At 45.3% G+C, this 72,089-nt stretch overlaps 2 protein-coding genes across 3 annotated transcripts; one reads left to right on the top strand and one right to left on the bottom strand.

Moving 5' to 3' along the window:
- Positions 1-42,029: 42,029 nt before the first annotated feature.
- On the bottom strand, positions 42,030-46,058 carry LOC125943723 (uncharacterized). Of its 2 annotated transcripts, none has more exons than XM_049663194.1 (3): positions 45,619-46,058; positions 44,000-44,944; positions 42,030-43,718 (listed from the first exon to the last, which is right to left on the bottom strand). In XM_049663194.1, the coding sequence occupies exons 1-3, from the start codon at positions 45,920-45,922 to the stop codon at positions 42,451-42,453; spliced, it is 2,517 nt and encodes an 838-aa protein (XP_049519151.1). In that variant the 5' UTR covers positions 45,923-46,058; the 3' UTR covers positions 42,030-42,450. The 2 variants fall into 2 exon arrangements, with proteins under 2 accessions (XP_049519151.1, XP_049519152.1); XM_049663195.1 differs by having other exon boundaries at positions 42,030-43,687.
- Positions 46,059-46,234: 176 nt separating this feature from the next.
- LOC125943724 (BEN domain-containing protein 5-like) lies at positions 46,235-53,031 on the top strand. The gene is made up of 8 exons (XM_049663196.1): positions 46,235-46,560; positions 48,298-48,389; positions 48,450-48,654; positions 48,795-48,896; positions 49,056-49,115; positions 49,243-49,361; positions 49,469-49,679; positions 50,730-53,031. The coding sequence occupies exons 1-8, from the start codon at positions 46,314-46,316 to the stop codon at positions 50,849-50,851; spliced, it is 1,158 nt and encodes a 385-aa protein (XP_049519153.1). The 5' UTR covers positions 46,235-46,313; the 3' UTR covers positions 50,852-53,031.
- The last annotated feature ends 19,058 nt before the right edge of the window (positions 53,032-72,089 follow it).

Raw genomic sequence — 72,089 nt, 5'->3', positions numbered from 1 at the left:
TATGCTACGCCTTTCGGGCGAAACTGTGACTTTTTTACTTGTGGACAGCGTTTTTAAGTCTTGTCATGGCATGCATTGTTGATTTAGTGAACGCATCGAATGCAGCATCGATAATCAAATATTCATTCTTGCACTCGTGTTCATTAGCTGTGCATGCATGCAAAGATATAAAGAACCGCGGTAGATGTCTTGCAAGTTTTATTCAGTCTCTTTTCGTCAGAAATTGTATCATTCCGCCTATGTAACCACCCCTAGCTTAGGAACTTTGCAAGTTCGTATAGTAGCAGTAGCATGCGCAGAATAAGAATAACCACGTAAGAAGGCCTTTCGCTTCGCTAGTGGAAGACAATGAGCAAAATGTTGCTGCTGGGTTCTGTGAAATTGCATTCGCAAGCCGAGCGTGGCACCGAGCTCGGGCCGCGATCTCTTTTGCGCGCAAGAAAACAAGGCTGAGCCGCAGAGTTGTATGCCGCCCACGTCGCGCACTGCTTGCGCACAAAATCGACCGCGAAGCGCAATTTTAGCTGCGGCAACCCGCAGGATAAACGCTTGCTTTTTTTCTGCCGTTTTAGTTTAGTGGGAAACAGCGACGACCTCGCAGTGTCCTGCAAAAATATAACAAAACGACGCTTCACGATTGTCGCACTCGGGAAGCAACGGAACGCCATGTGAAAAGCACCCGGTCGAAAATAGTGAGCTGGTGCTTTAATGCGTTCCAATAAAACAGCTGTCAGGATGTTCGCGCTTCATTTTTGAAATACTGAAATGTTTCTTTTTCTTACGGGCCAGGCTACCGTCATTAATAATATCAATCCATAGTCACTGCTGACTGTCCATCATTACGCACTCAACAACCATCCTTCGTGTGAATAGGTGCGTTGAAATGATGTGCCATGCGCACGCGCACGCGGCTCAAGGGAATAAGATTAAGAGACGCGGTGTCTTGTTTTACAGTAACGAGCACTTTTCCTTGAATAAGGCTGCGTTTTTTATCGTTGTAGCAATGTTCCGTGGCACTACAGTTTACTGGTTCTTAAAGAAAATGATGGATGTTCCTGTTTTATTGTTCTAAAACTGTTCTAACGCTTCTCTAATAATGAAAATTATGAAAAGTTGCCGAAAGCAATCTGGTTTTACTAAGCTTTTATGTGCAAAAGTGTTTATTTTGGTTCCAATTTTGGATTTATTACTATAGGCGTAATGTCAGAGCACGGCCGCTACATAAATAAATAAAAAAGGTGCGGCCTACTGCGTCGCGTCGCCGTCAATGGGCGAGCTCGTCTCGTCTGAGTTGACAGTTGCGACCGGCTGTTTTTTGTGAGCACGCCACTGCTCCGGTACACAAGGCAGACGCCGGTTCGTGCTGTAATGTGGTTGCCTCAGGATTTATGCGTGTTGGTGTGCTTTTTCGTGCGCATTCTCGTGTGCTTTTTTGTGTGATCGTGTGTGCGAGCAAGTTGCCTCATGCTTCCTGTGCTTGAGTATGGTTCTATGGTGTGTGCGTGTGTGGCAGACGGTTTTTTTCTAGCGGTGTGGTGCCGCGAAGCTGTTATGTGCCGCTGTGCAAATTGAATGCGAGTAGAGACGCTACTGTGAAGTGCCACGAATTCGCCTGCTATCTAACAGCGTCGGGAAGCGTGGCTGAAGATTATTTCTTGCCAAGTGCCGTCAGGGAAAGGAAGCAAGTGGGAGCCAAGCGACAGGTCGCTGATATGTTCATTATATTTTAGTGAGAATTACTGTAAAAAGAACACGAAGATTAGGATTTTGCTTCCGACAGCGGTCCCGACTGTATTTCCCGGTTATCCGCAGTACATGCAAAAAACGAACGAGCAGCCCTGGAAACGCCGGCTAATGAATCCAGCTGATGACGCAATAGTTGGGGCAGGTGATTGTGAAAGCTCAGGAGAAAGCCCCAACGTCAAAGGTTCCTCGCACCGTGTGAAAGACGAGATCGAAGCGCTTGTTCCACAGTCGGCCTCAGAATCGTGCACAGAACGTAGTTCTCCTGTAGATCAAGCCTGCCAAACCACATTAGATTTTGCACATGTCTTGTAAGAGTCAAAGAAAGCAGTGAACAGATTGAAAACAAAGTTGCTCGTCAGGGAGAACTGTTGAAAAAATGAAAAAATTGCAGGCCGACCTAGATGAAATGAAGGAACGCTTTTTAGCTTATGAAATCAACAAAGACGTTCAGGCCTTCGTTCACGCATTACAAAAAGCGCTAGAAGGAGACAAAGCTGCCCTTTTTATCAGCAACCAAGTGGCCAGTTTAGGCAAGAAATAGTCCGTCTACGATGACGTAATCCTGCGGGAATGCGTTATATACAAAGCCTGTTCATACAAAGCGTACGAGCATGTTAGAAGCAGAGGCCTTTTGAAGCTCGTTAGCAGATTACCACGTTATAGAGAAGCTTCATACGACCCTGCAACGTCCCAGACGGAATGGAACACAGCCTTAGACTGGTCTTCCAGCGAGCACCATTTGATTCCTCAATGTGTATAGCCAAAGTTAGCATTACTTCACGGACCGTCTTCGCCACTATTCAAGAAACAGAAAGAGACACAGTATCAGATTTGCAATAAGGCATAACTCCATTCTGGGTGGATTTCCATGAAATTTTCAAAGTTAAATCTGTCCGTTACGTAAGGCAATGAATGGCTCATAGCCCCGTAAACGCGGCCTCCCCATTGCGACAACAGAAGACGGGAAATTCTACGATGGAAAGATTGGTGGCAACGCAGCCAGCTGCGGAAGCAGACGATGACGAACGCGGAAACAGTGGCACGAGCGCGTGCCGAGCACAAGCCACCTGTGCAGCTCTGATAGCAGCTGTTTCTTTAGCGTTACATCGCCGGCGAAGGCTACAGCGTATAGAAGTTTCGCTTGAAAATGTGGGAGGCTGTACGTGCAAGCGTGTCGGCAATTTCATTTAAAACCAGACCACGGTTACCTGGTACCCATATCAAGTGCACCAGACGTAAGGCCGAAGGGATTAATGTTTCTCGTTAATTGAAAACTGCACTGTCTGAGGAAGAGGTGAGTGCTGTGCACACTGACGCCGCATCGATTACTATTACAGCTGTCGAAGAATATACAGTATGTTTTCAAAGAGTTGAAATAATTGCTAATAATTCTGCTTAAAATATAGGTGTGAAATCAGGAAGTCGCATTGAATACGACCAGGATAGTGCCTCAGAAAAAAATGCCTACACCTGCTTTATCTTCACACACTGATGCATCCGTCGCTAATACATTATTGATTCTCACTTGCGCTAAGTGATGTTTTAATAAACTGCTTAGATATGCAGTTGGCAGGAGTTTAGCATTGAAAAGAAATCTGTCGTTATATTCAATTCTAATAGCATGTACGGGTTGCGATGAGGGGAATGATCTCGCATATCTGAACATTTAATGGTTCTAGTTGTGCTTGCACAAAAAAAAAAACGCGGATTGTATAGACGGGACCATGTTTCTTCAAAGAACGCAGATTATTCCTTAATAAATACATTCTGCGATCGTCTCAATGAAGATGCGTAAATGTTTAAGTAGGTTTTTATTGTAAGGATGCGGAATCTGCAAACGCGTGTGGTGGGTAATAGGGCTTCTTGATGTAATACTGTATTAGCAAAAAAGTTTGCAAATCCAAGACAAATCCGGAGAGCCTCTCGCTCTAGAAGAACGGGGGTTAACCTTATATACTGGCCTAGCAGAGAATAAAGCACCCCTAAATTCCAACATGGGTCAAATATACATACGATAAAGCATATATAGTGAGAGTGTCCATGAGTAGTCCAGAGCGAGGGTGACCGAGCTGCGATTCATGCTCGTCTTGCCTTAGACGTAAAATGCTTGATGTAGCTGCGCCAACCAAGTTTTGGATCGTATATAACGCATAAATAACTAATAAAGTCACGCTGAGGGTTCATATCTTTACGATATTAGAGGGAGACATTAATGGGTACATTGAAAGGGGTTGATACATCAAATTGGTGGCTTGCGCGTTCTTTGTTTCAAACGTTTCTTATTGCTCCAGGAAGCATGATACACGCTCGAAGAATCATGTATTCGCTGTAAATAATTTAATATTGCATTATTTCAGTGAACGATTTTCGGTTTCGGTTTCTGGGCGCCGAGTTGGACAGTGACGTCACTGTCCAGGAAGCTTGGTCACATGGGCCCACAAAGCTGTGCCGCACGCACAGCTGCATCATCTGCTCTCGCACACACGTTCTGTACCAGCGCAGGCAAACAAAACCACGCCGACAGTTGTCATGGCTAGCTGCGGTAGCTCCGCTTCCGACTCTACGTCTGCGTCCGATGCGGCTCACTGCACTCTAGGCTTGCCCGGTGCTGTGGGTCATCGCTCATTGTACGTCACTCTAATGTGGTATGACGTCACTAAAGCTTTCTTTACCCTTCCAACAGAGTGACGTCGATGTCAATCGTTCTAGCGAAGGGTCTCGATCGCGAGAATGAGCATTTAGGCGCTCTTTGGAAGCGAAATTAAGATATATTTTTGCTTAAATTAAATTGTTAGAATTAAGTTTGCTGCGTCCAACACTTCGTGTTCAATTACTTTGCTTAGAGAGGAAGCGTGCAGCAGGCTTTTTACAGCCTCACAATTTGGTGTCTCAACCCCTTTAAAGGAAATACAAGCAAGGTAGTCTTGCTAACATTTATTGCCATACGAAGATCCTGAAGCCAACCTTCACGTATTGTAAATATTATTGTAATATTGCCTGCAGTGAGTGAATATCACTCACTGGCCCAAAGAATGCAATGTCGTCTGCGTAAACATACACTTGTACATTATCAGACAGTGGAACTGACCTCAGTGGCATTGTAAACCTTTTGACAATGACGATGGAGTGCTTCCTCTTCTCGCCATCGCTCAGCACGAGGAGCAGGCCCTATGCTCACGACCATAATATTGGACGCTGAGGGGACGCGGCACCATGGTGGCTCTCCTCCGGCGATTTAATGTAGACCATTGGACTTTGTCCTGAATACAAGTGATTTATTAATGACTCGCCTCGTTGATTCCCCGACTAACGCCACAATAATTGTTAGCTTCGGAGGATGAACACGGACCAGAACAACGAGCCCGATATGCCCGCCGATCAAACAGCACGTGAGGCTTCTTCGGTTCGCCTACATCTGCCGAAGCTCTTGTCCTCAGAGGAATTCCTCTGGGCGGTCCAGGTGAACAGCCGGTTTGTTTTTGCAATTATTTCGTCGCCGACAAAAAGCCCTCAAGGTGCAACACCTAACTTTTCAACCTTCGCTTGCTGATCATGGCCGGCTTTCATGTACAGTCTACCACCACCTACATTGGTGGCTGGTTTTCCTGCAATATTATGCCAATCTAACTTCCTCTGTTCTCTTAAAACACTTACCAACATTGACACTACTGGGCCTCTGACGTAAGGGCGCCCGTGTCGCCTAGTTGCTGACCGACTCAAGTTTGCCCGCCACGAGTCCGTGTACATTGTGTAACATGGCACAGTGCGACCATGTTCCACCCCATATGCGTCTTCATTCAACATGAGGCCGAAGAAAACACCAAGTGACAGGTACCCGGGCGAGGACTACCGTGTGCATAACCCTTTATTGAAAGAGTTAACGTGCGCGAACATACCAGAAAAAAATATTTTTTTCTTGCTGAGTTTCGGCATTAGGTACAAACATTTGGCTAAATATCAACGATCAACACTGAATTATAAGCAGCAAGACATTTGTTGGTTTATAAGAGGAACACAGGATGACAAAGAAGAATTTTGTCATGCGATTCGCTTTCTTTTGAATGCACGTTCAGTGGAGACCGAGCGATGCAGGATTCCTGGCTGCACTTGTGGCAAACATAAAGCAAATGAAGTGTACACTTGTAGGGCACATTTGATGAGGGCTATCTTGATAAAGTTTCCATGAAACCATTGGCATTGGTGGCTTGGGGTGAAGCCCACTTTCAGCTTTCTGCCTGCTTTGCCCCCTAGTGTTGCAAAATGTTCTCGCAAAATATATTTTCTTTTCGTTGGTAATGCTTATTCTCCTTGTGGTTCGCACCTTTAGATGGAAAATAAACATTTTCTTTTATTTATATGTGCAGTTACTAAATGGTTTTCAACAACACCAACGTCAGCGGCCACTACCTACTGCCACACATTGGGCATTGCTTTATACTGCACTATTATATTGTCCAAGATTGATGTCGTCAAAGGGTGTCATTAGATACCCGTCGAGTTTTGCAATATTCTTCAATATTCATGATTGTACCATTTGGGCTCTTCGAGCATGTGCGCACGCCTTTTGGAGAACACAACTACGTGAAGCGTTTCAACGATTCGTCGACGCAGTAACCGATTGCCCGTTTTGCTTCCTGTACATAGATGTCCTTGTTTTGTCCACATGTCCTTGTCCATGTGCAGACGAGCACATGCTCGTCTGCATCGACGATGCCGACGAGAATGTGCTCCATCTACGGCAAATGTTTCAGCGTATCATAAACTACGGGCTCATAAACAAGGCCAAGCGAGAGTTATTCGATGTGCCGAAATTGGATTCTCGGGGTCATCGTGTCGACTGCCAAGACATCCGATCTTTGCAAAACAAGATCGAAGCGATTCAAGATTTCTCGCAGCTCTCGTCTATTCACGAACTGCGTAAGAGTCTTGAAGCCATGAATTTTTAGCTCAATTTTGCTTCTCGATGTCCCACTATGATTCGACCGCTCACTGCGTTTCATCAAAAGCACGACATAAAAACGGCACAATAGACTATTCGATTCGAATAGAGTATAGAATAGGGGAAAACTCAAATAATTATTCAAAAGTGTTGTATATTTGCGCATTCCTAAAATATGGCATACATGGTGATGTGGAGCAGAGGGAGGGTACCGGGCTTCTAATCTGAAGGTCGTAAGTTCGATTGCTCGCTCAGTCCACTACACTGTTCAGGCGTGGAGGGGCACCTGACACCGGCAAAGGATGCAGAGAGGCAGTGGGGCTATACTTATCCAGGTGCAACCAAATTAGGAAGGTCTACTAAGCTTCAACAAACTCACTCCCTCGCCAGAACAGGAACTGACCTCCTTGGTGTAGTGTTCAGCCACTACTTCCCTCATGCCTCTTGCAATTATACCGTCGCCCTCAGTCCCCAGCAGCTGCGGAGCCCCTGACCAAGGCGGCCGTCAGACCTGCTACACGGCAGAGGGTGCGAAGAATCTATGGGTCCGGACAGGCCGCCACTGGAAACTGAACCTGGCAATGTTCAACACGCGCACCCTCTTGAGTGAGGCTAGCTTAGCAGGGTTGCTTAAGGAATGATCAGGCATTGCCTGGGTTATTATTGGCCTTAGTGAGGCCAGAAGAACTGGTAAGGCTTTTACAGTGCCGCCTAACGGCCATGACTTCCGCTACGCAGGTCTTGATAAGGACATAGCAGCAAACGTTTATGAAATCTGCAGCATTAACAAGAGGGTTGTCATCGTAATAAACTAACTTTAATAGTAATAATAATGATATGAGATATAGATTAGAAGCAGTAAAAGCCTACGCTCCAACCTCCACCAATGATGATGAAGAAATAGACCCGGGCCCATAGTAAGGGGGAGGAGCCCCCCCCCCCTCCCGGAATTCTGATGGGTGAGGGGGGGGGGGGGTTCTCCAACAGAGCTCCCGCCACCCCGCTGCGCAAAGAAACTTGTCAACAGCTGTTCACCATGTGCAAGACTGAGCAGATCTTTCCGTGCCCATTTCCTACGGCGCTGCTACATTGGCCAAACGTCTTTGTATTTTTGGCTCTGGGTAATGCTGTTTTTACTTTAATTAATGAAATTTGTTTAGACGAATCGCCCGTATAAAAAAGTCGCAGTTTCACCTGAAAGGTGAAGCATCAATTGCGACAGCAAATTTGTAGAGAGCTATACGGAGTAATGATATTAGCTTTATCAGCTGTATAAACTTGGACATGCAGCAGCACCGGCAACACGCAGAACTATTGTCGACGCCGTCGGCGTTTTGCCCGCGTTCGCTCAAAATGCGTGCGGCGTTGGTGACTGTTGCCGGAGCCTCTAAAATGTCACAGTTTCGCCCTAAGGGCGAAGCAATGAATGCGATAGCAACACAGCAATCTCATACGAAGTAAGGTGAGCGGCTTTGGTAGCAACAACACGCAGAACTGTTGTCGACGCCATCGGCGTTTTGCCCGCGTTAGCTCTAAATGCGTGCGGCGTTGGTGACTGTTGCTGGAGCCTCTCATATAAATAGGCACTTGGTGCCGCAGCTAAACGTCGCGTCCCTTCCTTCCCCCTCCCCCACGGCCTCTCGCGCGTCTGAAGAAGGCGCGTTTGCTCTACATATATGGTGATTGTAAAGGAGAAACGAGACGCCTAATTCTGCAGCCCTTAAGCGAGCACGGCGCAGAACGCGCGTTTGTTCTCCGCCGTGCGTTCACTCCCCGTGAAAGACGCGCCCCTCGCGCCCTTTCACTCGCACATACAGCGTTCGGCGCGCGGCGACGATTTCATCTCCAAATGACGTCATACGGAACCTCACGGCGACGGCGACGGCGACGCCGACGGCGACGGCGACGCCGACGGCGACGGCGACGCCGACGGCAGAAATCTGCTTTTGAGTGTCCATATAATTGCTATCGCAATAAAATATTGTCCCCTTCAGTCACGTATTATGATCGACTGTCGAAAAATGTATTCAATTTACATAATTTCATGCCAAGATTCTGCAGACTCTATCAAGAGTAAGTCAAGGTGGTTAGAATGACTCTATCGACATTTTATAATGAGTCACCATGATTACAGAGTGATTAAGTGTCTAAATACTTATTTACTCGGTAATGATACTTTTCTTAATAAAAAGCATTGAATCATTAGCGGGAATTACTTGCACAATTTAATTAATGGTTGCAAGCATTACAAGAAATAAAAAATTAGTTCGCCAATTGCTACAGAAACGTCTCACGTCACATCTCCCGTCAAACACTGTAGTGCCTTCTCCAAAGCAATCTTCGGTCGCGATAGATTTCCCTCAGAAGTTGAATGAAGGTACTTGAGGTAAGCAGAACGATCAATTTACCCTAAGCTTCACTTTTAATAAGTCGCCTCCACAAATGTGTACACCGTGACAGAATGGGTTGTACTATTAGACAGATTTATCTCAAAACTAAAGATATAAAGCTTATAACGAAATAGCATTTAAAAAGTCACATAATTTACATACTGCAATTTTTACCGAAAATAATAACTGAAAAATAGGCGCTTTCCTCACATAGTCAAGGCCTTCAACATGTGGCCCACCCCCCCCCCCCTTCCCGAAAAAAATTCCTAGCTACCGGCCTGAATAGAACAGTTTTATGAAGATGAGGAAATTGCACTGGGCAAGGTGCAAACTCTCTATTCTCTAGTCATGTGCGGCTTCAATACAAAAGTGGAGAAGCAGGCTGGCAATCAATCAATTGGCAACTATGGCATGAATTTTAGGAGTAGTGTAGGAGAGATCTGCGTAGAAGGCGCTGAAACAAATACTCTCCGAATAATAAATACCTTATTCAGGAAGTGCAGGAACAGAAAGTGGCCTTAGAAAGAAGTGTTTGGCAGCGTAACCGGCAGTGATCATATATATATATATATATATATATATATATATATATATATATATGTAGTTCTGAAAAAATCACACTGGCTCCGTTGATATAGAACAAAAAGATAAACACAACGTACGTGGAAACACGTTCTTTTCTAATTGTCAAAAGGTTCGGCTGGTGAACCAGCCTTCGTCAGTGACATGAAACATATCTTGCTACATGTCACTGCCGAAGGCTGGTCATGTTTTTGTAATGCGATTCTGAGAGTGATAAAATAATGATACATTCTGGTGGTTGGTGCTATAGCGATCACCTGGATCATTGTGAAGTCTCCATGTAAAATTACTGTTTTCTTGCCTGAGGCAGCAATATACTGGTAGAGCACCCAGATTAGAACGCGCTCCCTCTTCCCCACCCTCCCTATCCTCCCCCCGAAGCGTTGCGGCACCGGCGGATCTGCGTCGGGGACACAGTCCGCCGTGCGTTGTGTTTTCGCAGCCGCCCGGAGTAAAACGCGCCTGCCCCTGCCCTACCCACCCCCCGAAGCGTTGCGCATGAGCGAAGACGGCGCGCTTCTTCCCCGCTTCCCTCTCTTGCGTGCGCGAGATTGAGCCACCATCTTCGGCTCACCCTCACACGCTTTCACTCGCACGCGCAGCCTACGGCGCACAGCGACGATGTTATCCCCCTTGGAGTTTATATGGAACATCAGGACGATGGCGACGGCACGAATGCGCCTGGAGTGTCCATAATTCCTATCGCAATAAAAAATTGTTGGTTTGGGGAACGACTAACATTGATTCTGGGATACTTAGTCGACACGGGTGGCGTCAGGCCCGAGCCTCCGAGGGTAGAAGTAGTGAGCGCCTTCACACCATCGCAGTGAGCACGACGATTTCGTTCTTTCATTGACATGTGCTCATCATATTTTTGTCGTTCTGAGCGCTGATTTACTGACATAGTTTACCCTTTGACATCTATGGCGTGAAAAGATACGGACTTCTAATAGGCGCCGCAGTGTGGCGAATCATTTTGTCAATTGAAATTTATGCTGACATTGGAACCCCTCTTGCGTCACGCCGATCCATCTTGCCCTAGTAAAGTACACAGTGATGCTAGTGGAATCGGAATAGGAGCGGTGCTTGTACAACTACACAATAATGCTGAACATGTCGCATATTCCACTCATTGCCTGAGCATATCTGGGCGCTAATTGCTGTTACGGAGCAGGATTGCCAGGCAGAAACGGTTTCGCTGTGCAAAAATTTCACTTTTATCTGTACGGAAGACCATTTACTGTAGTAACCGACTATCGTTCTTGATGCTGGCGGGTTAGTTAATTTGTGTGATCCGTCTGGGCACCTAGTACGCTCGGCAATGTGGCTTGAGGAAAAGAACTCTGCGGGGTCATACAAGAGTGGCCGTCGTCACGCTGCCGCAGACTGCCTTTCCCGTATTCTACTTGCGACTATATGCAGCTGAGAACTTCGATGACTGTCTCGCTACTGTTAGTCTGTTACTTATACGTTACCTGATTCACCAGTCTTTCAGTAAGAACAACGCAACAATGCCACCTGCCCGCACTTCTCAAGGCAGCGGTCGCTACTTTATTCGTGATGAGCTGCTCAACGAGACCAATTGCTCCGGAAACGGAGCACGTTTCCTCTTTGTTCTCTCCAAGATCCTCCGTTCAGACGCCCTGCCCGCCATGCATGACGATGCGAGGCGGTCACTTCGGCATCGTAAGATCGTCGCACCACATATAGGAGCGCCTTTACTGGCCCAGCATGCACCAAACAACCAAGCGGTACGTTGGTAGTTGCGAAACGTGTCAACGCCACAAGTGACCGGCAACAGCTTCACCAGATCCTCTTGAGCCCTTAACACTACTCAGTATGCCTTTTGAGCAAGTAGGTATTGATCTTTTGGGTCCATTTCCACTTTAAAACACCAAGAACTGTTGGGTAATCGTCTCCGTAGACCATCTCACCGGTACGCAGAAAAGAACAGCCATACCTTTTTATACGACTGCTTGCATAGCCACCTTCCTGTTGCACTCTGTAATTCTTCGCCATGGTCCACCCCGTGTTATCATCAATGAGTTCAATGCTGACGCCGTTGAAGAGCTACTTCGCCTGTGCACTTCACAGTTCCGTCACTCGACGTCGTATCATCCACCCACCAATGGCCTTGTTGAACGGACGAAGAGAACACCGACTAACATGCTTGCCATGTACGAGTCCTCCAACCACAATAACTGAGAGGGCGTGTTGCACTTCATAACTTACGCATACAACACAGCTAAACATGAAACAACGGATTATAGCACATTCTATCGTCGCTATGCACGATCACCGCAAATCACTCTGGGTACATTTTTAGCATTTCCTCTTCAAGATGACGGTCATGTATCAAAGAACCCAAAGTCTCGCTGAAGAAGCCCGTCGGATAGCTCATTTTCGCACACTGGTCTGGCAAGGTCGTTCGAAAGAGCAAGACGACGACCATCACGAAATCACCTCGTTCGCCTTGGTGCTTCTTGGGACCCTGCAACACAAGCACCCGTTCTGCCAAAGGTTCCCGTCGCAGCATCCAGGCCCATTACTTGTTCTCGACCGTTCAAGGCAGCTCACTCATGTAATTGCTCGCCTCCTCTGCAATGGTCGGTGATACCGCAGAATTCAGGCAGGTGACTCACGTTGGAACGCCTTACACGTTTCTACCCTCCCAATTCATAATAAGTCGCCCAGCGGGCTTCGTCTGCTACCGTGGGAATGTGTACTAGAGGTGGATTGCGCACGAAGGGAAGAATGAGGAGTCCTGGCTGCCGCACTGTGCGATCACTGAATCGTCCATCTTGTCTGTAATATAAAGCCTTTCGTTCTAACAGTATATATATATATATATATATATATATATATATATATATATATACTTGTTAGAGATACATACAACTTCGCCCCTGAAGGGGGAGTTAGTGTGAGCTCTATTTGGGCATATCGCCATCCTCCTTTGTACATATGACTCATCGTCATCTTTTGACTCGTGTGGTGCTTCGGCCCTGTCTCGGACGGCTGTTCGGAAATAAAGGCATCGCATCTGTCGACGTCTTGTGAGACGTTGACCGAATATATAGTAGACTATATAATAATATATATAGAATATATATAATAGTAGAATATATATATAATAGACGTCGACTGTCTTAGTTTCATTTACGGTTTTTGTACGTGATATGTATGCAGTGTTGTTTATTTTTTCAATGTAGTTATCAGTGTTCTAATGGTTATTTATGAAATGTTCTGTACTCGCCATCGATGTGTTTGGCTGATGCGACGTATTCGATGGTAGCTGATGTATGTATTCTGGCTGGATATCTTGATTAATATTACCCGCGGTTGCGTTTTCTTGTTTGCATTCTTGTTTTCGATTTATATTCTGTGTAATAAGGTTGATGTACTCACTTGAACCCCCATGTAATGAATAAAAAAAAAAAACTCTCTCTATCCCGAATTGTGTGTCGAGCCTACCTTGCGAATTAATTTTTTTATGTCGTCTTTCAACATAACCTTCAGGCGCCACACAGTACATATAATGTTTCATGTACATATCTCTTTCATGATTGATTGTATTTGACATTATAAGTAAATGTATTTTGTGCATCGTTTGATTTCTTGTGTGTACTACGCAAGATTGACACAGACAAGTTACGTCACATTTTTCTCTACAGCACTAACTAAACCTTATTTTCACATCGCAGTTATTTTTACACCAGCTTAATCCTGTCAGCACACAGTTTTGTGGGCAAAAAAAGCAAAAAATTTCGCGTAGATATCGTCAAATAATTGCAACGAACGCGAAGAGCACGCGCAACGCAAGGGAAACTAACCGCCGTGCGCGAGTGGCTGGCTACGGTAAAGGAGGCGTGACGTGTAAACCAAAATACAACAGCGAAAAAGAAAAACTTCCACACACAGGGGGTCGCAAACCTTATATACCAAGCATCGAAGCGCAAAAAAAAAAAATAGTGCGTATTTTAAACATACACACGGCATATTAAATGTGATTGAATTAGGCAACTTGGGGCATGTTCCCGGCGCCATACATTTACGTCTTCGACCTTCGACGAGTTAACGGCTATTGGTTATAAAGATATGCAGATGGGACACCGATAAAAAATCCTCATCAAGGCAAAGCACTTGGAAGCACGCCGCGGGTAACACTTTATGAACGCAAGCGTAGCTGAGTCTCAGCTCGTGTGACACAATATGGCGGCGCCAACGGGGTTGTCTCCACCCTGGACGGCGGCGCTGGGCATCGAGGCACCCTATCACCGACAACACGCGCGTTCGGCGTGAACCTGGGGAAACGGGGAAACGCGGACGGCGGCGGCAGCGGCTATGTGCGCTGCCGCGTTGGTGCTGCTACAATTGATTTCTCTCTCTCTACCTCTCGCTCTCATTTTCTCTTTCTCTCCCGAGCATAGCGCGCGCCGCGCGCATGCTCTGCTTCCCTCTCCTTAACGTCTCATGTCAAGGCAACATGCGCACGGCACGGAGAGGAGGCGAAGCACACGCTGCTCCGCGAGGTGGTTGCTAGGCAACGCACGGTGACATCATAGTTTAGCGAGGTTTTTGTTAACGCGTTACGGACTGAAGGCCAGCTTAAACAGCTCCGCTGCTAATAATAATATTTTTATTGACACTAATAAAATAAGTACACTTATTCAGGCCTGCCAAATCCACTGAATGCTACAGTGGCAGAGCCTGGCAGGCAGCGAAAGCATACACGGTAGAATTACAGAAGCAGCGAACTCGAGTATAGCATACGAGAAAGAATTCAGAAACGACCCTAATCCGTAACTTAGGCCTCTGCTAGTGACACTCGCCCCTTGGCGTTGGTGTACCCTAGTGTAGGGCGGGAAACCGAACTCGGAGGAGCGAGCGAACAGAAGTGGCGGGAAACCGCCACGCACAGAGGAGCGGGAGAGGGAGCGAGGGAGGGCGAGGAGGGCGCGACGCGTAGCACCATGGCGCATGGCGCACGAAGCGCACCTTACGCGCCCCTCCGCCGCTGACGTGAGAGGATGTAACGAGCGCCGGCGCGCAGCTGGCACTTGCGAGCGAGCAACGGAGCAGGCCGGTGCCCGCCGGGAGAGGAGGGAGTGATGTCATCCCTCCGCTGTGTTAGGCCGGCGTTCACTCTGTGTCAGGTGATGTGTAGCTCTAATTAGCTTGTTTTTATTTTGATTACTAATGAACGGGTACCCCTGGTTTAAGTGTGACGTCACTGATGACGTCATTTCTGGTGTTGGAGTTTCACGGGAACCTGCACTGATTCGGTGGGCATCTAAAGTGTACTATTGTGTGCTTTGATGTACGGCAATTAAACTTTCCTTAATTGATTCCTAATTATTCCTGACTCTTAATTAGCTCTTTACTGTACTAAACCTGTGCTCTGATGTCATACCTATCATCAGCCATAACCATCGATATCTACCTGTCTTTATTTTTATTATTTATCTTTAATTTCGTCCTACCTCTGTGAGAAACCGGAAGTCGGTCCCTAACCGGAAGTTGCTGCGCAAGAAACAAGAGTGTCACTCGGTTCTCGTGCCACTAAATAAAGATTAAAATTTATAAAGTGTTTATGAAAATAATTTTTATTAGGCATAATGAAACACAGAAACACAGCAATGCGTGGGAACCGAATGACCATATGATACTAGATAAGCATCAACCAATCAGGCTTTCATGGTTGAAAGGGATTGCACATGCACATGCATAAACACAAGCAATAACGGTAAACATAGGAACAAATACGGCTTTACAGACAGATATGCCTTAGCAGTCTTCTTACACCTTTACAAACAGAGTGGACTTGGTGGCACCATCGCAGGCGTCATGAACAACCACTTCTTCTTTGTTGTACAGACCCTGCTCGGACTGGGCGGAATAGCCGATTGCTCTCCGCTGTCGCCAACTAATCAACCTAATCAACCACCTGCCTGGGTAACGTCGGCTGTACCACAGGCCAGCAGGCAAGACATACCCATGTTATCACTTATACATGTACCACGGAAATCAACGCAAATGAAGATGAAATATCAACAAGACAGTGACTGCTACGACGCACGAGCGAATTGGTCGACCATCGATGGTAGCGACATCAGAGGAAATCTATAAAAGGACCCAACCACCGGAAGCTCCCTTTAGTGGACGTGGTGGCACCATCGCAGGCGTCATGAATAATGACTTCTTCTTTGTTGTCCAGGTTAGTGAGAAATGGTTGCTCGTTAATTGTATCAGGAGTGACTACGCTTGTTTATTGGTGCTACCAAGTCCTCAGTTCATTTTGTCTTGTGTTCTTGATGCTGCCCACATTTTGTTATTGCTCTGCGGGGGCATTGAGGAAAATCCTGGCCCTACCACGCTTGATGATATATTTGCAAATGTTATGGAAATTAAAAATTCAGAAAGAACCCTAGAAGCAGGATTACAGGGAGTACAAACCCGACTTGCAGAAATTGAGGTTTGCCTGGCATCATTCAAACAGTGCAGTGAAAAACTAGAACAGTGCGAGCAGAATGTGAGCACTTGAGCACTGTTTGTAAACAGGTCGAAACATTGACTGGCAAACTACATGAGTTAGAAAAAATAAGCCGCCGTAACAATATTGTTATTTATGGGCTCCAGGAAGCAGATAATGAAAGTGTGGCGAACCTGAGAGAGGCCGTTGTTAAAGATATTGTCGCAGCGCTGCGCGTCTGAACCAGAGAAAAAAGTAGGGTGGGGACATGTGAGCTCGGCTGCACTCCGCAACGGCTGGCCCTTCCCTGTGGCATCCTCGCGCACCTCGTTTCAATTTGTAAATAAACATCTTTGGTGGAGGTGCTAAGTACACCCGGGACGATTCTGGACGATCCAACTCTACCGATTCGGCGACGGAGTAGACGATTGGCCGGGTTACCACCACAGGCAGCGGACATGGCCGATTCCGGAGAAGGCATTGATGACCCCGCCGGCATCAAACCAGACAGCAGTCACACAGGGCAGTCTGGCTACTGGACACCGCTGCGAGAGCCGCCCACCTTTTCGGGTAAGGTGACCGAAGACGTCGATGACTGGCTGAAGCACTACAAAAGAGTGAGTCGCCAGAACAACTGGAGCACTGCGAAGCAGCTCGATAACGTGGTTTTCTTTCTCGCCGGAACCGCGCTCCTCTGGTTTGAAAACCACGAGCACGTGCTAACAAGCTGTGATGATTTTGTTGAAAAGTTTACAAAGTGCTTTGAGGACCCGATCTCCAAGAAAAAGAAGGCTGAGCAGACGCTTCGCCGTCGATCACACTGACCGGGCGAAACATGTACAACCTACATATAGGCTGTCTTGAAACTATGCGGAATCGTCAGCGCCACCATGTCTGACGAAGACAAAGTAGGGCACCTCCTTAAGGGAATCGCTGAAGATGTTTATAATTTTCTTATAACGAAAGAAGACCTTAATACTCCAGCTGGTTTGAGGAAACATTGCCGGGCGTTTGAAGCACTGAAAATGAGAGGGATTGTAACAAAGGTCGGACGTTTAGACAATGTCACCACTATTGCAAGTGTGTCAATCCCAGCCCAAGACGACATCTATGTGATACGGAAAGTGGTTAAAGAGCTCGCACACATTAAAGTTGTTGACCACGCTCATGTCTGCCATCAGTGTGCATTTCACGAGCGCGCTCATGTGCGAACGTCCACCTGGACACGTCAGGGTTACCGGGAGCCTCGCAGGGCCTATGCTGATCGTGCGGACAGCAGAAACTGGCGGTCACAACCGACAACTCTGGAACACCTGCACGATGCACCACAACGATTTCTTCCGCGGGCGCCTCCCTCCTACAACCAGTCTGCGAGTTCCTAATTACTCGTGACACCCATGTCGCCCATGACAAGCCGCGACTCCCACATTTGCTGCAGCTGTGGTGTGCCAGGACACATTGCTAGGTATTGCCACCGCCGCCAGCAGCGTGCTCCACGGTTTAATGCCTATACCCCCCGAGTGCCCGCTGACGAGCCCTGGTAGTTTCCCAGATCCTTCCAACGGCTGCAGCTGGGATGCGCCCCCACTAAATTTGCTTTCTCTGGCTCATACGCTCAGCGCTGCGAGAGACGTGCTGCAAACCAATGGCCTCACGGAGCGGACGAATCGGACGCTTACCAACATGCTGTCAATGTATGTCACAGCTGACCACAAAAATTGGGACGCTATCTTACGTTTTGTAACGTACGCGTACAATACCGCCAAACATGAAGTTACTGGTTCTTTCTGCTGTACGCAGGCCCTCCCCAGAGCTTTCGGGACACAATTCTACCTTTATCGTGTCAAGAAGATCCTTCAATTGCCCACGCTCTGTGTCGTGCTGAAGAAGCTCGTCGACTGGCGCATCTTAGGACGTTTTCCTCACAAGGCCACAGAAAGACTCGCTACGATGCCCGGCATATCCCCGTCAACTTTACCCCCGGTGACTACGTCTGTTCGCAAAAAGGTATTGTACCGCAAGTTTCTCGCCAGTTACTGGGGACCATTCGTTATACTCACTCACTTGAGTGATGTGAACTATGTTATTGCCAAAGTGACGGCAAGTAATCGGCGTTCACGCACGACGCAAGTTGTTCACGTGGCCAGACTTAAGCAGTACCACGACAGGTCTTCATAGCTCTCTCAGTGATCTTCCTCTGCAGCCCGGGGAAAATGTCGCAGCGCTGCGTGTCTGAGCCAGAGGAAGAAGAAGTAGAGTGGGGGCGCGTGAGCTCGGCTCTATTCCGCACCGGCTGGCCCTTCCTTGTGGCTTCCTGCCGAGCCTCGTTTCAATTTGTAAATAAACATCTTTCGTGACAATATAATCAAAGACATGCTCGGAGTTGAAGTTTAATTGGTGTAGCGTGTCCACCGTACCGGCAAGAAAACTGAAAGTCATGTTCGTCCGGTTATTCTGCGATTCTTCAACTTCTGTGAAAAGGTGGCCGTTCTGCGAAACTGTTTTAAGCTGAAAGGCAATCAGTTATCTATTTCCGGGGACTTCTCGGCACCTGTTCGCGCCTTACGTAGTAAGCTCTGGCGTTCATCGAAAGCTGAACGGGAAAGGGGCGATAAGGTCACCCTTGTATTTGATGAACTAAAAATAAATGATCAGCTATATGTTTGGAATGAAGCTGAAAGTTCAAGGGTACTGCTTGATAGACATGGTTATAAAGGAGCCGGGGGGCCCAACAATAGGAGTACTTGACAAATTGCGAGTGCGTCTTCATAGTCGTTGATTTGTTTTAACGCACGAAGTATAGTAAATAAGATTGACAAACTTGAACAATTGCTTATCCTGTACTCTCCTGACGTTGTCGTAATCACGGAAACCTGGCTGCACTCTGGCATACATGACTCCGAAATTATCCCATCTTGTTACTCATTTGTTCGTTTTGATCGTGACGGTCGCAGGGGGGGTGTGGCTATCGCTGTAAAACGTGGGCTTACAAATCACGCTGAATAAGGCATTCATAATCACGAAAGCGTTTGGTGCACTATAAAAGGCTACGATACCTTCATACTAATAGGTGCAATTTATCGAAAGGCGAATGCTCCTGACGAATATCTGACGCGGATTCATGATTACCTTACCGAACGTGTTAAAAGTAGAAGTAGTCCTTATCGGCGATTTTCATCTTCCTTCTATTGACTGGAACACATTATCGATAACAGGCAAGGAAGCATCCAGCAGTGAGCTTCTGCTGAATATTGGCTATAGCTTCTCTTTAGATCAGCTTTTCATGCAGCCCACGCGTATCAAAGAGCGAACGAGTTCGGTACTGGATCTTGCATTTGTGTGACATACTTTGTCATCCGAACTAACAGTAGAGGATGGGATATCCGATAATATGCTTTTGATACTGACACTGAACGTTGGTTGTGAAAAATCGGTTTCTCAATCACGTGTTCCCGTCAAAGTTTATAACACAGCTGATGATGTTGGTGTCATTGATTGCCTGGAAGCATTATCGGGCAACTTTTGGCTTGAAAAATATGGTACAGTGGAAAATTTGTGGCAAACTTTTAAAGAAGCGACCGCTTACTGTGAACAAAAATTTGTACCTACAAAAATAAAACGTTCAAGCGCAGAACACCATGGATGTCACGCAAGATTATTCACAAGAAAAGAAAAATAAAGCGCATGCGCAAGACCAAAGGTAACTCTGAGGAAGTTCGTAGATTAACCCTTGAACTAAAACAGGAAATTAGCTCTGCACGTAACAACGTTTTTGCTACCACACTTACAATTTTCATGACACATGAACGGAGCAAATTTTGGTGGTATCTGTCGAAGACTGAAAACGGTGTTGCGCAGTTAGAAAACAGCAGTGCAATTGAGGACGATGCTTCCATTCTCGCAAAAGCGTTTAATGAATATTTACAGTCTGTTTTCACTCGTACTTCAAGACCTCCGGAACACGACGAAACGCTAGTTCACGATTCCACAATGGCGCCAGTAGAATTTTCAGAGCAGGGTATTTTAAACCTCCTCTTGCAAATCGACGTAAAAAAGTCACCGCGACCCGACAATATTTCAAGTATGTTTCTAAGACGCTATTCAGAGCAAGTGACACCGTTTATTCATGAAATTTTTACTGCATCTTTTAAAACTGCCAGCGTTGCAGCGGAATGACTTCGTGCAAAGGTCATCCTCATCCACAAAGGCGAGAGCAAACTACAGGTAAACAATTACAGACCCGTATTCCTAACCAGCTGTTGTTGCACGCATATGGAGCACATTATTAACAAAGCAATTATGACACATCTGGAAGAAAACAACTTTCTATACACTAAACAACATGACTTCCGTAAAGGTCTTTCGACAGCAATACAGCTTCTGGAAATCGTTCACGACTCTGCTGCGGTAATTAATTCTAAACTACAAGTAGACGCTATATTCAAAGACTTTTCAAAACGTTTGACAGGGTAATCCCCTGGAAATAATAAGTAAACTGAGGAACATTGGAATAGATGACAAAGTAGTATCCTGGATAAGCGTGCACCTTTATAACCGAACACCATTCGTTAAAGTAAACAGTACGGAATCAGAATGTTTGGAAGTTTTCTCGGAAGTACCCCAAGGGTCTGTGTTGGGTCCTATCCTATTCTTAATATACGTGAATGACACGCACCTTGAAGTTGAACCAGACGTTACACTAAGATTATTTGCAGATGACTGTGTCATATATAAAACAATACGAACACAGGCGGATAAGGTTAAATATAAATTCATCCTTGCTCAGTATTACCAAGCGATGCGACAAATGGGGATGCAAATAAACGTAACTAAGCATGCATGTCAATAACGCGGAAGAAAAAGCCACTTCTTTTCACTTACAACCTCATGGGATCGAGCGTTGCGCAGGCAGAATCGTACAAATATTTAGGGGTGACACTAACGAGTACACTGAAATGGGACACGCACATAAGTAATACGTGTCAAAAAGTGTTCAGACAACTCAGGTTTCTGCGCAAAAAGCTTGCAACAGCACCCGCAAATGTTTAGTTGTCATGCTATAAATCTCTGGTAAGCCCCATTCTCGAATACGGCAGCATTGTATGGGAGCCCTACCAAGGGTATCTTATCAACAAGTTAGAGGCAATTCATAACAAGACGCTCCGTTTCATTTATTTTAGATACTCTAGAAAGGCCGTGTGATGCTACTGCGGAATGGCGCTGCAACACAGACACTTCCAACCCGCCGGCGCGTTGCCTCTTTGAAAATGATGTATTGTTATATCACGATAAGCTTGCTGAACGAGAAAAAAGGGAACCGAGGGGCCCGATTTTTATTAATTATATCAAAAGAAGCCAACAAACAATGACACGAAGGACAACATAGGGGAAATCACTTGTACTTACTAATTCAATCAAAGGAAATGATAAATTAACAGAAATTAAAGTGGATGAAAAAACAACTGTCCGCAGGTGGGAACGAACCCACGTCTTCGCATTACGCGTGCGATGCTCTCACCATTGAGCTGCCGCCGAGCCATTTTTCCCATACACTTTCTGGGGTATTTGTTTTGTTTTTGTTTTTTTTTTACAACTACCACTCACCCTGGGAGTGTTAGCCAGCGCCACCAGAAAGGATGTTCCTCATCCGCCCCTAGATTTGTGAGTGGTGGCGCTGGCTAACACTCCCAGGGTTAGTTGTAGTTGTAAAAAAACATCGAGAACAAGCCCGTACAAAGAGCGATGGAACGAAAAATGTTAGGCCTAACGCTAAGAGGCAGGAAGAGAGTGGTGTGGATCAGAGGAAAAACGGGGATAGCCGATATTCTAGTGGACATTAAGCGGAAAAAGTGGAGCTGGGCAGGCCATGTAATGCATAGGGGGGATAACCGGTGGACCTTTAGGGTTACAGAGTAGATACCAAGAGAAGGGAAGCGCAATTAATCGAGGACGGCAGAAAACTAGGTGGAGTGATGAAGTTAGGCAATTCGCAGGTGCAAGTTGGAATCAGCTAGTGCAACAGAGGGGTAATTGGAGATCGCAGGCAGAGGCCTTCGTCCTGCAGTGGAATTAAATGTAGGCTGATGATGATGATTATGCTGATGATGACTTTACAACAGATGAATACTGCGATGGTCCACAAGAACAAGATGAACAATCTTAACAATGCAAAACAAGAGGAAAGCCAAGGGTTACCTTCCTCAAAGTATTATGGAAGCAAAATTATTGTGTCTTAGATATATTCATATTAATTATGTTATTTAAAAACCAGTCCATCGCTTCTGTGGCAGCGGACTGTAAAGAATCAATTGCTTCATAGTAGCCGTTGGCAAAAGTTACGATGACCATGTCATTGGAGTTTTGGTAAAGAGAAACAGGTATTGTGCTAGGGAGGTCATTTACAAAAATATTAATTAATAATGGGATGAGTATAGATCTCTGCGGACCGAGATCCCGAGAATGCGCTATGAACTTGCCCAACTAAGACGAGCTGACGCCTATGCCGAAGGAATTTTGCGAACCACGACCAGAAAGCTCCCCGAAATCCTAACAATAAAATCTTATTTAAAGCAGACCGCCATAAACACAGGCGAAAGCCTTGCTACAGTGAAGAAGGAGCGCACAAGCAACTTTATTATTATCGAAAGCTACATTCAAGTGATCAGAGAAGAATTGGTGTGGTTGAGCTTTGGTTAACCCTGGTTGATAGCGAAAGCTTCACTGCCTTGGCTAGGCCCATTGTCGAGCTGTGGCCGAGGTGTGGTTTCGCAATGATGTACAGATATGTTTTCAAGGAATACAGTGTTTATTCATCATGTTTATGCCTATGAAGACACTGCGGTGATCCGTAACGTAGCGAGACTTGGTTGGAACTCGCAGCTGGGCCCAACTTTACTCGGGCAACAGCGGGAATGTCTCCTTTCAGGGCTCCGTAAAGGCCTAAATATAGTCCAACGAAGCGTGAACGCGCGCACACGTTATGTCACGTTGGCGAGAACAACACCGGCTATAGTTCGACCGATGGTTCGACGTAGTGGCGCCGCCAACATAACCGGACGCGCGGCCAATGCGCTCCGACGCGGCCGGCGTCTGATGACGCTCGCGCGCGTGCCGAAAACGTCGGACTATAAACGCGCCTTAAGGCCAACCGCCATGCAGCGAACTTTCGCGACGAATTTCACATGACGAGAAATCCAGCGCGAAGCGCCGTCGCGAATTCGTCGCACCACACTCCACGCAACCAAGAGCCGGCAAACGCCGCCGACCATGCGGTCGACGCAGCCCGCGAGGAGTCATTGTTGCCAGACGAGATAGGCTACGAAAGCGACGTTGGCGAATGAAAGTAGAAGGCAAAACAGCGCCTAAATCAATGTTTTTACACGTAAAATAAGGCCCTGATCGTGCGTACAATAAGTGTTTGCTGTTAGCCGGAATCTATTCAGACTGTCACTTTCTTTTTTGTGAATACGTGGCACGTCGGTATTTCGCCGATACTCATCCCTCGTCTGTCACCCCTTTGTTTGTTTACGACTCTTTCCGCTCGCGCGCAGCTGAGTTTTTCTCCCATCAGCTTCCGCCTTCGAGCCTGCCCTCCCATCGAGGAAACACGGAAAGCTATTAGACAGTTTTAGTATAGCGTACGCAACTAATAGCGTACGCTATGCGCTATAGTACAGCGTACGCTAAGCAGCGCACGTTTTAGTTGGCCGGCTAGATCTTCCGCTCTCAGTGGCCATACGGCATCGTCGCGCCTATCTCTCGACTTCATCGATAGGTGGTGCTGACATATCTCGAAGGTTTCCCTCGTTAGGCATCGTGTCGTTTGAAACGAGAAGCGATTTCAAAAACTCCACAAGGTTATCCATAATACACTGTAGTCGAAGCGGCCTGAGACTAAGCGTAAGCCGCTTACGCACTCACTTGCTACAAACGAAGCGAATTCTACAAAAATCACGCCAAATTCAATTCGAAGCGGGCAGCGGGGACCGCCGCCATGTTTTACGTACGTGGCTTGCGAGCCGCCCATATGCCGCACATACGCGATGCTTCAGCTCGCGTTGTTCTCGGATGTGCCAGTGAACTACGCCCTGCAAGCTTCAATCCAACGTCTCCCAAAAACACGGCGGTACGCAAGGCCACATGTATGCATGGTATGCATACATGTTGCGGGTATGCATGGGCAGAGCATCATCGGGAAACGAAGCCTCTAACTACATAGAGTACACAAAACAAGCAGTGACCCATTAAATAGAACATAGAGGCAGAACAACCAACAATGAGGTGAAACAGCGCTGGAAAACAAGCGTTTGAAACGAAGGTAGGAAATGGCCGAACAAAAACCAAGTGTCAACAACCAAAACTGCCGTCGACGGGCGACCGACGGAAGTCAACCTCTGCGCTGTGGTCCGATTGGTCGACGCTCTCCGCCGCGCGCGACGACTTCCGGCGGCGGCGGTTCGCTGGGCGGCGAATATCTGGAGAGAGTGGATCGGCGGCGAACAGTCATTTTTTTGACGTCGGGCGGCGGGCGGCCGTCGTCGAGCGGCCGCCGCCAAAAGTTCGTCGCTTTTTCGCTCCATGGAGGTTGGCCTTTAATGCTCTCTTCTGGTTAGACCTCTTGCTCTCAAGGTGAAAACTGTATAGTCGCCGAACGCTGCCCGAGGTAGCGTAGTGAAGCTTTTGCTTCAAAAGTAACAATGTATTCGAATGAGAATGTCAAGCAATTTAATGAATGTCACTCGAGTGCGCAGGCTTTCGCCTTCACCCTCTTTTGCGTATGCTAAAGTGACTGTGAATTTTTCGTTTCACACTTTTCAAATTTATTTTGAGAATATTTAACAGAAAACGCATGCGCTGCCGGTGTTTTGTTTCACGATATTTGTTTGTGGGCTGTCATACTCACACATCCGAGGAGTAAGCTTGTACATAAAGGAAGACAAAGTGTGAGCAACGATAACGTCGGACAATAAACGCGCCTTAATGATCTCTTGTGGTTTGACCGTTAGCTTTCAAGGTGAAAAGTGTTGAGTCGCCGACGGCTGCCCGAGGTAGCATAGTGAAGCTTTCGCTTCAAAATCTTCCAGGAGAGTTTGGGTGCTTTTTCTTGGCTGGAAACCAGACTGACTAGGCGAAAGAAATGCTGTGTGTGTCCAGAAAGCAGGTCATCGTTAAGAATAAATACATTCATACACATATTACTTAAGCAATTACTATTTACGGACTCACTTACCTCACTGCCTTATTCTGCATTATAGCTGAACAAAATAGTATGCTTGAGCTATGCTCGAGCTAAATAGAATTTACTTGGTTAGAATCGCGTGCCCCGTGCTTTATATACTACGCGTAAAAGATTGCATTCACTACCTTGTTCTTGTTTGCTTTACAAAATTATGAACAAAATTATTTTATGCCGTTCTCTAAAAGTTGATTATCTGAATATTCCATACCGACTACGATCAATCTCCTCAAAAGCGCTAGTTGTGCCAAACGCTCGAACTAATTACAGCTCATTTTCCTTTTCATATGTAGCATCACAGCTTTGGAATAAATTACCGACAGATTTAACATCACAACAATCATTAATCAGTTGCAACACTAATGTTTCCTGTTCCATGCTTGCATCACTCAATGAAAACGCTTAGGTTAGTCCTGTCGAAAACATTTTTCCCCTCTGGTCTTTGCAATCACACGCTCTTATTTAATAAAAGCATATAACATAGGGACCCCCTTCACAACGCCTAGGAGAGTTACAGGCTCCCACCTTTATATAATACCTAATGTGTAACCCTTTATGCAATTTCTACACGTGCGATATAAATGCACGGTAAGCGCACAGCAAGTCACAAAGCGCATGCACCTGCCATGCAGAGCCTGTACGTCAAGGACGAGGGCTGTCAATTCCCTGAAGAACAGGGCATGTATTGTTATGGATGGTAATAATGGCCAAGCAAGGAGGTTAGCTGCCGCAAAATGACAGTCCGCCGAGCACAGCCGCCCTAAATGCCGCGTGGCTAGAGCAGACGTCAACAGACAGACAGCGTAGATTAGCAGAGGAGTGACAAATTAAACGACAATACGGGGACGGTGACCGAAGTGGGGACCCGCATAGCATTCACAGGCGAATCCGCTGCGCACATCGCACGCCTGGAGTCGGAGTGGCATCTGGTTGCACGACGCCCCCGTAGTATGCGGAACGCGCCGCGGTGGGAGAAGCGCGGGCCCCGGCCTCGAGGTCCCGTTTGTTTCTTGGTCGCGTGCCAAGCCGCGACCGCCCGAGCGGAACGCCTACACGAGAATCAAGCACGTGGTACAGATTTGTCTTTTCTGCGCTCCGCAAGCATCCGCGCCCTCCTAGCGTGCAATATTCGCTTTCGCCTTGGCTCCAAGAAAAGCTCGTTAAACATGAGTCGCCAGCCGTCTTTACGGTCACAGCAATGGCTGCTGGCTGCGCCTGCTGGAGCGCAGTTTATCTTGGTGCGTGTTTGCGTTTATGCATGGGCAGCGCTATCAGGGAACTTTCAACGGCAGTGTTGTGAAAGCTTTTGTTAAATGCAAGAACGTCAATACGGAAACGGAGAGCAGAGTACAGTGTTGAAAGTTGGATTATTTCGCAGTGGAAAGCGCAGTTCGTAAAGAAACTTTGTTCATTGTCGTGGATGCGTGGCGCATAACAAAACATATATTCTTCGGGTGGACCAACCGGAATCGCAGAAATAGTCCACGGCTGAGACAAGCTGAGATAGCCCCGTGGCCTTGACATAAATGTTTCTGTGGGATCTGGAAGCCATCTTCTCACTAGCGCTATGAGCCATAAGCGTAAACGATCACTCGCCGCAAATATTGCAGCAAGTCATTGCCTGAAGGTACACCTGTACTTAAATGTATCTAATGCGTAACTGTAATATTGAGCCAACGCCAAAGCTTTATGTCTCTCTTTTATGACTTTATGCTATTCATATTGAGAAAAAGCTACCATTTCTCGCTGACTGCTAGTTGGTGCATGGTTGGTATTTGTCTCGTATATTAACCCTTTATAACCCTTAGTTATAAGTTAACCCTTTAGTAATTAGGGTTAGTTATATCCCTTTATATAAACCCTTTTTTTAACCCTTATAAAACCTTTATAACCCTTAGTTTATAAACCCTTAGATTGGAAGGTCACGCGCAAATTGCGCCAGTTGATGAGCGACGCTTGTGCGCGAGTTCATGACAAGTCGTGTTTTGTTTGACAGTAGCGCTTTTCTTTCAAGGCACGTTTGGTAAGTTACATAATGCATTCATTATTATACATTTCTCTGAGGATACCTTGGAACAACTTTGAGTATTAGGAACGTTCTGTTAGGCAGAGGGCATGGTTGGTCGCTTCTGATCGTGGATGAGACAGATAAATTTTCGACTTAATTTGATGTTTGCTTTCAGGAAAACGTGACAGCTGAACGCTCGAGAAAGGATAGCGTCAGTTATTTGTTCGCATAGATATGGAGATAGTTCGGGTGAGTTTCCGTTAAACTAAGACTTTCTTATCGAATTTCGTGAGTTCTGAAAATAACGCTGTATCAGGTTAAATACTGCTTATTCTGCAGAGTACTTCAGCTGATGTTACAAATCGCCAGATGGTTCTTCCCGCACGCACGTAGAGAGTACCCCGCCTTAGAGACGGGCTGCGCGGATCACTTTTAGTAATGGTATACTCTGCAGATTTCTTTTCTCTTCCACGTATTATGTAAGGATGTCTAAGGCTGTGCGTGTCTCGCACGTGTATTTAGAAGGCGGCAGCATTTGAGTTTGATTTTGTGCGTGGAAGTACTTATGAATGCGCGAATCTTCGTGTAGCTTTCAACGCAAGTTTTTGTTTTTTGTTTCTTTAATGTGTGAGTCGCACGCAAGAGTTTTGACTGCAAAATGAAATCGAGTCTTTAGTGCATCCGTGAATTCAACGAGGCTCTCAGTGACACTATTACATGCGTTAATAACGGATGTAGAGTACGAACATATGACATTTGAATTCTCAATGATTTAGGGTCATTCTGCAGTTAAGTTTCAGGATTTTCGTGTTGTATGCATAGACGTGTAGTGTTGTGTTCAATTTTTTTTAATGCATGAGTCGCACTTAAGAGTTTTGACCGCAAAACGAGAGCGACTGTGATAGTACATCTCCGAAGTCAACGAGGCTCTCAGTGACACTATTACGTGCGTTAATAACAAATGTAGAGTTCGAACAGACAGTTCACGGCGTTTGTGCCACATATAATATTACAATTACCATTTATTTAGGGTCATTCTGCCGTTAAGTTGGAGGATTTCGGTGTTGTATACCTAGACGTGAAATATTCTGTTCGATTTTTTCCAGTCCGCTACATTTTCAAGCATGGTATGGCACCCGAACCAGTAAACAAAAAAGAAAGAAAAAAATTGTCGCCGAGAGCTGGTGGGGCTATACTAGTCAAGTGCAACCAATTTAGGATGGTCCACTAAGCTTCAACAAAGTCACTCCCTCACCAGAACAGGAATTGGCCTCCCTGGTGCAGTATTCAGCCACTACCCCCCTTATGACTCCTATAATCTACCCATGACCCTCACTCAGTCCCCAGCGGCTGCGGAGCACCTGACCAAGGCGGCGGTCAGACCTGCGACGCGGCAGAGGCTGTTAAGAATCTCTGGGCTCGGACAGGGCGCCACTGGAAACTGAACCTTGCAACGTTCCACACTCGCACCTTATCGAGTAAGGCTATAGCTTAGCAGGGCTATTTGAAGAATTTTCAGGTATTTCCTAGGGATATTATTGGCCTTAGCGAGATTAGAATTGGTGAGGCTTATACAGAACTGACTAACGGTCACGTCTTCTGCTACAGAGGTCTTCCAGATAAGAGAGAATTCGGGCTAGGATTTCTAATCCATGAGGACATAGCGGGCAACATTGATGAATTCTACAGCAATAATGAGAGGGTAGCAACCGTCGTTATAAAGCTTAATAGGAGGTATAGTATGAACGTAGTACAAACCTACCCCCAACCTCCAGTCACGATGTTGAAGAAATAGAACAGTTTTATGAAGATGTTGAATTAGCATTGAGGAAGGTGCAAACTCAGTATACTGTAGTAATGGGAGACTTCAATGCAAAAGTGCGAGAAAGCAGGCTGGTGAGCAAGCAATTGGCAACTACGGCATCGGTTCTAAGATCACTAGAGGAGAGATGTTGGTAGAATTCGCGGAAAGAAAAAGGCTCAGAATAATGAATACCTTCTTCAGGAAGCGCAGCAACAGGAAGTGAATCTAGAAAAGCTCTAATAGAGAGACAAGGAATGAAATATATTTCACTCTCTGTCGATCCCAGCATAGTGCAGGATGTAGAAGTGTTAGGTAAGGTAAAGTGCAGTGGCCATAGGTTAGTGAGGTCTATGATTTCTCTCAATTTGAAGAGAGAAAGAATGAAATTAGTCAAGAAAAAACAGACGAACCAGAAATGTAGTGGGATGATTGCGGACCGTCACGTTTGTTGACGTGCGGTGCGATGCAAGATGGAGCCGTAGAGGTTTAGGTTGGTAGATAACATATATTAGGCCTAAGCACACTATTATACACTGTACAAACAGAACGACGCACTCATCACACAGTAACTAAAGTACATGTTACACATGCATGCTAAGTCCCTACGCTACAGGTTCTTGCTCGCGCGCACGTCCTCGTCATCGTCAGCAGAACGAGACCATGACGGGACGACTTGGTCGCTGAGCAAGACATAGCGTGTCGACTTGCCGTGAGTGGTGGTGGCGGCTCGAACGTTCAGGAACGACAAGAGATCAGAACGACCAGAAACAGTACTGGCCGGGAGCAGTCACGGGCAGGTAGTAGCCGCACTTGACACAACATCCCCAGGAGCGCGACCGGTCAGGAGGTTGCCCAGCGGTTCACCCGGCCAGCGCTCTCGAACCCTGGCTCTTCAAACGCCGTGTCGAACCAGTCTCTGCTGCGCTCGTGCATTCTACCTGTTCTTTTCTTTTTCTTCCACCGCGCCACCTCGTGCTCTCTCTTTCTTCCGCAATGCACAGCACATGTAGTCAATGTCGTCGTCGTCGTTTCACCACACTACCCCACACCCAAGAAAGTTGTTTCTTTTTAACCAACTTTCCTCTGAGGAGTGGGCTTGCAGAAGGAGCACTGGTTTCACTGGCACTTATCGCACACATGTGAAAGTACACAGATTTTCTCACTGCGCATACATTTCGAAAGCACACGATACACAGAAGCAGTAACTTCAACACATACATAAACAATAATAGGTGTCATTTTTGGGGGCTACGAGACTCTGCTGAGGTAGTCGGTGCCAGTGTTATCACTGCCTTTAATATACTCTTACAGTGAAGTCATACTCCATGACTAGCAAACGCCAGCGGAGCACTCTGTTGTTGACATGCTTAGCGGAATTAATGTACGAAGGTGGTTCGTGGTCAGTTTGCAAAACGAAACGCTTCCCGTAGAGGAACACGTGAAACTTTTGAGTGACCCATACAAAGGCGAGGCCTTCCCGTTCTATAGTGGAGTAGCGTGCCTCTCTGGGTTGTAGCTTCCCGCTTGCATATGCAACCGGGTGTAAGACACCATCATGACGTTGCAGGAGGACAGCTCCCAGGCTTGTTGATAAGGCGTCTGTCCGTAGTACAAACGGCAGCTCTAAATTTGGGGAACGTACAATTGGCTGCGCAGAAAACAAGTGTGGAAGTTTATCGAAGGCTTCCTGATGGCGCGTCTCCCATGTGAGCTTGTTGGGTGCCCGCTTGCGAGTAAGGCCTGTGAGGGGTGCTGACACTTCAGAATAATTTGGCACAAAGCCGGTAATAACCGGTTAGGCCAAGAAATGAGCGGACCTCCTTTTCAGTGGTCGGCCTCGTGGCGGCTTCTATTTTCTCAAGTTTCTCCGTCTGTGGACGTAAGCACCATGGCCTACAATATGTTCTAGAAACTTCACAGAAGGGAATCCAACTTCACTTTTTGAGGGTTTGATGGTCAGGCCAGCGTTGTTAACTTGTTAGAAAAAACGCCGGAGGGTATTAACATGTTGCTCCCATGTTTCTGTGGCAATTAGACCGTCGTCAAAATAGTGATAAATATTGGGGATGTCATGTACTACCTTCCTCATCAGCCGTGTGAAAATAGCTGGCGCGGTCTTGATGCCGAATGGCGTGAATCGGAACTGGATAAATATTGGGGATGTCGTGTACTACCTTCCTCATCAGCCGTGTGAAGATAGCTGGCGCGGTCTTGATGCCGAATGGCATGAATCGGAACTGGTAGAGGCCCGATGCTGACTCGAAGGCGGTCATCTGCTTGCTCTCTGGTTGCATTGGTATCTGCCAATACCCTTTTGTGAAAGCGTACAGGATCGACTACTGCCATATTCGTCATCATCATTTAAGTTCTCTACCGGCGTTACAAGTCCGCAACACAGAGAGAAGTGGAACAGCTGGTTGTTCCGAAGGACTTTCGAGCATCCGTCCTGAAGATCGCACACGAAGGCATACTGTCTGGCATCCGCGATACGAAAGCGGTTCGTGGTCAATTTGCAAAACGAAACGCTTCCCGTAGAGGAACACGTCGAACTTTTGGATGGCCCATACAAAGGCGAGGCCTTGCCGTTCTATGGTGGAGTAGCGTACCTCCCTGAGCAGTAGCTTCAGGCTTGCATATGCAACCAGGATTAAGACCCCGTCATGACGCGGCAGGACGCCAAGAAACGACCTAATAAAAAAACGCCAAAACATGAAAATGTCAAACTCAAGAGAGGATAGAATGATAGAATTTATGATAGAATTCACTGAACTGTCGAAACTGATCAACGAGAAGAAAGTAAGGGATATCCTAAATTATAACGTGGAAAAGATTGAGCAGACCCATTCAGGCTGGTGCTCGCAAACAAATATGCAGCTTTAGAACAGGAAGAAGAAGACAACATAGAGGTAATGAATGAAACCGTAACTAGGCTGATCTTAGAAGCAGCAATTGAAGTGGGAGGTAAGGCACCAAGGCAACCAGTAGGTAAGCTCTCCCAAGAAACAAAGGACCTAATAAAGAAGCGGCAAAACATGAAAGTGACAAACTTGAGAGATCAGGTAGAATTGGCTGAACTGTCGAAACTTATTAACAAGAAGAAAGTAACGGATATCCGAAATTTTAAAGTGGAAAAGATTGAGGAAGGCAGTAAAATATGGATGCAGCGTGAAATCAGTGAGAAGAAAACTTGGCATAGGACAAGGCAAAATGTATACACTGAAACATAAGCACGGTAATATCATCAGTAATTTGAATGAGACAGTAAAAGCAGCGGAATAATTCTATACTGACCTGCACAGTGCCCAGGGCAGCCAAGCTACTTTCATTCGAAGTAGTGATGAACAGGATGCAGAGGCTCCTTCTATAACTAGCGATTGAAGTTCAAAGGGCCTAGAAGGACATGACCAGGGGAAAAGCTGCCGGAGAAGATGCAATAACAGTCAATTAATCAAATATGGAGGATATATCATGCTTGAAAAGCTTGCGGCCCTTTATACACAATGCCTCACGACTTCAAGTGTACCAGAAAACTGGAAGAACGCCAACATTATACTCATCCATTAGAAGGGAGACGTTAAAGAATTGAAGAATTATAGACCCATTAGCTTACTTTCAGTATTGTATAAAATATTCACCTAGATAACTTTGAATAGAATCAAGGCAACACTTGACTTCAGCCAACCGAGAGAACAGGCTGGCTTCAGGAAGGGATATTCTACGATGAATCATATACATGTCATTATTCAGGTAATAGAGAAATCTACTGAGTGCAATCAACCTCTATATCGACTATGAAAAAAATGTCGCAGTTTCGCCCGAAAGGCGAAGCATCGATTGCAATAGCAAATTAGTAGAGAGCTATTCGGAGTAGGGATAGTAGTTTTATCGGCTGCATAAACTTGGACAAATTGGCTTACTAACTGAATTAACAATCGTGGTGTCAGCGCGCACAAGCAAACATGAATAGATCACACTGAATGACCGCAGCCAACGACTGTCAAAACGCTGGCAGCAAGCGCAGGTTCGCGCGGTCGATCGCTTCAACGGAAACTGAGCGGCGAATGCGCATGCAAAGGTCAGAGCCGTGGGGAGATAAGAGACGGTGCGGACGACCGGCATCCCCGGGCAAAGTAGCTGCGCTGCTACAGGAGAGAAAAAAAGAAAAGTGACTCTAGGCTTATATTCTATATAGCAGGCTATGTAACCAAGAAGTTCCTGCAAAGAACCAAGTGCTCCGATTACTCAGGGACATTACTGAATTCAACAGAATGAGTAGGTCAGGGCTATTGCTCCCTTCTGAAGCACTAAAGAACTGGTAGCATCGCTTGAAGACGCCTTCACGCTGTGCTTCAGTTTAAACGAGTTACGAAGGAACAGTATCCACGACTTTGCATCCTTTCTGCAGCAGAATCCTCCGAATTTGATCGGCTGTGAGCGGCACAAGAAAGAGCTCACAAACGATGTTGTGAAATTCTACTTTCTACTCAAGGGCAAGGACATGGCGCTCGAAAGAAACAGGCAGAAGTGAAAGCACCTGAAGCTCAGGCGTGTGTTGTGAATATTGTTATGATGTGGTGGACCAACGTTTCGACCTTGCTGGCGCTAGGATGTTTATGTTGGTGCGTCTGCTGACTCAAGTTACGAGAGCTTTTCTTGTATTTTAATTATTTTCATGAATCTAGTCCAATACGTATTGCTTTATTTTATTGCAACCAAACAGTTAACCATATGGACTTACCAACCCAATCCGTCTCGTAAGAATTTAAATACCGTAACAATAGCTGGATTTCTCGAAATTGAAACATTAGAACTCACTAAATATCGCGTAAACACGTTTCCATATATCGTACAAAAACCATTGCAGTATTCTGTTATGCATGGAAAAATGCACCCAGGTCTTCAATTCAATGGGCGGGAGCGCCGCGTTTATACAAATAAATGTGACTAATTACCAAGCAAGAAAATTGACTTCAGCATATCGTGCTTTTTGACTAGACGACAATAACAAATTCCCCTTTCTGACTTTGCCTACACTGCTCACATTATATAACGCCTACTTCATAGCTAAAATCAGAGGCAGCGATACTATCAAGCACGCTCCTCGTCTACACAGCGCAGCCGACGTTGCGCGCAGCTGAACCGTTATACTGTCCGCAGCGCCACTTCTGCGTCATGATGCGGAGAAGTGGTGAACTGCGCTCAGTCGGCACACCTACTCATCTAGCCACCGTACCTATGCCGTGAGTGAGTGAGTGAGCGAGTGAGTGAGTGAAATAACTTTATTTAGGTCCAGAGAAGACTCAGGGGAGACCCCGCGCAACCCGGCTAGTCCCACGTAGGGACCGCGAAGCCGAGCTTGACGGCCCGATCGCGGGCACTCTGGACGGCCAGGGTTTGGTCGTTGAGTTCGGGGCTGCCCAAAAGCGCAGCCCACCTATCCTCGCTCAAGGCGGAGCCCGTGGCTTCACACTCCCACAACACCTGGTTCAATGTTGCCGTTAGTCCACCGGCCGGGCAGTCCGCACTGGGATACCTTTCAGGGTATATAGCGTGAAGAACCGCAAGGTTAGGATACACACGAGCTTGTAAATGTCGAAGGGTCACCGCCCGCGCCCTGCATAACGCAGGGTGCGGGAGGGGGACTGCGGAGGTGATCTTGGAGATCTGCTTGGTGATCTCCTTATACGTCATCAATGGTTCTCCGCGGGGTAGGGGGACTGCGGAGGTGGCGCGGTCAGTGAGTCCTCGCGCGGCCTCGTGCGCGCTCTCGTTAGGGTTAGGGGGAGAGCCCTCAGTCGAGCCCAAGTGAGCGGGAAACCGAACGAGAGAATGTGCAGAGATAGTTTTCAAGCTTTGGAGAAGGAGAAGGGCCTGAGGGGAGACCATCCCGGTTTGGTAGGCCGTAATGGCCGCCTTAGAATCGCTATATATTGCCTCTCTGCGACCATCGAGCACAGCCAGCGCGATTGCCACCTGTTCGGCTACTAATGGCTTCGAAGTGCGTACTGTAGCGCAGCAAGTGATCTTGGAATTAGAGTCGACGATAGAGACGGCGAACGCCTCTTATTGGACATATGCCGCGGCATCCACGAAGCTTGCCTCAATGTGATTGTTGCGAACATGTTCGAGTAGAGCTCTACCCCTGGCCCGACGTCTGCCGACGTTGTGTGCGGGGTGCATATTGCGGGGAATGGGCGCGATGTGTAGTTGAGATCTGATGTCGCTGGGAATCCGCACAGCGTCGGGGCACTGGTCGACAAGGTAGAGGTCCATTTCGTCGAGTATCTTGCGGCCCGCCGGGCTGCCGGAGAGCCTGAGCAGCTGTGAACGCTCTTGCGCCTCTATTATTGCTTAGAGCGTGTTGTGCACTCCGAACTTTAACGGGGTTTCGCTGTGAGTGCTTACATGTAAGCCGAGGGCAAGCTTGAAGACCTTTCTGATGAGGGAATTTTACTTGTTACGCTCTGCAACATGCCAATTATGCGTGGCTGCCGAGTATGAAAGGTGGCAGAGCACCAAAGCAAGAATATTGCGGATGAGATTGTCTTCCTTGATTCCCCAGTGCCTGTTGGCGATCCTCCGGATGAGGCCGAGAGCACTCTCCGTCTTGGCGTGACCCAGCGTCCGATCGTGCTTCTGGAGCGTCATCCCCAGAATTCAACAGGAGACCATATGCAGCTTCCGCCCAGTATAACACGCCGGATGCGTCTATAGAATATCTGCCAGCCGAGTGTCCGCAATACGAACGCCAGCGGGACACCCTGCGCAGCCACTTGAACCGGCTGGAAAGGCGTGCTTTATCTGTGGAGAAGGTTCATGGCTTGTGTTCAGACAAACGAAGACATGCTGTCAATGCTCTTCGTGCCTTTTATTGCGACAGCAATTGTATGGGCACTCAAGGCGCATTTTTGCCATCGACGTCGCTATTGCCGAGAGGTTCCGTATAAAGTACACGGGTGATAATATCGTCTCCCCGCGCCGTGTGCTGTACGTGCGCGTGAAAGAGTGCGAGGATGAGCAGGCGTTGGGGGCTCAATCTCGCGCACGCAAGGGCGGATAGTGGGGCGGAAGCACGCTGTCTCAACACCACCTAGACTATTGACAGGTGGTGTTGGCTGTCTTCCGTCTCGCGCAATGCTCAGGGGGCAGGGGAGGGAGGGGGGGGGGGGGGTTGCGTTATACTCGGAGCGGTCGCGCGCGCCCGCCCGGGCCACCCTATCTTGAAAGCCATCTGCGATGGGACTTAGTCCGCCATGCGGTCTGTTTTCGCGGCTTAGTTCGCGTTGATGCGAGAGGCACCACGAATGTCTATTACGACTGCACCACTGCAAGCCTTAAAATTGACATTGTTTACACTAAACATAATGTCGTAAAGCGAATTTAAGTGATACGCAAAAGGAAAGCCAGATTTTCATTCTGTTATACGCCACATTTAGGCCTCTCACTCTCTGGAACGATGACGTTAATTACCTTGTAGGGAAACTTTCTCGTACGCCTGGCTTTATGCGGCCTTACTGTTCATCGTTTCCAGTGTCGGTAAATATCTTATCATATAATTCTTTATATTGCTCGATAATGGTTTGGGAGCCTTAGTCAGGTCCACGACAACCCTCGAAAGCATAAACAGACTTCTTCGACTACAAAAACGAGTCGTTCGCATAACCTGAAAAGATTCTTCTGACTCACACACTGCGGAATTATTTTATAAATTCAACATTATCAGTGTGAAATCATTGTATCCCTACAGACTTGCACGACAATACAAATATGACCTACCTAGGCTGACCAATGCATTAGAGAGGTCGGTGGGACTTCGAGGAAACCATCCTTTATACAATACACGTAAACCTGAAAAGTGAAAAGTGGATGGATGCCGTACGAACTATGGAAAACAAATGTTGAAATTTCGCTTGCCATCTTTACTAAATGAATTGTCAAGCGATAATACCTCTGAAATATCGTCCGAAATGTTGGGCACAAGATGCTTGTGATTCTCACAAGAATCTGCAATCTGTTAGGATACACGTAATATTGAATCTGGAAAAGTGACTCTTTCTGTTTTGCGTTCTTTATTACCTATATTTATTGTATATCCTACATGTTGAGCTACTAACACTGTTTTCTAACTTGATTAGTAAGCTTATTCTTGTTCTTTATGTTTATTCTGAGCAACCTCATATTTGTCGTTGCTTACAAATTTCATTTTGGTTGTCTTACTTGTTATGCAATACAATGATCAATATTTGCTATTTCTATTGTTCATACATACGTATTGCGAATCTGTAACCCATTCAGTGGGATCGCGCTCTTACTCGCTGTGTGCCATTTGTAGGGGGCACGGATCCCGCAAAGCCTGTTCAAGGCTTTTTGTCCGCACTCCTATACATTATGTGATGTTTGAATAAAGTTTGTTCGTTTGTAACGGTACCATACGCAGCTTCCACGTGCGACGGTTTCGCGTTTACTGGCACGCAGAAGGAAAAAAATGGCAAAATAAGCAAACAGTGCTTTGTTCTGTGTTGTTTAACTGTTGCTAGTAAGGTGTTGATGTTTTCTCTTCCCCTGCCTAAACTAACGTGCCTTTAAACACGGGACTCTTTTCAGAAGCGGTCTCACTTTGAGCGCTTTGCCTCCCTAGCTTTCCCTTCATTGCCACAGAAAGTTAACCGCGAGTATAGTTTTGAATAAAAACATGATGTGTTATGCCGGGCATGTTGACAGAATATGGTTCACTGGTCTTGAAAGCTACGAACGTCTCCACAGTGTTGATTACAAGCCATGCCATAGAACTGGAGTGCGCACAAGACGTATATGATCGCCAGTAACATATACATTTCTCATGATTACATCAGCTTATTACTTTAGATTGCGTATGGTATTTATGGGGCCGTGGTAGTTTATTGGCTTGAGCGTGGCTTCACCACCGACCTTTGAATCAAAGGGCGAAATTTAAAAGCGCTCCTGGTCTTGAAAAGTATCATTTGAAAAACACATGCGCTGCCAAAGCGCCAAGTTTTCCGAAATCGTGTACACTATGCGCTCAGAAACTCGTCAGTGAAGAGCTATCAGTGCAATTGCTGACACAGACTGTTATTTGCCACTTCGTCTAAGACTGTCGAAACATCGAAGATGCTCAGCAGCCTGCATCACAGGCTCGCGTAACGCTGTGATAATACGACGTGCGTTTTACGTACCGATGAGGGCAACGGTGCCGTAAGAAAAGGCAACATTTCCTAAGTATTTCTAAACGTTCTAAGCTTAAATCTTCTGGTTCATTAAAAAATTTAATGTCCATGTCCCACCACTTATCTCGAGAGAGGCCAACAGTTAGCGATACGCGCCAGATTATTTCAGTTCTCTTCTTGATAAACGAAGTATGAGAGTACTTGGCCTGTTTATTGCGTCCTAAATGATTGATGAGAAGCTGGTAGTAAAACGACATATTCAGAGAACGCGGCTCTACCTGAATACCTTGAGATCCAGTTTTATCCCGCCAGTGTTGTACGCTTCTGCGCAATCACCGGAAACCTTTCTGAACAGAACAGATTGATAATACCACAATGTATGCGGCTGCTTTGCAGACTCACCGCAAACGTACCAGCTGCGTCATCGGTCTTTCACAATGTTGCGTAGATCTTGATGAATGCCGTGCGTTAATGTCGCCGTGGCCCCTTCTACGGCTTATTGGATCTGGGACTTGGGCAATCTTTCAACGTAAATGTCTGCTTCGGCAGGGTGACCCTAAATCTCATTGTGTCTAGGTAAGGAACGTACAGCCTGACAATGTACTGCGCACTGAGGGCGGTAGGGAAAGTTCGCCAAGATTGCGCATAAACATCTAAATGACATTGTCAATTGCCGTACGTCTTGTTACTACTGAAGCCTAATTTTCTAGCAACACATGTCAAATTTTTCATTAGGCATGATACGGTCACCCGTTGTGACGGCACTTAGCAACAAAAATGGCGTTGTGACATCCTATCCAATCGCGAAGGGTTTTAATAACTGTGAATTTGCTTGCACGACATGTATACTTGTACGAATAATGTGTCACTGCGCTGGAACACCGCGGACATGCGCACAAGAAAAATAAAGGTGGCGTTAGTCTCGCAAAAAAATAAAAACATAAAGAAAACAAGAAAATCAAGCGTCAGTCCCAACAGCTTCATGCAAACTAAAAGTGTTCATACCGCAAATTGGCGAGAGCGTGTTAATGCGCCGCGTTCTTTATGACTGTCGTTAGCTATCATTTGCATGAAAGTGCGTGTTCAGGTGGAGGGTCTTTTAAACAGCTGTTTTCCACACAATTTTGAAATGGAATGAACAGCAATGAACGCAAATCCTCCGGGACTGTTGGGACAAAGCTTCTCGCTCTTAAGTGCTCTTTGGCAATGGTTACAGCGAGTACAAATAGTATGTGCAGCATCACGATTGGCTGAAATTTACTCTTAAGAACGGTTCTTGAGCAATAACTTTTTGGTTGATACGGGTACTGGTCTTTACCATGAATACCGCAAATGCCCCATTGTAAATATGTCTGGAATTTCTGCTATCGGCAGACAGCTTCCTTGTCGGCGGCTAGTCAAAACAGGCACAATTTTCGCGTGAATACGTTTTTTTCACGAAATAATAAATATACAGGCAACACATAACAAATGACCCGAATAAATATTCTACACGCCGAGCCGCGCATCACGTACGGACTGTACTGTTTATGGTAGCCAAGAGCATGGCCTGTTTGCATGCCACATTCGATGCATTCCAACCCTCGAAACTGTCGAACTTTGTCATTATTTCTTCACACAAGCGAGTTGCAAACAGCATTATGCATGAATTAAAATTGTTACGTGTGTTTATGAAGTTACAAAATTCAGATTCGGGCATTCTCTAACAGCGTGTCTCGAAAAGGCGAAAAAGTTGTTAGATATGGGCTATATTAGTGACTTGAAATATATTGGTATTGCATTCTATGCCAACACAGAGGTTTTGATAAAAACTAAGCGGAACCGTTGCCCTTGCTTAGTTTTGACCCTTTGCCAAAAAAAAATCACCAGCTCTTCCCCTGTCGAGAAAATGGGGTTAAGCAAAGCTTGAGGGAAGACGACGCTGTCGTACGCGTTCCGCTTCGTTTGCCCTAAACTCGGGGTCGGCGGCTCTTCAGTGACGTTTGGCCTCAACATCACGCTCCCGTAACTCGGCGTCCGCAGCTCTTCCCTAGGAAAAATTCCAATAAAAGTCTCTATTGGTCTTATAAGAAATATATAGGTCCCATAGCAAAATATATAGGTCCTATAGCAGGATGTATAGGTCCTATAGCAGGATGTATAGGTCCCATAGCAGGATATATAGGTCCCATAGCAGGATGTATAGGTCCCATAGGAGGATGTATAGGTCTTGTAGCAGGATATATAGGTCCAATAGGAAGTGCTACAGGTCCAATAAAGACATGCCAGTCTTCTATCAGGGCAATAAAAAGTTCTACAAGACAAATAAAGTGCTCTATGTGACCAATAGAAGGACTGATATATACTTGCTTTAGACAAATAAAATGCTTGATTGGTCACAATATATGCTATAGAAGTAGCTATATTAGCTTGTATTATATACATTCAAGAACTGTGAACACATTCACACCGGTAAAAGCACATGTAGTTAAACAAGTGGTGGCAGTAGGTGAGAACATATTTGCATGTTTGTCAGCCCCTTAAGCAATTTGACACTCATCTCGTCATATTAGTTTTGGCTTCTATGCCAAGTCCAACTTCAGTGGTATAACTATATTATATCATATTGTGACAAAGAAGAAGCCATTACATTTTCCACGCATGTTGTATCATGTTATTAAAGCATAATTCATGCCCCAAAAGCCAAGCATTACTCATAGCTTTTTGAAACAATTAAAGCTAATTCAGTCTGGGGGTTCAAGTTGTAAATGAATTCTGAAACAATATAATTACTACACGCTACGGTAGTGAAAGTAAAACAAACATGGGATAGGCAGATACTTTCAGCATGTGAAAATACGATCTATGTGCAATACAGGCTTCGAAAGTTTGAACATAGTTTAAGAAGTACAGTTGTAAAACGACATGCCAAAGTAATGAACACAAGTGCTGGTTGTAATAAAAACAGAGAAACGGGTATTAAATATTGATTTTTTTCTTTCAAAGTTTATTATGATCCAAGATAATTGTACAAAGACAAACTTACAAAGAATGGTACATTATGTTTCACATAAACATGACTGTGCTGTTTTCAGCCAAATGGCATAGCTGAAATGTGAAATAGTTCAAACAAGTTCTCATTAATGTGCAACATAGCAAATTATTGTCACCATTATTTTAAGATTTTCAATATCTGCAAAAGAAACTCATGTACAAAAAAAACTTAAAAAACAACAGATTAGAACCTAATCTGTATGTCCTGTTGGAGTAGAATGAATAGGTGTTGAGCATAATATTTTGAAGGTCCTAGGCTGCTCCCACCCACATTCTGTAGCATGGTATGACGATGTGTGATGTCCCGATTCTGGCCAGAATAAACAGCAGGAAAAGCAAAAGTTCACAACTAAAACAAAAAGAAAGCAAGTAAAACAAAGAAATGAAACATCACAAAAAATGATATAAATAAAAGCAAAAGAATATATTTATATATATACATATATATAAATAGCAAGTGGTGCATTGAGTTGCCTGCCAAAATTTGATGGTTCTCCGACACATCACCGCACCACTTCCAGCAAACCGGTAATGGCAAAATATTTTTCAGTTTCAGTATCAACTATTTTTGAGTCTTTTGTGATGCTTTTGCTTGTATTTCAAACATCAAACTTAGCATGACGGCTCTGCTATATCTGCACTATCCGAAATAATGCTTTCTGTGTAGCTCAAACGTTTGTTGCTCTTGGCCTTTAAGCTTGCTGGCCTCACTTACTGTTACTTTCAAGGCTATGACGTCATCAAACAAATCACTCAATTTTTTTAACCAAAGAAGGTGACGCAATGAAATCAAGAAAAGACAAATTTTTATCCCGCTGAAATGATCGAACCAGCAGTGCGTAAAAGCAATAAGCTCAAAATTCTGACGAGGCTGGTTGACTTAAAACTTTTGTAAAGCCTGTTTAGGCAGCAACATTCTAACAAATTCAATGACTAGTGTTCATTCTTCAATGACTACCATAAGCCCATCATGTAACAGCACTTCAAACACAAATGAAAGTCTTGGATCTTTAAGAACACAGGCTGTATAGCAATTATTATGGCCTCAATTGGCTACTAGTCTTTCTCATAAAGATTCGGAATTGTGGACACAAAAATTGTGCCCTTTATCTCCATGAACACACACAAACGGTAAAAATCACTTGGATAAACAAGGACAAGAGGTTCGCTGCTTTTCGTACAAACTGAAATGTGAGAGGCAAAAAAGTCTCGAGTAGGGATTAATTCTTGGCATTCGAGGATAGCATTAGAACTGCCTGTGTCAAATATCCTGTTAATTAAAAAAAATTTGCCAGATGTACTAACAAAGGTAGAATTAAAACTCCTTTGAGGCCTTTTGTATTGCACAGAGTGAACTGCTTGTCCACCGATGAGCGCTCTATAATATTCAACAAGTGTTTCTGGTTGACAGTCAAGTCTCTCGACGACATAGTGGTAGTCGGCACCAGTGCAAGGTCTGCCAATTCCCAGCAACACTGTTTCACTGCTACTGCTTGATTTTTGCAAAGTGAAGTAGCTCTGCGACTGTGGTGAAAGGTGCAAGATGTAGGGGAGAGTTTTCAGTTTTCTTAGCAGTACGTAGCGCTCCAAAATTTGGAGGGGAACTCCACAGGCCCCGGCGACAAGCTTAACAAGAATGCCATTCCCATTTTCAAATACAAACGAAGAATGAGACCAAAGTGGACCAAGTTTAGCAACACTTTTTGGCAAATGGAGGAGCTGATGCACATTGAATGTCATAGCAGAAGTTCCATATAATGTCTGCGTGTGCGCCACAAACTCTGAGAGAGCATCAGATGAAGTTACGATGTCACTGTCGCTTAATTCGTCTTTTAGAAGAATGTAAATTCCTTGCACAAGTAAGCTGAAGTGTTTGAGATACTTCGTGGGCAAAATACCACTGAGACATGGGAGAGAATAATGCAACAGCCACCACTTCCATTCACTTGCTTTCCAAATTGTGTAGTCTGATAATTTGCGAGGCAAGCGGGTAAACCAATTTGGTGGCTTGATGGCCAAAATTCGTGAGTTTAGAAGTTCCATTGTTTGTCTTGAGCCAATGTAGTATTCACACCCAGCAGATTGTAGCCACAAAGCACAAAATTGTTTTGTTACGCCTTCAAGAACAACATGCATATAATCTGGACAAGTTCCCCAAACAACATCATAGGCATCAAGCCTTGAAAGCACTGTTGAACCTTTCACTCCATTGACTGGAGCACCACAGCGCCTTGCTCGCTTCGCATCTTGCTTCATTCCGGCAGTGGTCCTTTCAGCAGCAGCTTCCTGTGCGCTATTTCCAGGCAACACATAGCGAAGGGCACCTATAAAATGTTAAAAAAAGAGAGAAAAACATGGTTGTCAGGGCATAAATCAAAGTGAGAACACTAAGTATTCACTTGAATTAGTACATTCAAAGCTCAGTAAATTATTGGAGGCCAAGAGGCAATGCATTAAATTCCTTTAAGGCTTAAATGGCATCTGGCAACAAAAACTGCCAGATGGTTACGACCTCCTTCAAATCAGTGTGCCTATGACATATGACCACGTGACAAAGAATGATGCAATAGGAAAAGACGAAATGAGATGAAGTGCAAGTGCTCACCATCAAGAAACGTTCCTCGCTCCAAGCAGAAGCTACAACCATAATGTCCATTGAATTGTTTCATTTGAAGAATGAGGGCACGAGCAGGGGCATCAACACAGACGCATACCACACGCACCACAGATTTCAGGACATGAGAGCCACACCTCCAGACAACAGGGCCCATTTCCTTCAGTTCTTTAACAAAGGTTCCAAAGAAAACCTGCATGTCTGGGTGGCCACGGCCAAACCAAAGTCCACCCAAAAGCACATTGCTCCACCTCAGAAATATTGGAAGTTCGTTAACCACAAACTGGATTGGCCACAGGCTGTCTTTTGAAGAGTTGAACACTCTTGCACCATCCGTGTTAACTGTGATTGTGATGTCCGTCCACTCCCAGTGCTTTCGGCATTTCTTCAGTAACGCTCCGTCGGTGATGTCTTTCATACATGATGCATCTCCACGACTACTCAGTTGATCGAATAATGCCTTTGCTATTGATTCGCTCCGAAGAAGGTCCTCCAGCTGTTTCTTTACATTAAGTGTAGAAAAGAAGTTGCTCTTCTTGAAGTTTGACACGCAGACATTTTCGCCACAATTGCTGCAAGTGATGTCTAGGACAGCTGGCTCCCCAGCATAGGATTTACATGCGGAACAAAAGAAATGATGTTGCACAGAGCTTGAACTTGCCCACATTTTTCGAAGAATGTGTCGTGAACATGGAATAACTTTGTCTCCAAGCAAAAAGTTCACCAGTTTAACAAGGTCTTCCAGTTGATTCCAGTTGAGACCAGCAGACACACTGTAGGTTAGGATGCTCAACAGTGCTTCAGCAACAGTGAGCACAGAATTGGGCAGAGTTGTTTGGGACAGTGTGTTCCAGTCATCTTCTGGCACTTCATCATTGCACATGTCAGCGTCGTCAGAGGAGGTTTTATCTTCATCCAGATCGAAGCTGTCATTGCCTGCACAGAAACAAAATGACAAAAATTAAATGAAATTATGGGGTTTTATGTGTCAAAACCGCGATCTAATGAGGCACGCCATAGTGGGGGACTCCAGAAATTTGGACCACCGGGGGTTCTTTAACGTGCACCTAAATCTAAGTACACGGGTGTTTTCGCATTTCGACCACATCTAAATACGGCCGCCGTGGCTGGGATTCGATCCCGCGACCTCGTGCTCAGCAGCCCAACACCATAGCCACTGAGCAACCACGGCGGGTAAACAAAATGACACACAGATAATAGAGTACAAGCGTGATGATGTGAAGTTTGAGAATTACAAGGTCAATAAGGTCTTGCTATAAAGTGCTCAGCGATGCACAATAACTAATTTAATTGCTTGCTACTAACATAATGCTACCACTTAATTCTCAGGTGCAATTATTAATGGACAAGCTCTAACCAAATGTGTCATTGTCATTTAAAGCCGTAAAAATTATAGGTGCATAACCAGTTTTGCATAAAAAGGGAGTGCATGCTTGCATGCATACGTACTGTACGTCAACTCGCTAAAAGCTAGCTTGGGCGAAAAGCATGGCATATGTGGCGTCGTGACAAAAACGGCTACCTTGAAATGCGTGATGTTAATGAACTGTGAAGTATGTAGAGCTAATAAAGATGCAAATAATACATACCGTCACTGTTGGGGCCTTGGTATTCGTCTTGAGGGACACTGGACACGTGCAAGCAGCCCGTTCTCTCGCTTGAAGTCTGAGCTAGCCCGTCGGCTTCGGCGGGTGCTTGAGAAGCGGACCCGCTGTCGGCAAGTTCGGCAGAGTCCTCTGGTTGCAAAAATGCTTTTGCACGCCATTTAGTTGTTCTTGGCGGATGACAGCGCACATCCGGCTCAAGATAAATCTTCCTCTTGCCTTGAACAGCTTTAGAAGTGCTTGCCTCGGCAGCATCCATGCTCGGCAGTAATCGAGTACTGCCGAGCATGGATGCTGCCGAGCGTTGGTTCTTTGTCTATGAACCAACGCTCGGCAGGATCAGATGACGCCATTGTTAGCAACACGCGGAGCTAGACAGCTAGACTGCTGTGTGCACAATGAAGGCGATTCTGTAGCAGCTTCCGATGCGCGAAGATCAGCAAAAAATGTGTCCATAACTCAAGTCCCACGCGACAGTTATCCCTGAGTATCAATCTCAAATACTATGCTTTAAAATTTGCAATTGAGCCAACTTTTAAAAGCTGAAAATACGTCATGGCCGCCATGTTTTACTCGTTTTCCGTCTAGATGTGGCTTTCGGACGCCGCGAAACCGCTAGCCAAGCCGCTTTTGGCGCCAACGTCCGCAACCGCCAAAAGCGCAGTTACCGTCTTCATTCTATGGTGACATCCGCGGAGGGTAGTGCGCGTATGAGCAGCATGCAAGAAAACGAGCACGCCGGCGTATTATATTACGCATATGTAAGGTTTGTGGATGACGGAAAACGGCACATTCTGCCAGTAAATGACATACGCAATTTCAAGCCGTCACACCTGCGGGATTTCAAGCCGGGAAAGGTTTACAGTGTCAAATGGCAAGACGATGTCCAAGATGGCTTTTTCGGCGCGCAAGTTTTGAAACTGTTTGGTAAGTTTACTGTTTACGTTATCTGTATCCAATATAGATGTGTTATGTAGTTGTTTTGTAAGATATTAGTGTCACCGCAGTAGTTCTAAAGCGCGATATAGGCTGCCGGCCGGCCGGGTAGGTCTACTGCACGTTTCTGCAACACATGTAAAAGGAGAATTCGTTTTTCTCGGCAACCACGGCACCAAACTTGACGAGGTTTGTTGCATTTAAAAGAGAAACTTAAAATCTAGTGTCTTTTGGCTTCGAATTTTTGGTTTAGGTCTTCTATTTTTTGTTAAAAAAAATGGCAATAATTGAAAACGAAACTTTGGTTTACAACTGTGTAACTCGGAAATAAAAAATGACATCGCAATTCTGCGAATTGCACCTAATAGTACGTCTAAAGCGCACAAAATTGATACGTCACACATGAATCTCAAAAAATTTAGTAATGGAAATACAGCTTTTCTAGAACCCATGTACACAACGCAACGAATTCGCCTAAGATATAAATTGACATATCGAATTTTTCCGCTATGATCTAATGAATGCTTTGTACCTAACCCCGATATCTGCTCTTGATGCAGAGCAAATAATTTGTAAGCTTCGTGCTTCTATATTCTCGAATTTTTGAAAATTCTTTTCAAGAAATCCAGGCCCTAAATCGAAATTCCGCTTCCAACAGTCACTAGAAATAAACTTTCTCTCTCAAATGCAACATATTTCATTAAAATCGATCCAGGTGTTATCTCAGAAAAGCATTTGTGCGTTTTACATGTATTTGAATAGGCCACGTCGGAGTTGCCCTCGAGCTAAAGCTTCCTCTTAATTACTTTCGCCGGCATCGACTGTTAATTACACGCCTAGTTTTACATCATGGGCACGCATGCAGCTACAGCTAGACGTTCTGTTTGGCTGCATGAAAATAAACGATTGTGAAGTTTGACCCCCCACCTCTTTGTTCTTGCGATAACCTGTGCATGCAAGCTTGCTGATCTGCGGAGATGTAATCATAGTGAGGAACACAAGTGGCCAGTTAATCGACAATTAACCCTGTATTTCCCAACGTATATCCTATACGCCATGCTGAGTTTGATGCCTCAAAATGCTGACTGAAGTGCGGGAGACCAAATATAAAGCACATAGCTGCGTTTAAAAAGATATACTGCAGTGAAGTTTCAGCAGTGGACAGTGTAACAAACCATTTGCTTATTAATTAATTAGTACAGTAATTATGCTGTAACCGAAAAACGATACTGGTTTTTTTTCCCTACAAGTATACTCTCCATGGCCTATATGTCAACAATTTTCCTTGATGTGGAACTGTGTTTGGGCATTACAGGGTTAAACCTCCTTTTTTGAATTGCATGTGCAGCTGATTGCTCTACTGATTCATGTTTTCTAACCTTGCACACACTAAGTGAAACAACAGCTGAGCTGATGGACAACATAATCGTGGGAGCGCCATGTCATAAAATTATTTGCTTGTTTTTTGTTGTGATATCGCTTGTGACGGGCAGTTAAGGAACTCAGGCTAAAAAAAAAAAAAAAACACGCGATACACACAAGTACCATTTTCAGGGTGAAGCAAGTTAAACGATTTGGGGGAAAGTGAATAATGCTTTATGTGTAACAGCTTCATTTAGTCGTCAACCACACCCCGTTAGGATAGTCACTGCATTTTACTACAGCATAAATTGTTTTGCTAGTGGAACATCTAAATGACATGTCTACAATGCTTTATTGCTCCTATAGAGACCTACGAAGAAGCAGCGAACGAGACTGCGAGGAAGCGATTTCCCGTTGCACCTCTCGCAGAGACATCTAGTGGAGATGATAGCGATGAAGTAAGTTCAGCACTTTGCATGAGTGAATAATGTTTACTAATTCAGAGAATGGCAACCCAGGACACCCCAAAAAGGCCACGGCGAGAAAATGCTGTCAACAGGCTGAAGGCAAACCAACGTGCACTGCTGGAGAGCAGTTCAAGCACTGAAGATGAAATTATGTCTGCATCTGAAGCAATGAAGCTCCGGAAGGAAAACCAGGAATTAAAGAAAGAGAATAAGCTGTTGAGACATCTAAACCTGCGTCTTCAGAAGATTGTGACTGGTGAGTAAAACTTGGTGTACATGAGGTTTTCACTATGAGCACCTATATTAGTTTGCTGTCACCTTTGAATGTTTTTCTTGTCATGTAAACACATGCGATGCAAGTGAGAAATTAAGTGCTGCTGCTCTTTCATTTCCCAGCGAAGCCTTTTCTGCTCAACTCTTCTGATCTCGAACCAAAGCACACAACTAAATGCATGGACACCTTGCAGCAACCAGCTGCCGATTCAATCAAAAAGCAGGGTAAGTTGTCACATGTCAACAATTCATGTTGCTCACAAAGTTGATGCCATTATTGTGACATGCTCATTTCAAAAGTGCTTGTGTACTGATTCTAATGATGCACTATATACAATGTGAAATCTGAATCGGCCATCCTACACGTCTTTTTTTTTCCTTCAGAGCAAGACAGTGCATACCGTCTGGTAGCACCGTTTGAGCCACGACGAACTGAAACAGCAGGTAAGCACGTCTCATCTCATCAGCAAAGGGACATTCCTTCGTGTCCTGAAGATGGCAAGTTTATTGCGCCATAACTAAACTGACAACTGGCACCCTTGTCTTAATTTTCACCTCCTTTTCATACCAGATACTGAAAAGTTGGCCTCGGATGTCGAGCAAGACAACAGCGGTGTTGGGGACGGCAGTTTTGAAGCCGCAGCAGCTGGCACTCCTGCACGTGTACTATTCAAGGAGAACTGTGGCCGGGTGAGATTTCACCATTATTGGAATTAACAAATGCAAATTCTAAAGTGTCCCTATGCTTGTCGTGACTGTTTCTTAGAAGGCATTCAGAGTTTAATTTTTAATTACAGGTTTACATCAGCAAAGATGTTTGGCTCATTGACACGGATTTCAACTTTCTCATGGGTTCCCGGAATGACTCTGTATTTGTGCGAGATGCAGCAACAAAAATATTCTCGACTGCTGGGCTGGTGGGACGCAGTGTAACTGGCAGACCATCCAACCGTACAAAAGGGGACCCAAAGCCTCCGCTGGACAGTGTCAAGCTCAGCGCACTGAAAGGTAATTTATCATGTATCTATCACATTCAGGTTAAATATTGGGTGAAAACTGCAGGACGGCAAGTTCATTTTTGTGCTTCTAGTGATGGTGGTCTGTGAATTGTAGCTACCTTTCCCACAGCATATGCAACACTTTACCTATGTTACAAGGAATCCCTTAAGTACATTTCATGCAATTTTTCATCATCATATTAGTACAAGTAATTTTGGAAAAAGACCATACAACTACCATGGTGTCACACCTGTACAGCTGCTATAAAATACAAAAAAATTCGCCTGGCTGCAAGTTAAAGCATTTGGAAGCAGGAAGCACTACTTTGCTCCAATTGTTCTACACATGCACCATGGTTTCTACATGGCTAATCAGCCCTGCGAAAGCCTGGAAGGTGGAGGAAGGTTCATGAAAGTTAAAAATTATTATCTACCCGTCAGTATATTTTGAAAGAACTTTTTTCTTGAATAGTGTAATAAATACCTGGCTATACAAAGTATTTTTTAAGCAGAATATATCCTTTGAACTTAATGTCCTGCTTCTGTAAATGCGTTATGGTCGATGTACTACACATTTCTCTCACTTCAGTATTGCTGCAGAAGTTTTGGTTGCTTAGTGCTTTTTGGCAATAACTCCCCAGAAAAGTTGCCCTTTACAATGGTCAGAAAGCAATCTTTTGAAGATTAAATGAAAAAAAAAAACTGAAAAAAAATTACTAACTTTACTGTTGTCTTGATGTAATGTTCCTGTAGAGAGTTTTCACATTGAGACCATCTTATATGGAAACTTAACAAAACTCACTCAAGAATTTAAAATTCTTAATAAATTCTGCATTTGTATGCTTTTTATGATTCTGAATATGCAACAAATGTGGTGAAAGTAAGTTTACAGTCAACAGAATTCATTGACAACTGAAATGGTTAAACTGAGACATTGTTTTAAGAATTGTTGCTTTGGCCGAAGCATTGTGGACTTGCTTTTCCTATTTGTGTTGCCTTAATTTAAGCCTGTGTAGCTAACCAAAACATTCTCAAAAGCCTTGGTTACAACCCTTTGCAGATTTCTTTCGTCACTTCGTCAATGCATCACCCAAGGGGCAGACTGCTGATCAGATAACGGCACGGCTGAAGAGGTTTGGCCGCCACCTTGCGGGGAAGCTGGCTGACGTTCAGTCAGGCTAGTGGAGTTGGCAGAGTGCAGCAAGTGACTATTTTAATTTATGAACTTTGTAATCTTTTCTTCAAGCCTGAAGACATCCAGATGGGTTAACTAGGGACATCACTGTTTACGTTTTGTTTTCACAAGTGAGCCATCAAGTTGCACTTTCATTTTTAGAGTACTCAAAACGTGTAGCCCACGTGGTTTATTTTGCTTTCAGAACTTCCATTTTTTTGTTCACTTCTACTGGGTGCGTCTGCAAAGGCTGCCGCAAATGTTTAAGGATAACCTGTGGCTGATGTCAGTCATAGTTTTTGAGCTGGATTACTGAAAGAAGCTGTCATTATTTGCTCGAGAAACCAATATGCATATTTGAATGGTTGCTAAATTCTGTATTTAATATTAAAACTAATTATTTCATGGCACATACTACAATTTACGAGCTGTAGCCGGGAAGTTCACTAGGCAGATCCACTTGCAACTAACTTTTAAGACACTAGTACTTTTGTGACATTGGCAGCTAGTCCAGATACTTTTGTGCATTTTTTTAACGTAAGTGAAACAGTGCATTCTTGCTGCAAGCTTGACAGCATATATCGAAATATATTGAAAATAGTGTCGTCTAAGTGGATATGGGCCTTGTGAACTCGCCAGCTAGAAATGTAGATTGCAATATGTGCCATAATTTCATTAGTAAAAGATACGTAAACTTCAGTAATAAGTCAATTAGCCATTTATATCTCTCATGCAAATAATATACATTTCGTTGAGTAATCCAGCTCAGGGACTTGAACTGTTCTGTCTGCCACGTGGGAACAATTTTTTTTTGCTGTCTTTGCAGGAACACTCAATATGACTGCTTTTTTACCTAGTCATTTTTAATGCTGTATTTTTATATTTTATGATTGAGAGCACTTATTGTACTGTTTACATAACTCGTACTTCTCACTGTGATGTTCTTGTGCAAAACTTGTATGTTTGCAGCTTGTAGTCTAAACGATGCGTTTCTAGCTCCGTATCTCAAAAATGAGCATACATATCTTAATTTTCTCTGGAAATAAGTTTCTGCACCAGGAGTGATTGCTTTTTAACAAAACATAATGTAAAACATGTAAAAGTTACATGTCGCCCTTCTGCTGAGTGTTGATTCATTGAATGCATAATTGGATCGGAGTGATGCCTTCGTTTTGCAGTGGACATAAATAGGCTGATGATGATGATGCCCCTTTGGAGGATTTGGGCAAATATTGCGCAGCGCTTGGTTTTATATTCGTTGTCGATATTTAAACAAAAAGTCGAAAGTTTAGCTTTCCCCTTGTTTGTCCCTCTCCTATTTCTCCCTTTTTTGCACTTAGTGACCATAGTTTATGGTTTGTTTGACCAGCCTCACTTATTCACATGATATTGCGCTCCAATGCCATTATGAGAGACATTCATAAGAACTTTAACTTGCCTATAACTGGTTTACTGCTGTTTACCGCTACACCAGACAAGCATACACAAGGTTATACTTGTCTGCTTAAGCTAAATGAGTTTGTTTGGTTGCATTAATTTTCATAATTTTCTTGCATTCACCCCGGGCTGATATATAGGGATGCTTTGTTATGCTGAACATGGCAAGTAAAATTTGGCTGCAGGGGCTGGTACTTTAGTTGACAGTGCGCCCTTGCAATTTTTCCTGGTGATGTGTATATGCCTCGATTTATTTAAAGATTTTGTGAACATCAATTGAGAGCTTTGCAATATTTGTAATGATTGTGCAAATATTTACTGCGTGGATGTTTCAGAGTGAGTGCTAGTTGCATTTATTAATGATCTGCGAGTCACATGTCACAATGGCTTTTTGATGCAAATTCGCTGACAGTGTTAGTGATAATTCTCAATATATTTGTGATGATTCTACTTTATTCTTCTGCTTAACAATGTAACACATTTCATTGTATAATTCCAGCATAGATTATGCTTATGCTACCATTGTGTATAAACTAGTGCATTGTGTGCACCTTTGTGATATTTTATGCTCTCAGTGTTCACTTGAAGTTTTTCAAATATATTTTTACAGAAAAGCCTGTGCTGTATTGCTTACTGGGGGCTGTAAACTGCTTTTGTGCGCAGTTCCCCTTTCACTACACCTATACATGCATCTGATACCCCCAATACATGCTGTCACTGTATTAGGTCTATTGATTTATAGTCCTATAGACTAATACAGGCTATTGGTTTTATTGGTCTATCAGGTCTATCGTGGTATAGACTAATAAACCAATACAGTCTATCAGGCCTATTGCATAATAGAATAGACTAATAAACCAATAGAGTCTATCAGGTCTATTGCATAATAGAATAGACCAATACAAGTTTTATTGGTGTATCAGGTCTATCGTTTCATAATCCAATAGAACGAAAGCAATAGAAACCAATAGAATATTTCTATCGGAATTTTTCCTAGGGTTTGCTGACGTTTCGCCTGGGCTTCGGAAGCCCTCACGCTCGAATAAGCACGCCGACGACGAGCTCTTTCCCGAGCGAGCTCGCGGCGCCGTTTCTCAAAGGCACCCTGCTCCTCGGCCGAACGCACCACGCGGGGCCTTCCCATCCGGGCCCCGAAACTGATCTGAGGCGAGCTAAGCCCAGCGGAGAGCGCGCCAACCTCCTTGCCTTCCCTTTCCCTCGCGCGACAAACCAAACGAGCCTGATTGGTCGCGCGCGTCACGTGTTCCGGCGCCAGCACAGCGTTCCCCACACCTGCTCTACTCTGAGAGAAGCCGGGTCTTAGCGTGACACCACCACCACCGCCGCCGCCGTCACTTGTGAGGCAATACAAGGTTCGCTTGAAAAAGCAGGCACATCCCACGCGCTGTGGGAATCCATGTCATGCGAAGCCGTGTGCGGGGAGCTTACCTAGTTAACGAAAGAATCATGAAAGCACCAAGACGTAGGCGGCTGTTTCATGACCTGCAAGACCCGCTTCTCATGACATTCATGTCATGACCTAATATTTATGACCGAACTCATTCCAGTGGTTTTTGAGTAATAATCATTTATTCGCTGAGTCATTGTCGTTTTTGCTGAGTCATGTTCATGACTATGACTTCTATTATCACCCCTTAGTGTTTCCCTCACTTTGCGCCCATGTCCGAACCCATTTCAGTGGTTTTTCAGTGTTAATCATTTTCGCTGAGTCATTATCATTTTTGCTGAGTCATGTTCATTACTATGACTTCTGCCATCATCCTTTAGTGTCCCCTTCATTTAGTGCCCACGTCCGAACACATTCCAGTGATTTTTCAGTGTTAATTTTTCGCTGAGTCATTTTTATTTTTCTGAGTCATGTTAATTATTGAGTCATTATTGTATTCTACTATCATTATCATTGCTATCATAACCATATTGCACCAATTACCATCATTAATTCTCGATACTTTGCCAATTTGGTTCGGGAAACAGGCGGCTGTTTCTTGACTTACATGACACGCAGGCCATAACATTCATGTCATGACCTATCATTTATGTTCGTCGTACACTCTCATCATACTATGCGAATTTTGGTACATACCAAGTTAACTAAACAAACACAAGAGCACCAAGACGCAGGCGGCTAGATAGATATTCTCAAAGTGGCAAATGTTCGCCAAGAAATGCTTTGCATTTAAAACGCAGTAGCAAAACTCAATCACGAATCTAAGTTTTAACAGCGAAGCTGTTTAAGCCAGCCGAAATTTGTGGTTCGTGATTGGTATCAAGAAACTATGAAGATTAAAAGAATAAATCTTCTTGCCGAGGCGGGATTCAAACCCGCGTACCCCCGGTCCCAAGGTGAGATTCGTAAGCACTTGGAAAGCATGCATTTTTGCGAACCATATGATTGCGTTCCAGCGTCGTCTTCGTCCTCAGCTGGCGCGTTCGCACGCTCGTGCTTTGCGAGGTGAAGAGGTTTTGCGCGCTATGAGAGCGAGAGAGAGACGCTTTCACGGCGCGGGTCTGCTGGAACGCGTTGTCGGCATTGCAACGTGGTGTCGTTGTTGCAAGCTGCCCTATGCAACGCGCAGTGACGGCCGGAAGTCCGAGACGCGCGAAAGGAAATCATCATCATCATGAGTAATAAGATGAAATTTTTGCGCGCACTTCCAGAAAATGCTGGGCTACGATCGCCCAGCTTCGCTGTTTCAAGCGTTGCGCGGGCGAGTGCAAGGTTGAGCGTTTTTTTATTGGGTGAACCTGTGCCCAGAAAAACATATAACAGTCAAACACAACGATAGCGGCAAGCACAGTCGGCGATCGTCGAAAATCTAATCTGCGAGTCAAGCTCGTCGGCTTTATGCATGACTCGTCGAAGGTTCCAGTGTACACGCTGGTGCCCGCGTAGCTTCGAGAAAGCACTACTCAATTTGGTTCACGCATTCAATCACCGCCCAAGCACTCCATAGAGCGATGGTTAACCAGCGAAGCTAAAACACGCGGCCCTCGTTTTTATCATTGGGTTAATCCCGACAGTACATTGGTCTTTCTCAATTATTGGTTACGCCTTTGTGTTTCTTAATGAGGTTACACACATGTTAGGCTGCGACGGAGAAAACGACGTTGTCCGCCGTTGTCGCATTGCCTTTTGCGATTCTTCAAAATTAAGTTGTTTCAAAATTAAATCTGTCCGTCACGTAAGACAATTAATGGCTCATACCCCCTAAGCAATGGCTCATACCTCCGTAAACGCGGCCTCCCCATTACGATGACAGAAGCGAAGTGAAATTCTACGCTGAAATGATGAGCGGCAACAGAGCCAGCTGTGGAAGACGACGACGAACGTGGGAACAGTGGCACGAGCGCAACCGCGCCAACGAGCCAGCTGCGGAAGAAGACAACGACGCTCGAGCGATTGCTGATGATGAAAGTTTCTGCGTACAGGCGACAGACGGACGAATGGCCTAGCCATATACAGCTGCAAATATCTACAAGGATTCCACAACTACCTTGGTTCTCCACAAGAAAAGTAGAAAGTTACCTATCAAGAAAGGGGTCAGGCAAAGAGACGAAATCTATCCAATGCTACTCACTGCAAGCTTAGAAGAAATATTCAAGCTCTTAGACTGGGAAGGATTAGGAGTGAGGATCGACGGCGAATATATCGGCAACCTTCGACTTGCAGATGACATTGCCCTAGTCGGAAACAATGGGGATGAATTACCACAAATGATTGAGGACCTTAGCTGAGAAAGTGTAAGAGTGGGGTTGAAGATTAATATGCAGTAGACAAAGGTAATGTTCAATAGCCTTGCAAGAGAACAAGAATTCAGGATCGCCAGTCAGCCTCTAGAGTTTATAAAAGAGTACATTTATCTAGGTCAATTACTCACAGGGGACCCTGATCATGAGAAGGAAATTTACAGAATAAAATTGGGTTGGAGTGCATACGGCAGGCACTACCAAATCCTGACAGGGAGCTTACCATGGTCGTTGAAAATAAAAGTGCACAATCACAGCATTTTACCAGCACTAGCATATGGGGCAGAAACTTCAAGGCTAACAAAGAATCTCTAGAACAAGTTAAGGACCGCACAAAGAGCGATGGAACGAAAAATTTTAGGCCTAACGTTAAGAGACAGGAGAAAACGGGGATAGCCGATATTCTAGTCGACATTAAGGGAGCAAAAGGAAGCTGGGCAGGCCATGTAATGCGTAGGATGGATAACCGGCGGACAGTGGCGTAGCCAGAAATTTTGTTCGGGGGGGGGGGCTGAGGTTGGAGCACGGCCTCCTCCTTATAGAATTTGTCGAGGAATCAAATACATGAATAATAACTGTATTGCCAATGCCATTGTATATTAGATGCTGCAAACGAATTATTGAACGCTACGCACTGTCAAGTAAAATATGTATTTTTCAGAAAAGAATACATTCGTATGTCCTAAAAATTCTGGCAGAAATAACTGATATCAATGCGGCTGCGTTTTTTTTTGTCTATTTAATAAGGAAAGAAAACATCACACGGACATTAGAACTATATGAGTTCGAAACCAGCAAAGCAGTGTATACAGTTGATATGAAGAACGTAAAGGCCATCTAATGAATAAGTTGAGGACAAATATTTTGATGAATCTTCGTCATTCAAGAACCTTCTTTACATTTTTGCACATATGCAACGGCCAGGAAAAACCTCAATGACGCTGTCCCTCGTTGCAATAGATTGCGCAGGAGCAGCTGTTACTGGTCGTGTATTGTAATTACACCGAGATGATACTCGCAACAGTGAGTACAAGAAAAGTAGGAGAGAGAGAGAGAGAGAAGTCATAAGGGAAAATCAGGGAGATTAACCATGCTGAGCCCGGTAGGCTACCCTGCGCGGGGGAAGGGGGAGAAGGGATTGAAAGATAAGGAAGAGAGGATTTCACAGTTCACACGTTGCAAATTTACAGTTAAGCGTTCATCGCTGAGTTTCGTCACAGGCGGTCATACAGGCTTGTGCACTTCAAAAAACACAGCAGCGCCTTTGTAGCCCTGCACATAGCAGACGCACGAGGCCACGCGCCCAAGATATTTTCCTCCGTAAAAAACCTGTCGTCTAAGTGCCCCAAAGCCGTCCGAATGGCAATACTCTCATCTTCGTATCTGTGGCAGTCACATAAAAGTAGGAGTTCTGCAAAATATACATTAGAAATGCGAAGATAGAAGGGAATATACAAATGCGAAGATAGAACTCGCTAAGGGCAAAAAAGAGTCGCTAGGAACAAAGTTCACTGCTGGTATACACAGCATCTCGCAAGAAGATATTTAAATGTTCGTCTAAGTCTCCAATAAATCTACGTATTTTAGCAGACGTCACTGTATATTATGCGTCAAACAAGACAAATAAACACGTTGCGGGGTCAGACATAGTAAACTTTGCGCACAGAAAGACAGATGATGTAGGCAAGAACAAAACCATGATCGCAGACATCGTGATATGTACTCGGGCCATGCAGCGGTCGCGACAGCACCATACAGGTAGAATAATAGAGGAATAATGCAGGAATCAGTACGAAAATGTGTAATTTAACTGCCTGCACAACGGCAACAATTATTCTGCACCCAAAATTAAAGGAGGCTGTTGCTTCGTTTCAAAAAAGAAATAAAAGCAGGTAGCCAAAAAGGAAAGAAAAGGACAAACGAAAGCCACAGATTATGCGGCAAGTTCACCTACCCAATATCCGAGTGTGTTTTTGGCAAACGCATCGTGCGCCGGGCTTTCAATGAGCAAGGTCGGTCAAAATTGATTATTGATGTCCTCGTAATTTTCGTATTCGCATGATCGATAATTTTGATCATGATGCTAACTGCTAGAATAACGGCTAAAATTTCTGCAGTTTTAAAAGCTAACGAATTGCGAGCTTATGGACCTGAAGGAATAGAGCATTTTACTTGCATTGATTTTTGCTGCTTCGCTATCTAAAGGACAAACTTCTCTCGGCGGGGAAGTTGAGCGAAGCGGTCAATGACTTCGGACACGTTGATGCCGACGTCTCTGTGGGTGTATAGAAGCACCAGTCTAACCATGCGTTCCACAGACATTGTAGAGCGCAAGTAGTTTTTTTAATAAACTCTTGTTAAAAAATATTCTCTCTGCGCTGGCAGTGGTCTCTGGAAGGGTGACTAGAATATGGAACAGTTTGTACACATTTACATAGAACCTGCAGTCGCAATGAGAGATGGGCATCTATTCCGGTGCTAAAACCTAAAACACTCCCTCGATGTCGTTGGCATCCTTGTTTAGTTAACTTGCACAAACAGTAGGCTGTTCGATTCCTGCGATGTCCGTCGTTTCGTCAGCAAATACGGAGAAGCAGCCTGCCTTTTCAACTAGGCTTTCTTTAATTTCGTCACAAATTTCTATAATTTGGTTTTGTGCATCTGGGCTTAAATACGAGGCATTACTGGGGCAACTTTCCAAATGGTTCTTGAGATATGTATCTCCCCAATCAGCTCGCATGCGAAGAAGCGCTCTGAAAATACCTGTATTTTCCGGGGGGCCTATGCTTGAATCCATAGGGCCACTGTACCTGTGGCCAACGAGAGCCAGACCTTGTAGCCCGCAAAAAGAATTTCCTCAATAATAGGCCATTTCCTTTCTCCTGTTTTCTCAAATTTTACTTTGCCTGCCCTGGTCCAGCTGATCGATCACATTGGGCACGCGTCCTGAAAATGTTTGGAGAAAATTATCAGCTGCTAGCTCAAAGTCACGGTAATATTTAGTATTTTCGTGTGTGTGGAAGATTGCGAGCGCGTGCTTTCATTTCTGGAACGGCTTGGACACGAGGGCTCCAGTGCACGCATGTTGGTCCAAGTTTATAACAGCATTAATCCCATAAAGTTCCAGAATTGAAAATCTTTTGAAGCACGCCTTTGGAAATGTCAGTGCACCTTTCGCGTCAAAAGTTTATGAGAACTTTATACCCATAAATTTTCGGAATTGAAATCCATGCGCTCCGTAGATTCCGCGGCCGCTGCTAGATGCCGCAACGCGCCCGCTCGCTATCAAAAAGCCCTTGAAAGTTTGTGCTTGGATGGGGCTCCTTGAGTTACGTGACCCCAGGTGCCACGAAATCCACCACAGGTGCCACGAAATCCAGCCCAAGTTCGCAATGTTCGTGCCGAAATGTCTTTCGAGCGTGAAAAAGACATTGTAGACAGAATGCAGAATGATTGAACATAGCTCGCCTACACGAACATGTCGCAACCTATGACACTAGGACACCTGAACAATGGAACATTCTGCACTCAAGAACGAATTATGGTCAACAAATTCTTCGACATACACTTCCGGCTTTACTCAATAACCTCGCCTTACGAGAAATAGACCTTCTGTCCTTATGCAGCCTGCACAACTACTTTCAAACTAATCCTTGTTGTTTAATGAGTTTGTTCATATGCAATACTGTACGACTTTTCCTCCCTTTATTTGCTTTAGTTTATGCTTCACTGAATATACTGGTATGTTATGTTTCTTTTCTATTTTTTCTGTTTTCGTGTAATAAGACTTTCTTTATGTAATCTATAATGCTCATGTATAAATTCAATATTTCCTTGTTAATGGAGACTACTTGTTTTTCTAATTGTTGAAGTGTATTACTACCTGTCTCGTATACACATTTTTTTTTTAATTGACACCTTCCCATCTGTTTACTCACATGTGAGCGCCCGACGCCCTCTGTTGCCTTTGATGGGTTTTTGGGCTGCTCAAGTTGCCTGCGTGCAACTTTTTATCCAGAACCCCACATTCTTTTCATGGGAAGTAAATTATTATTATTATTATTATTATTATTATTATTATTATTATTATTATTATTATTATTATTCCCGGCGTCGGTGGTAGTTTTGGTCGGCGGTGCATGCCGGCACGAAAAAATTTCGGGGGGGAGCTGCAGCCCCATCAGCCCCCCCCCCCCCCCCCCCCCCCCCCCCCCCTGGCTACGCGCCTGCCGGCGGACCATTTCAGTTACAGAATGGATACCAAGAGCAGGGAAGTGCAGTCGAGAACGGCAGAAAATTAGATGAGTGATTAAGTTAGGAAATTTCCTGGCGTAAGCTGGAATCAGCTAGCGCAAGACAGGCGTAATTGGAGATCGCAGGGAGAGGCCTTCGTCCGGCAGTGGACATAAATATAGGCTGATTATGATGATGACGATGATGATACAGCTGCTCTGTAAAAAGATTGGTGACAACAACCAACGGATAGAACTATCGATAACATTCGAGAAACTTCTGATACACGCACGCGCGTCCTGCGCCGAGCGATAGCGTTTAATATTATTGCGATAGCAATTATGTGGACCCTCCAAGCAAATTTCTGCCGTCGCCGTGGTCGTCGCCATGAGGATCCGTAAAAAGTCCAACGTCGATAAAATCGTCGCCGCACGCCGTATGCTGTATGTGCGAGTGAAAGGGCGCGCCCCTCGCGCGCTTTCACGAAGAGCGAGCGCACGGCGTAGAGCACACGCGAAGTCTCCCGTCGTGCGATAGGCCGTGGGGGGATGGGAGGGAAGGGGAGGAGACGTTCATCTGCGGCACCAAATGCGTATCTTGCGATCGGGCGCAAGGGAACTGGCGACTCAATCTCCCACGCGAAAGGAGGAAAGCGAGAAGGCAGCGCGGGAGGGAGGGGGCATGGCTTCTACTCGGCCACCAACTGCTTACCTGTACTTTGCGCGGCTGAGAGGTGTCGCGCGCACCGTATCTTGAAAGCGATCTCCACACGGCTCTTAGCTGTGTATGCGCTGTGCTTTCGCCACGCAGTTTCTGTTGAAGCGATAGACCGCACGAACATTCGGTCGCTCCTCCAGCCGCGCTTGCTCACGCCGGCGATTTGACAGTGCTTGTGTGCGGTCATCGAGTGTGATCTATTCACGTTTGCTTGTGTGCGCTGAAACCATGCTTGTTATTTTGGTTAGTAAGCGAATGTGCCCAAGTTTATGCAGCCGATAAAACTACTATCCTTACTCCGTGCAGCTCTTTACGAGTACATTTGCAATTGCACCTGATGCTTCGCCTGTCGGGCGCAACTGTGACATTTATTTATTTATTTATTTATTTATTTATTTATTTATTTATTTATTTATCGAGACCGTAACTTAGTTTGAATTGAGCGTCTTCCTTTAGGGAGATAATTGAAGCACAGACAAGAAATGGCTGCAAACATGGCTGATGCTTCTCTAAGAGGCAGGTGAAAAGAGTGCATAATAATGAAACGCTTTGTTAACAGAAAGAACATGAGGAAAGGACTGCCTATAGCGCATCATAACAACACGAAGACGAGACTCAAATGAAATTGCTGACTTGCGCTGCTAATCTTTAAAAAGGACAGATAGCAATGTAGCGCGAAGGCCAGTGCATATACATTGAATTTTAATTTCTGCTATTGTGCCGTGTATAAACCAATGCTTAAAATAAATGCAGACCATCAGAACTGTCCTCACACAGGCTTGACATATCAAGTGACATCACCTTTCCACAGAAGTCTTGCGATAGCAATTATATTAATTATAAATAAATTATTTAATTTCATTGCGATAGCAATTTTACGACACTTCAGGTACATTTCTGCCGTCGCGTCGCCGTGAGGTTCCGTATAAAGTCCACGGGCGAGAAAATTGGCACCGTGCGCCGTATGCTGTATGTGCGAGTGAAAGCATGCAAGGGTGAGCCGGCGTGTGCGGCTCAATATCGCGCACGCGATTAAGGGCGGAAAGCGGGAAGGAAGCCAGCTGTCTTCCAGTCGGGCGTAACGCTCTGGGAGGGGAGTGCGTTCTACGCCGTGCGCGTCCGCCCCGGCGGCTGTTTCTTGAAAGCTATCTGCGGCGGGGGCAAAGTCTGCCCCGCGCAGTGTTTTCGTGGCTTAGTTCGTTTTGATGCATGCGGCGGCACGAAGGTCAATTCTCTCGCTCGCTGCTGCTGCGCTCACTCACTCCAGCGTTTTGACAGCGAGTTTCCACGGTCGTGAAGTGAGACGTGTTCATGTCGCGTGACGCCATGCTTGTTAACTTAGTATGCCTATGTTTACAAGTTTATACGGCCGATAAGACTGCTGTCCCTACTTCGTATAGCTGTCCACTAGTTTCCTAACGGAATGGATGCTTCGCCTTTCGGGCGAAACTGCAACTTTTTTTATTAGCAGGCGAAAAGCGGTGACCGAAGATAAAGATGTATGCATGTCATTGCCCCCTCTTAAAAGCATCGTCCCGATGCGACAAACACAGCACGAGAGCGAAAAATGGCTGCGGCTTATCTCAGCTAACGCTGGATATCCAAATCGAAAGTTTGGTTTAGCCTGTTAAGTCTTGTTTTCACTTGGTTAGTCTTTGATTAGCTGTAATTATTATACTTGGGTACACACTCATCGTTAGGCCAGGTATGACGGCGGTGCCTAGGTCGGTGCTCAAGTGAAGCAGCTCACATGAATCAATGCGCCTAAACATAGGTGACAGCCACCACACCGAGAGTACACGAATGGTCGAAGCTGAGCGTCTCGTGACAGTCCACAGGCGAGGCGAGGTACTAGCTGTAATACATCTTTGACATAAGCAATTACGAAGTACACAATAACTACGTTCCAACCCTTGTATGTAACAAGAACAAATATATTGCAACTGAGCACACCCGCGAGCGAAATTAGGCAGAAAATAATCAGATAGTGATCGCACTGACGATCTTCACTGAGTCAGAAACGTGGCAAGCCGCTGCGTCAAAGTACTTGCCAAATAAAGAACGAATAGCAAAACACGCTGATCTTAACCAAATTCAAAAGCGGAAAGGTTAGATAGTTTGGAATACATTTTTAGCCTCGCTTTTAGAACAAACACCATATACGCTGCTCGCGCCGTTTGGATAACGCTTAAGGAGCTCCGAAAAGGTTTTACATGTCCTCGGAAGCTGTGGCCAAAACTTCGTGTCGTCCACTCAGTGAGCGTCTACGATATCTACCGAAACAGAGGTTTCCTGAGCTGTACCGGGCGTCATGTACACCCATTGTAACCGCGGAGGCAACGGAGGCACCTGAGGCAAGCAATGGATGCGTCACCACGTGATCAAACATTGCAGAGCCCACGGGATTGCCGTGAAAAGGGTCAATAGTTAAAAAGGGAGTGAGAGCAGTTGGTATGCCACTTAAGCTATGCGACAGTCGGTGCAGGATGCGGAGAGAACCACTTCTATTGATATATAAAATGTATGTGCGGCCCATTTCAGAATTTGGATGTGCACTATGTTCTGGTGCGCCACCTTATAAATTACGCACCCTTGTTCTGCCTGAGCGGGAAGCCCTACGATTGTGTTGCGGATTGCTGAAATTAGTTGCCAATAACATACTACATCAAGAAGTCAGGTTGCCCTCAATATTGTGTACATTTCGTTTGCTGACGGTGCAAACATTATAAAATTTGTATGAATCCCCTATTAGGAGATTGGAAAACATTAATTTCCCAGCCTGCATTATTGTTCGCACTACACTGGCCTCGGTTTCATACATCACAGCTGGTCTTTGTACAAACGTTCATCAATCCCTTAAATGTACGTATCTGGGAGGTGCCACCCATTTGTATTATGCGAGAGAGCCTACAAATCATATAAAATGACATCTAGCCAAACAACCTAAAACTTCTCTCTCATAATTTACTAAATGGCCTATTACAAGACCATTTGTTGAGCTAAGCTATAAATACGGTAATTGCGGCAGACACCTCACAGTGCGAAGAAAAATCTGGAACTGGTATTTTGTGGCATCCACCTTGTTTCCGACTCTACCCCAGACGAGTTGATTGTCGACAGGCTCATAGACTATACCTGCCAGTAGCGGATAGCTCTGCCCCCACCCAATTCTCAGACTATGCGGGGTGTGAGGTGCCGGAGTTGCACCAGGACTTTACTGCGGCCAAGATCCGACAAGTCCTCTTCTCCCTCAACAGCAAATCCGCCCCTGGCCCAGATGGCGTCCCTAACAAAAGGCTCAAGAATCTTGATAATGAGTCTATCCACTTCCTCACCGAATGAATTAATGAAGTTTGGCACAGTGGACCTCTCCAAAGCGTCAAAAGTATATCTCTATCTTCTCCAATGCGTGAAAAGTATCTCTCCCCAGTCTGTCACTTGGTTTCCCGCTCATTTGGGGTCGACTGAAGGCTCTCCCTCCAACCCTAAGGAGGGCGCGCAACGGGGCCGCGCGAGGACTCACTGGCCGCGCCGCCTCCGTAGTCCCCCTGCCCCGTGGGGAGCCTTTGCTCACGTTCCATGAGATCACATTACACTACTATCTACACTACATTACACTACTACTACATTACACTACTACATTACACTACACTACACCCTGCCTTATGCAGGGCGCGGGCGGTGACTCTTCGACTTTTGCAAGCCCATGCATATGCTAACGTTGCGGTTCTTCAAGCTATATATCCTGAACGGTCTCCCAGTGCGGACTGCCCTGCCTGTGGACTAACCGCAACATAGGACCATGTGTTATGGGAGTGTGAAGCCATCTACTCCGCCTTCAGCGAGGATAAGTGGGCTGCGCTCTTGGGCAGCCCCGAACTCAACGACCAAACCCTGGTCGTCCAAAGTGCCTTAGATCGGGCCGTTAAGCTCCGCTTGGCGGTCCCTGTATACGTGGGACTAGCCAGGTGGCGCGGGGTCTCCCCTGCGTCTTCTCCTTGACCGAAATAAAGTTATTTCACTCACTCACTGGCACTTTCTCCCCTGCTCTAGGCTGGTCATTCGCAATCAGGATTCCGGACTCCTTTCCCGTATTTCTGGCTGAATTTCTAGCTTTAGTTTTAGCCTTACGCGAACTAAATTCATCAATATCGGCGGTAATCATTATAACGAACACTTTATGTTCATCGCTCACAGCAAATAGTGTAACTAACCTTTCCAGTTTCATTTCATTTTCTAGTGCACGTCCACATATATTTTATTAGTTTGTTTGGGGGCCTGGCCATCAGGCATTATTCATGAACAAAATGCCTCACTTTCTCGCAAGAGCGGTCCTCAGCGGCCCTGTACTATCATTACTTTCGACATTGGCTTACCTAACGACTAGATTCGGGAGATATACAATTGTTCAAATCTTTTTGAACCCAGCTGTAGCTAATTTTTCATAATATCGACACCTGCTATTCTCCTCGCACAAACGTTTCTTTTACACCAGTAAAACTGAAGTATCTTTCACCCGATTACGTTGTCGAGTACCAGTATTAAACTTCTATCGTCACAGGGCTGGTCTGGCGCCCTTACCAGTGTGCCCAGTCTGTGCAGATGAAACCATAGATAATTTTTCTCATATTCTGCCACCGTTTTTCTTCTTTAAAGGAAAAAAATTTTATATTCAAGGTTGACACAGCTTGGTTTAAATTTTTCAATGCTAGATATCACTTCTCTAGGAGCCTCCTCTCTTGGAAACTTCCGCAGGGATATTTGCTTAGCCGTGGAAGAATTCTTAGTTGCTTCAACGAAATTTTTTTAATTGTTGATATGTTATTTTTCTCCATTTCCTCCTTACAGCTTTGCGAATTTTAGTATTACCAGAAGTTTTTAATACCATCCAAATCATGGCCAATCTTCCGCAGTGGGTGTGCGCCGTCATAGAAGGCAAACCAAACCAAAGCGAGTAACAATGCCACAATAAAACGACAGAGTCACTACGGCTGCGTAGAACTTCTACATTGGCGCAGTCGAGGTCTGGAACCTGCAAGTGAAGATGAAGTTCGACATCACGCGCCGTGAGGGGCAACTCGTCATGGTGGTCATCCAACGAGATGGCGAGCATACGTCGGGCTGCCGGAAGACACTGCCAACCCGAGTATTCTGGAGACGATTTCCCATATAGCCTGGGCGTGTGCAGATGACCTGGTCACTCAAGGTATTGTGACTGTCATCATGAATCTGGATGATTTGGCGTCTTGGATACTGATAGGCTCACCGGCAGAGCAATTGTCGCAGCCCGCAAATTTCACTGGCTTTAACACAGGATGTGTCATTTGCGCATTACAAGAAATGCAAATGATTCAGATGGCACAGCAGCAGCAGCAGCAGCAGCTCTTAGGAGTTGTTATCTCAGCTGCGCATGTGAGAGGAAAGCGCGAAGACATTTTTGTGAAACCAGACTTGTTTGATTGCACTTCATGAGGAGCTTTTCAAGCGCAGCTTGTTATAACTCATAGATTTCTGTGGCGTCCATGTACGCAAAACATTATCATCAGCATTGGATCGAGCATCATCGTCTTCTTCCGCAGCTGCCTCGTTGGCGCCTCTCGGTTTGCATTCGTGACACTGCTCCCGCGTTCGTCGTCGTCTGCTTCCACAGCTGTCTGCGTTGCCACTAATCATTCCTGCGTAGAATTTCACATCTCTTCGGTCGTCGTAATGTGCAGGCCGCGTTTACGGGGGTATGAGCCGTTGCTTAAGGTGGCATGAACCACTCATTGTCTTACCTGACGGACAGATTTAATTTTCAAGCAGTTTCATGAAAATCCATCCAGAATGACCATGTCCGGAAAAGGGCTCGTCGTCGACGTGCCGATTCTAGCATGAGGGCTTCCGACGCCCAGGTGAAACATCAGCGAAGAGCCGCTGTCCCCGAGTTCAGGGAGCGTGATGTTGAGACCACATGTCAGCGATGAGCCGCCGTTGGGGGAGCGCGATATTGAGTCCCAACGTCAGCGTCGCCTTGCCCTAAAGGGCTGCAGAAAATAGTGCCTATTCCTCTTCACAACCACAATCTCTCCAGGAACCTGACAACGGTGCTGCACGCCTCGGCGACGCTAGTGCCAACTTCCCCGGTGCGACGACCAGGTTTCAACGCGAGTTTCTTAACCGGAACTTTGGAGCCAGCTGCAGTGATGTGACTGGTTGTGGTTCGAGCACAATGTGGCACTCGTCAGTGCAATTCGTTCGAAGGAACACCGAAGAAATACACGACAAGCTTCGCTTACCCCAATTTCCTCGAAAGGGGAGGGGCTATTGTATTCTTAGTTTGATTACTACGAATATGCTTGTAACAAAAACCAATCGACAACCGATGAAGACCACATGCATAATATGAGACACTTTCTCTGTGGGAATGCACGAAAGCAGTTGGACTTGCAAATAACATCGCATGCAAATACGTCTTGGACGGAATGGAGGAAAGGCTCCTCGCTTGCTTTTCAGATGAATGCTGTAGAGCTCCGAAGTAGTGCTATTGTCTACAGGCAGAGAGGCACTGATATCCAAGCGTACGTTTTTGAAAAGTGGCGGTTGCTTCGCACTGCTCACCCGACCTTGGCGGATTCTTCTGTCATCACTCTTGTTATTCATGGTATGACTAGATATTATCAAAGACAAAGTCAAGTGAGGTTGCTTACCACTGGGGACAACTTACTACTAGCACTGACGTATACTACATATCCGGGAAACCGTGCACCGGATAAGGCAATGTCGGTTGGAAGAGGCGATAACCGCGACAAGAATACGGCGACATCATTGAAGGCAGCAGAGACTAGCACTGACTGTAACCGCTATTTCTCACGAAGAAAGCCATTTTGAGTGTCAAGGTGCTAGTGGATGGCCGCAATTAGTCAGTTTTAATTGATACTGGTGTATCTGTAAGTTTATTCAACGAGAGCCTAGTCACTGCTGACAACTGTGTGTGGGAGGACCATCCTGTCTGCGGCTACGGTGGTTCTTGCCGAGAATATAATAGATGGGCATCAGCGTATCTGGACTTTCAAAGCGAAAAATAAAGGTTCGAGCATTGGTGGTGCCGAAAGTCTATTTTGATGTTACTTTATCAAGACCTGATACGAAACGCATCAAGAGTAATATCCTCTAGAGTGATTTGGCAACTATTGGAAGAGGTTCTAATCAACCTCATATCACCCGAAATACTGATCGTAAACGGTCTTCCACAGAGGATGTACGCTCGGTGACAAAAGTTTGCGGACCACAGGATCGCACAAAACGGTCGATTCCCGAGCAGCCTGCAGCAGTAGCCAGTAAAACTATACACGAGAATGTTGCTGGCATGTTCTAGTAGAGGCCCGAAATGCAAATACCAGGCTGCGTTGTGAGGCTGCGAAGATATTCAGCCTTTTCTCAGATTTAATGAGCCGTATATTTTGTCGCAGGGTACCTTTCAGGTTTTCATTGCTTTTGTGCATTGGCACCTATCCAGAAGCCAGAAAAGCCATTGAAATACCTTGCCTCTTACGCGACAGCACTATAGTAGGAGCTTCAAGGAATGCTGTAGGCGGAAATGATCAGGCCTTCCACTTCGTCTTTTGCTTCTCCAATTGCGATTGTTCTGAAAGACGATGGGTCATTTCACCTCTGTACAGATTGTAGACTAGTAAACAAACAAACAGATCTCTTACCGTAGCCAATGCCTAGAACTGATGAAATCATTGAGAAGGCTGGAGGATGTTAATGGTTTCCCGCATTTACCGATTCAAGGGTTATTGGCAGGTACCACTCAAAGAGGATAATAAGAAATTTACAGCATTTGTTACCCCTTTCGATATGTACGAGTGCAATAGGCTGCCGTTTGAATGGAAAATCTTCGGATCATGGTTTCAAAAGATGAACGGTGTGCTACAGAACTTATTTTTAAAAGTCTGTAATGTGTATGTGGACGACATAATTTTATACTCGAAAACTAGGGAAGATCATGAAAAGCATCTGGGAAAGGTCCTCGAAGCGCTCAGCACTGCTAGACTCAAGATCAACATTTAAAAAGTCAGTTCTTCTGCAGGATATAGGTATTCCTTGGAAGGGCATTTGATGGAACAACCTAGGTCACTACAGAGGATAGCGTTCAGCGCATCAAGAAGCTGGCAAAACCATATGACATTCATTCTTTAAGAGTGTTCCTTGGGCTCGGAGGCCAGTTCCGCGCATTTATGAAATATTATGCAAGAAAACTAAATGTAGCACTGCACTGACATCAAAAGTCATGCCGTTCGTATGGTACGAAGAATGTGAGAGCAGCTATCTGGAACTTGTACAAGCCATTTGATACGATCCGGTGCTGACACTCCCAGACTTTGATTCGCTGTTTGAACTTCACACAGAGGCTTCTCACTACACTGCTGTAGTCATTCTTTATCAAAGAGACGAAAAGGAGCAACCTGGCAAGGAACTCAAGGTCATCGGATGCTATTCTTGGACATTCACGAAACCGCAAGAAAACTACACAGCAACGGAAAAGGAAGCACTAGTGGTGGTAATGGCCCTAAGATTCTTCAGAAGCTACCTGGAAAGCAAACACTTCAAACTCTACGCTGATAATAAGGCATTAACATATCTCTTGGAGCTCGCATAGCCAAAGGGCAGAATAGCCCGCTGTGTGAACGAGATGTAACAATGCAGCTTCGACATAGCGCATAGACCAGGCCAGACGCATCAGGACGCTGATGCATTATCCCGACTCCACGTGCCGCATGAAATTTCGAAAGGAAGTGTTAACTTGAAGCAACTCTGGCAGGGTACGCAAGAGGTGTAGCTGCGCAAGGGGAAATTCTATGTTCCTGAAACAAACCTGCCCACAGTCCTCAAGTTATATCACAGCAGTTTAGAATCAGGAAGACATGATGGATTTTGTTAGACCTACCACAGGCTCACCAAGAGATTTACGAGGAAAAACATGAAAGCAGATGTTGCCAATTACTTCAAGACATGTCATGGGTGTCAAATGGTTAAATCAAAATAAAATCCTTGTCGGAACAGACCGGTACTGCCACAATACTCAATGACACCATTCGAAGTCATTCATCTTGATTTTGCTGAGCTCAAGAAGAAAGGTGAAGGCGTTAGAAGAACTCAAGCTTATCTGGTCGCCGTGGATGAGTGCCTACGCATTGTTGTCGCCAAATCTGGAAGAGAAAGTGTGAATGGTGTCATAGCTCTTCTCGAGAGGGATATCTACAAGAACACCAAGGTAATTCTTGTGGACATTGGACCAACGTTCAGATGTGAGAGGCTGCGCAATTGGGCTAGAGAGAAAGGCATCGCGATTCGCTACCCAGCACCTTACCATCCTGAGGCTAATTCTCTCGCCGAACGCATTATCTGGTTCCCTTTAACAGGTTTATCAAATTATGTCCAGAGTTTAAGGGAGGCTTGGAGGCAGCAGTGTCGCACCACAACAGGTCCTACACCACAGCCCACACTCCGCTACATTCGGTACTATTCCTTGGTTGCCGGCTGACGGAGAGCTGGCCTTAGTCAACAGGATTGATTTAAAGGAACATCTCAAGACCCAGCTGCAGCGACAGAAATACCGGATGACTATGAAGATGCACTTTGATCATCGCCACAAAACGAAGATGCCATAGATCAACCCTGGATCCATGATGCTGGTTAGAAAAGGATTCGACTCAGACTCCATTCATTGGTCCGTACTTTGTTGTTAAAGCAGCGAAGCAACAATGTCTGTTGAAGACCGTCTAATATAATGGGCCAAGTGGTATATAGGTTTAAAGAGTCATCTGTCCGAAATGTGCTACGATATTACCACCGTCAAAGCAACGGCAGCCAGCCGAAACAGTATAGCGTTAGTGAAAGAGTTAGTGGCCAGGGCGCAGGACAGAAGATGAAGAAAGAAGAAAAGCTCGCTTAAGAATGGCACAATAAAGCTATAGAGTCACTATGACTACGTAGAAACTTTACAATGCTATGTATACATATGGCACAGTAGCACTTGTTGAGAACTGGTCTTTTATTGCGATAGCAGTTATATGGACACTTCAGGCGCATTTCTGCCGTCGTCTTTGTGGTCGCCGTGAGGTTCCGTATACAGTTCAATGTGCTGTATGTGCGAATGAAGGCGTGCGACGATGAGCCGGCGATTGCGGCTCAATCTCACCCGCGCGAAAGGGAGGAAAGGGGGCAGGAAGTGCGCCGTTTCCAGTCGCGCACGAGGCACCCAACGTTGCAAGGCACCGAGGGGAGTGGAGGGAGGTGGGGCGGCGTTTTACTCCGGCTTCAACTACGCATGTGGCGGTTGCGCGCGGTCGTGCGGCCGTATCATGAGGATGATTTGCGTTGGGGGCACAGTCTAGGTGCGTTGGCGGTGGCATTTAGTCTTCACCATGGCACCATCGTCATGCCGTCATCGACATTTCATCATCGTCATTCCCTCCTCATCATTGCTTCGTCGTCATACAGTGATGGTCATGCCTTTGCGGTCGTTTCATCATGACCATATCGTAGTCAGTCATTGGTCCTCATGCGTAGAATCGATATGTTCAAACGGCGAAAGCTTACGCTGAGTGATTCATCCCCTTGTGAAAACGTGTCGAACTTGGTAAGGCGCTCTATGTTTAAAAAAGTTCGCTAAACAAGAGCAGTGTTATTCGCAGGTATCAATGAAAGCTTTGCTTTAACCGATTCCCAGAGCACTTGAGACCTGCACAATTTTCTTGTGTTCTTTAGTGCGCATTTAATTATTGTGGATGTGTCCAAACAAGTGTTCATAAATTGCGGCTTTGCAAAGCTAACATTTAGAATTGGCAAACTGTCGTGTTTAATTTACTGGGGAGCTAACTGTTTCATTTTATTAGCAATATAATGATACGGAATTCTATGCAGAAAGTTATGATAACTTATATGAGCAGGCAGTTCGTTCCACTACCATAGTGATATTGGAACTCGGTTCGGCCAGTTTGGTTGTTATTATGCATAAGTGCAGGCAGTTGTTTTCCTTCAAGAGGAAAGAATGTCTTCTGAAATAATATTATCAGAAGTAGGCGCTCGCCTCATAGATTCCTA

The sequence above is a fragment of the Dermacentor silvarum genome, chromosome 3, assembly GCF_013339745.2.
Source record: "Dermacentor silvarum isolate Dsil-2018 chromosome 3, BIME_Dsil_1.4, whole genome shotgun sequence".
Taxonomy (NCBI): Eukaryota; Metazoa; Arthropoda; class Arachnida; order Ixodida; family Ixodidae; genus Dermacentor; species Dermacentor silvarum.
This window is presented reverse-complemented; position numbering and strand designations above follow the sequence as displayed.

Excerpts from the sequence above, each read along its gene's own strand:
- LOC125943724 (XM_049663196.1), top strand. The coding sequence starts at position 46,314 with ATGGTGACATCCGCGGAGGGTAGTGCGCGTATGAGCAGCATGCAAGAA. Across the intron at positions 48,655-48,794 it reads TCTTCAGAAGATTGTGACTG|CGAAGCCTTTTCTGCTCAAC; the intron begins GTGAGTAAAACT and ends TTCATTTCCCAG. Across the intron at positions 49,116-49,242 it reads ACGACGAACTGAAACAGCAG|ATACTGAAAAGTTGGCCTCG; the intron begins GTAAGCACGTCT and ends TTTTCATACCAG.
- LOC125943723 (XM_049663194.1), bottom strand. The coding sequence starts at position 45,922 with ATGCTCGGCAGTACTCGATTACTGCCGAGCATGGATGCTGCCGAGGCA. Across the intron at positions 44,945-45,618 it reads CCAAGGCCCCAACAGTGACG|GCAATGACAGCTTCGATCTG; the intron begins GTATGTATTATT and ends GTTTCTGTGCAG. Across the intron at positions 43,719-43,999 it reads GCGAGGAACGTTTCTTGATG|GTGCCCTTCGCTATGTGTTG; the intron begins GTGAGCACTTGC and ends AACATTTTATAG.